We start from the raw sequence: 55,000 nt of genomic DNA on the forward strand, positions 1-55,000 counted from the left end.
AGAGATGCACTTACTTTTACACCTGTTGGGAGTGCATTCCACATTGATGTGGCATAGAAATAGAATGAGTTAAGACCTTTGTTGGATCGGAATCTGGGTTTAACGTGGTTTGTGGAGCTCCCCCTGGTGTTGTGGTTATGGCGGTCATTTATGTTAAAGAAGTAGTTTGACATGTATTTCGGTATCAGGGAGGTGTAGCGGATTTTATAGACTAGGCTCAGTGCAAGTTGTTTTACTCTGTCCCCCACCCTGAGCCAGCCCACTTTGGAGAAGTGGGTTGGAATGAGGTGTGATCTGGGGTGGAAGTCTAAAAGTAACCGGACTAGCTTATTCTGGGATGTTTGGAGTCTAGATTTGAGGGTTTTGGAGGTGCTGGGGAACCAGGAGGTGCAAGCGTAATCGAAAAACGGTTGAATGAAAGTTCCCGCTAGAATCTTCAACCAAACAGCCAACCAAACTCCCCCACCCGGCTAACGTTACCACTAACACCTTTTGACGCAGACCAGAGCACAAAGCTGCTGAACAAACTGATGATCTAATATGCAGCTGCATGGGCACACACATGCACACACACACACCCATACACAACAAAAACAGCAAAAGAGAAAAACCTTTAAGTAGTGCTTGCCTACAGGGGGACATGCCATGTTTTACCCCATGTCTTGCAGTCAAACCGCTCCTAGCATCATGCTAGGGCAGGGGTCGGCAACCCAAAATGTTGAAAGAGCCATAATGGACCAAAAACACAAAAAACAAATCTGTCTCGAGCTGCAAAAAATGAAAAGCCTTATGTAAGTGTTATAATGAAAGGCCTACTGAAACCCACTACTACCGACCACAAAGTCTGATAGTTTATATATCAATGATGAAATATTAACATTTCAATACATGCCAATGTGGCCGGTTTAGTTTAATAAATTGCGATTTAAAATTTCCAGCGAAGTGTTCTGCTGAAAACGTCGCGGAATAATGACGCTTATGTTGACGCATGCTTGGGACGTTATTGGTTGTAGTGGACATTTTATCCCAGCACCACTCACGGCTAAAAGTCGTCCGATTTCTTTGCATAATTGCACAGTATTCTGGACATCTGTGTTGCTGAATCTTTTGCAATTTGTTCAATTAATAATGGATACTACAAAGAAGAATGCATTTGGTGGAAAGCAGTGTATTTTGGCCGGCTGTAGCAACACAAACACAGCCAGTGTTTCTTTGTTTGTTGTGAAGCTTTAATATGGAACAGAGCGGTCAAGCGAACATGTTTCTCTACAACATGTCAACGGTCAGTTTTCGGTGAGAAAATTGTGGTAATAAGTTGGCTCTTACCGTAAACAGGAGCGGAGTTTGTGTCCTTCTTCCTGCAGCAGCTGTCAAAGAGGCAGCTGCGACTTTCTTGGCTCCTCCATGGCTTCACTCAGTGACACTGGCGGTCACCACACCCCTCCGACTTTCAGGTATGACTTTATAATCTCACTAAAACACCAGTAACACAATAATCAGATAAGGGATTTTCCAGAATTATCCTAGTAAATGTGTCCAATAACATCTGAATCGCTCCTGCCCATATCTTTTTTTTTCTTTTTTCTAGTCCTTCACTCTCACTATCCTCATCCACAAATCTTTCATCTTCGCTCCAATTAAAGAGGAAATTGTCGCTTTCTCGGCCAGAATCGCTCGCACTGCTGGTGTGTATGATTGTAATCAATGTGCGGATGTGAGGAGCCCTCACACCGGTGACGTCACGCGCACATCGGCTTCTACTTCCGGTACAGGAAAGGCTTTTTTATTAGCGACCAAAAGTTGCAAACTTTATCGTCGATATTCTCTACTAAATCCTTTCAGGAAAAATATGGCAATATCTCATGATATTATACAGTATGCCTGCCTATGCATTTGATTAGTATTGCTTTGAAATCATAAGTCCGGTGACAAGCAGGTATTTATTTATAGTAACAATAAATACTTAAAATACCTTTTATGGTCAGATAATAATACAGTTTAGAAGATAGGCAATTACATACAGTACATGTTTTGTCAAAATTGAAAGAACAAATACATTTTGCAAGAGAGAGGAAGTGCTTTATTGACGCACATTATTTTCAGGCCACATAAAATGATATAGCGGGCCAAATTTGGTCCCCGAGCCTTGAGTTTGACACGTGTTTTAAAGTATAAAGTTGACATGGATTAAAAACTCCCTCACACACGCACGCGTACGCACACACACACACACACACACACACCCCATGAAGACTGGAGCCAAAGTGCGTGACTCAACATACACAGAGTCCACCACCGTGTTTCCTTCAACATGCTGACTTGGATTATGAACACAAGTTGTGTGTGAAACTTGACTACACTCACACACGTATGTAGACACACACACACACAGCTCAAGTGGCTAAAACAATAATCCAAAAGTTCTCCTTCAAAACAAACGTCTCTTTAGTTTCCGACGTGAATGATTTAGTGCGACTGGCTGGAGGAGTCCTTGGCTTGTTACTTGGAAGTGCAGGAGTATTCAAGGAGTCACAACCAAAACATGGAGTGGACTTCAAAGAAAGACTTCAAAGGATTTGTTCACGCTAAATGCGTGTGCGTGTGTGTGTGTGTGTGTGTGTGTGTGCTGGAGAAGTCGATACTGACAAAGCTCTTTAAAGTCCCCGAAGGTTATTGGATGTTACACTGAGGGACACACGCACATGTGACGGTTGCCATCTCATGTGCCCGTGCTGCACTTCCGGACCGCGCTGCACGGCGAGCTGACAGCTCAGGGCTTTTTAGCTCATCGACTTGCGCTGTTCCCCTAACTCTCATTCACTGGTAAATCCACAGTCGCTGATTCAAGCCTGGCTTGGGCTGGACTGAACAGGAAGACTGCAAAACTGTTACACATACTGTAGTTGCATGCTTGTTAACCGGCGTCTTTCCCACAGGTGGTTCTGATTAGTGGAAACAAAATCGGCCTCGTCAGGCTTACATGCTCGTACCTGCTGACACTTTTCCACAGGTTGGCAAACGAGTAGCGCAGTTAAATGGTAAATGGGTTATACTTCCATCCATTCATCCATTTTCTACCGCTTGTCCCTCTTGAGGTCGCGGGGGTCCTGGAGCCTATCTCAGCTGCAATCGGGGGGAAGGTGGCGTACACCCTGGACAAGTTGCCACCTCATCACAAGGCCAACACAAATAGACAGACAACATTCACACTCACATTCACACACTAAGGCCAAATTTTATTGTTGCCAATCAGCTTATCCCCAGGTGCATGTTTTTGGCGGTGGGAGGAAGCCGGAGGGAACCCACGCAGTCACGGGGAGAACATGCAAACTCCACACAGAAAGATCCCGAGCCCGGGATTGAACCCAGGACTACTCAGGACCTTTGTATTGTGAGGCACATGTACTAACCCCTGTCCACCGTGTTGCCCGGTTTATACCTGTATAGCGCTTTTTTACCTTCAAGGTACTCAAAGTACCGTGACACTATTTCCACATTCACCCATTGACACACAGATGGCGGGAGATGCCATGCAAGGGCCCTAAACAAAACCCATCAGGAGCAAGGGCGAAGTGTCTTGCTCAAGGACACAACAGACGTGACAAGGTTGGTAGTAGGTGGGGATCGAACCAGGAACCATCAGGTTGCTGACACAGCCAATCTCCCAACCACGCCACGCTATCCCCACCAGTTCTGCTAAGACTATCAGTAGGAGTCAAGTCCAATAGTGTTCGTCGAATTATTTTGTACTGCCCTCTTCTGCTCCATCACTGTTTGCTTAGCCCTGCCCACTTCCATATGCCGTTAAAATAGCGACAGAGAACCTGGTTGGAACATTCTTATTGAGGCCATATTTACCATTTGAACCATCTATTTCCTGAGTCAGTCTGTAGGTAGCGTGTTACCTACAGCCGCAGGCGTCGACCACCATATCGTCATACTGCTTGTAGACCACGTTGTTGTTGGAGTCCACGTAGAGGATGCTGATTGGGCTGAGGTGCGTGGGCACGCAGCAGGAGGGTGGGGCCGAGAGCGGGTCCATGGAGTGGAGCAGGGTCTGTATGATGGCGTGGTTAGTGGGCTCCATGTGAGAGCGGAGCGGGAAGTCGCAGGCGCCGCCACAGTGGAAGGAATGGTAGTCGAGCGGCGCGATGATCCAGTCGTCCCAACCCATTTCTTTGAAGTTGACATGGAGGCGGCGCCGCTGGCATCGCGCCCGTGTCTTCGGAGGGAAGGCCTGCGGAGGTAGCTTTTGAAGGGCCCTGGTGGGCGGAGCTCGCCTCATGCGTCGCTGTGTGAACAAGTACTCGTAGACGGTTTTGTTGTCGTGACCGGACCGGGCTCGAATCTCATTGTAGAACAGATCGGACTTATTGCTACGGCCGAACGCTAGCAGGAAGGCCATCTCCTTGTCGCTCCTTCTGGGTCGACCCAAGCCCAGCGAGCGGAGGTCGGTGCCACCGCCCCCTTCCAGTTGGAAGCACAGTGGCTGGTTCCGTTGGGTCCGTTTAAAGCCCTTGACCGAGTTCAACACATTGAACACCTCCCACCTGCCGTGAGAAGCCTCCAAAGGCTTGGCTGCCATTGTCTGCAGCAGAACTGCCTTCTTTTTAGCGTGCCCACACTCGAACAGCTTCAACCACTGGGCCCCGCCCTGTGCGGCCTTGCGGAGGTCAGGCCAGGGCTTTCTCAGGATGCGAAGTTCTGCTCCCAAAAGTTCGTTTGGACCCAAAGAAGAGATGTTGAAATGGTACTGCTGACGCCTCAGGACGGAACCCCTCTCATCTGAAAGGGGGAAGGGCAAAGTATCAGTTTGACTTGCAGTGAAGAAACAAAGTAAAACGTTTTTAAGTGTATGAACACAGGTGACTAAAAAAATGTGTATTAGTGAACTCAAAGGGATGAAGTAAAGAAATAACATACAGGTGAGTTTTAGGTGGGAAAACAAAGACATAAATGCATACTCTTTAGTTTTGGGTGAATAGGTTAAGAAAAACACATACTTGTGAGTTCTAAGTGATTAAGTTAAGAAATAGACACTTGTGAATTTTAATTCACTAAGTAAACAATAGGAACATAATAGTGAGTTGTAGGCGACTAAGTTAAGAAATAGGAACATATTGGGGGGGGGGGGGGGTCACCTACATCTGCGGTCCTCTCCAAGGTTTCTCATTGTCATCCCACTGGGTTGAGTTTTTCCTTGCCCTGATGTGGGATCTGAGCCGAGGATGTCGTTGTGGCTTGTGCAGCCCTTTGAGACACTTGTGATTTAGGGCTATATAAATAAACATTGATTGATTGATTGATGTTAGGTGTCAAATTGAAGAAATAGGAACACACTAGTGAGTTGTAGGTGACTATGTTAAGAAACAGACACCTTCTACAGTAGTAAGCTGTTGGTGACTAAGTAACAAAAACGACATGTACTAGTGAGTTGTAGGTGATCAGGTCAAAAAATAAACGCAAACTAGTGAGTTGTAGGTAACAAGGAAATGGGAACATACTTGTGAGTTGTAAGCGACTAAGTAACGACATAGGAACCTACTAGTTAGTTGTAGATGACCAAGTAAAGAAATAGGAACATTCGAGTGAGTTGTGGGTGACTATTTAAAAAAATAGACGCATTCTAGTTATTTGTAGGTGAATAAGTAAATAAATAGGAACATACTAGTGAGTTGTACCTGATTAAGTTAAGAAATATTTTCTAACGTGTTGTAGGTGACTGAGGAAAGAATTGGGAACGTATTGAGTTGTAGATGACTAATTTGAAGTATGCGTACTAGTGGGTTGCAGAAAAGAAATAAGATACTAGTGAATTGTAGGAAACAAAGTTAAGAAATAGCAAAATACGATTGAGTTGTAGGTGACTATATTAAGAAATAGACACGTACCAGTGAGTTGTAGATATACATACGTACATACAAGAGTTTCTCGGTGACTAAGTAAGAAAATAGACGCTTACAATTAAGATGCAGGTGATTAGGTCCAGAAATAAACGCATACTCGTGAGATATCGTTGACTGAGTTAACAAAATATACACAAGTTAAAATACCACTGATAGTCCCACACACACTAGATTTGGTAAAATTACCCTCTACATTTTAACCCATCCCCTTGTTCCACTCCTTGGGAGGTGAGGGGAGCCATGAGCAGCAGCGGTGGCCACGCTCAGGAACAATTTTGGTAATTTAACACCCAATTCCAACCCTTGATGCAGAGTGCCAAGCAGGGAGGTAATGGGTCCCGTTCATACAGTCTTTGGTATGACTCAGCCGGGGTTTGAACACACGACCTACTGATCTCAGGGCGGACACTCTAACCACAAGAAAAAGCACTAGTGACTTGTCTGCAATAAAATTGGATTAACTCGTTGGAATATAAAGACAATACGACATACATCCATAAACGTGAATCAATATGCAAAAGTGCATTATATTTATTTGCACAGTAATCTATTTATATCTGCACCTTATTGATTTTTTATCCTACACTACAATTAGCTAATGCAACAAAATTTCGTTCTTACCTGTACTGTAAAGTTCAAATTTGAATGACAATAAAAAGGAAGTCTAAGTCTAAGTAGCTCATCCTCCATCAATTCAGATTAAAAAAGATAAGGTTGTAAATCCTTATTTAACCAAAAATAACTGTGTTCCTTGTTTGTTTTCAAGTTCGCCATGATTAGAACGCACACAAATGTTATGTTTCTGGAAGTAGAAACACACATTTTGGACGCCCCAAAGAAATAGTTCCGGCATTGTACATTGCAGTTGTTTGAGACGGCTTTTAAGGTGACTCCCATTTGCCGCATTTTCCAAGGTTTTTTTTTTATCTTTAAAAAAAAAGAAAGCATGTGTGATCTTGTCTCTCATAAAGATTGGGAATGGCAAAATAAAAAAAAAGTGCTGTTCCTCTTTAAGTAAAGAAGTACATGCTTACTACTGAGTTGTATGTGATTAAGTCAAGAAATCGATGAGTTGTAGGTCACTAAGTAAATAAACGCGAACCTACTACTGAATTGTAGGTTAGTCAAGTCAGGAAATAAACACGAACCAGTGAGTTGTAAGTGAATAAGGCAAGAAATAAAGGTGTTCTCGTGAGTTGTAGATGACAAAATAAAAAAAAAAGAAAGACGCACACTAGATTTGTAGTTGGCTTTAACAAACACTAAACGTGTGCTATTAAGTGCAAGGTGATGCTAGTCACTAGCAAACGACAGCTAAACAAACAGAGTCTAAATTTAAAGTACATGTAAACTTTCCGCAGCCGCAGTCATGAAAACTTTTCATTCTAAAAAGAAATTGGAGGGGGACGGGGGGGCGTGAGGGTGTGACCACTGTTTATTTTCTCTCCTGAGGGCACCGCCAGGGACCAGATGGCGAGAAACATGCACGTTAGCATTTTAGCTCATAGACAAGCGAGGTGTGGCGTTTTGACAAGTCGGTTACTTGCGGCCCGTTTACATCTTTGCTTTTTAGCTAGCTTGTTGCCTCGGTTTGAGGTGTGAGGATGTGAGCTCGCGTGACATTTACCTTGACCTCTGTCCACAAAGCTGGTGACAGTATCGGCCATGCTGCGGTTGTGCGCGCCATGGGAGCGGCTCCAGTACAGAGACAACATGTAGTCGGGCGGCGTCACCTTCACACTTCCACCCGAATGGATGGAACCTTTGGGGACCTGGGAGGGCCCTTTGAGTACAACTTGATGTCGGGTCGCCCCGCCCGCCGCAGCACCCACCTTCCCACCTTGTGCACCGATGGCCGCAGGCGTCCGTTCCTTGCCGTCGGCGCGGGTTTGGGTCACCCTAGCCGGACTGACCCGACCGGTGGCCCGAGCACCCCAGCCGTAAGCCGTGCGCTGGAAAGAAGCGAAGACGAAAGTCAAAGTCCAGCAGGTGAGCAGCACAGAGAGAGGCGCCACATTCATCCTAGCGGCTGGGCGTCATGGCTACGAGCAAGAACAATTTGGGCCGAGTCGGAGTGTGTCATCCTCCGAGAGCACACACACACACACGTGTGACCTGACGTGTACGCGTGCTGGACTGGATGTGATGGAGCAGCGCGAGGAACTTTCTTCAAGTCTCTTTTTTTTTTCACCATGACGTCACGCCGCTGCCACACTTTTTTTTTCTCTTTCCTCTCCAACTTTGAATGTGCTCCAATCCAAACACTTCTCTCACCACCGGCCTCCAACAACTTGACACACACACACACACACACACACACACACACACACACACACACACACACACACACACACACACACACACACACACACACACACACACACATTGACATCATATCACGTGAAAGGAACTTTCTGGACGCCAGTTGGTCGCTTTGCCCTTTTTTTTATTTTCCGTTTGTCATTAAGTGGACCCCCAGGAAGTGGAGGGATCAACTTTCCCACTAAAACGCTCAGAGGACCACAAAGGGTTAAGAGTGGTCTGGTTCTAGCGGACTTGCAGTCAGAACCATGGTGTGGTCCGCTCATGTTGACACAGACAGGCTTGAGTCAAAATAAAGACTCCGTCTGTGTCCCGCCCACCGGCTACATGTTTACAGACGTACGCGATCACATGATAATTGGAGTGACCATAGACAAAGTATTGACAGGATGAAAAAAAAACATAGTAGGTCATGTGTAGAGTTAGGTGGTCACAAGGTGGCTGCACATCGCCCCCTAGTGTCGGCCTAGAATCAATGCATTATAGGAGTGATTATTCTGCCGCGCTAAACGGGAGCAAAGTCGAGCAGCGCTAGTCAATGAGGTAACAGCCATCGGGCTCACGACTCATTCTCCAGCACAGCTCCATTGGCGTGGAGGGCTGCCAGTTTGGTTTCCACAATGTTTTGACGCACGCCCACTCTATCCGTTACATGCAGTGACATGCAGTGTGGTCTAATTACTGTTAGTACAGGTTGCTCATTAAGAATGTAATAAGAAAAACGGGAGTAAATCCCTTTCAAAATATTCTTATCAAATACGTATTGGTATAATTTATTTGCTTTAATAAAATAAAGGCCGGGCAGCACGGTGGAACTGGGGTTAGTGCATGTACGTGCTTCACAATACAAAGGTCCTGAGTAGTCCTGGGTTCAATCCCAGGCTTTCTGTGTGGAGTTTGCATGTTCTCCTCGTGACTGCGTGGGTTCCCTCCGGGTACTCTGGGCTTCCTCCCACCGCCAAAAACATGCACCTGGGGATAGGTTGATTGGCAACAAGTGGTCCCTATAGTGTGTGAATGTGAGTGTGAATGTTGTCCCTCTATCTGTGTTGGTCCTGCGATGAGGTTGCGACTTGTCCAGGGTGTACCCACCTTCCAACAAAATACAGCTGAGATAGGCTCCAGCGACCCCCCGCGACCGGAACGGGACAAGCGGTAGATATAAATAAAAATAAAAGCCTCCCCCATTTAAATGTATATATATATATATATATATATATATATATATATATATGTGATTGACAGCTATAAAAACCAATCATTGCATTTCAATTCGTCACCATTATTTGTCTATAAAGTTGTTGTTATACATAGATAGATAGATAGATAGATAGATAGATAGATAGATAGATAGATAGATAGATAGATAGATAGATAGTACTTAGATTCCTTCGGGAGAGTTCCTTCAGGAAAATTAGTACACCTCTGCATAACATTTTATCCTTATTTGCGGTACGTAAAAGAATAAATATAGAGCAATTAGAATAACTTCATTAGCATTGATTTTAGTATGCAATAAAAATTATTTAAAGTGCATCACTTTGCCTGAAATATGAAAAATATGTTATTTTAAATTATTTATTTTAGGCTTATTTTTTGTTTTATTTGTATTTTATTCCATTTTTGACGGACTTCAACCATTTGATACTTAAAAAACTCAATCAAAAAACTCAATAAATACTAACATTTAATTAATTAGCAACACTAACACAGGAGCAGGGCAGCACAGTGGTTTAGGGGTTATTGTGTGAGCGCCTCACAATACGAAGGTCCTGGGTTCGATCCTGGGCTTGTGGAGTTTGCATGTTCTCCCCGTGACTGCGTAGGTTCCCTCTGAGTACTCCAGTTTGCTCCCACACAATATACAAACACATGTAGCCACAAAACAACAAAAATAATACAAATATTCACGCTAAAAATCAAAATGAAGTCAGTATGACTGGCTCCAAAGAGCATATTTGTAAACTTTTGTAGCAGACTTTAAAGCATTATGATAAGGGTCACAGAAACCCCCCTGGCAACACACTGCGCCTCCCACGGCGACTCACTCCGCTATTTGATAATAACTGTTTTAGTCTGCAAGTCCAGTTTCAAAATGGTTACCAAAATGGATACATGGATGATACAGCAGAGGATTGGGAGAATGTCAACAGATGAAACCAAAATATAACTTTTTGGTATAAACTCAACTCGTCGTGTTTGGAGGAAGTAGAATACTGAGTTGCATCCCAAGAACACCATACCTACTGTGAAGCATGGGGGTGGAAACATCATGCTTTGGGGCTGTTTTTCTGCTAAGGGGACAGGACGATTGATCCGTGTTAAGGAAAGAATGAATGGGGCCATGTATCGTGAGATTTTGAGCCAAAACCTCCTTCCATCAGTGAGAGCTTTGAATGGTTGACCAAATACTTATTTTCCACCATAGTTTACAAATAAATTCTTTATAATTCCTACAATGTGAATTCCTGTTTTTTTTTCACATTCTGTCTCTCACAGTTGAAGTGTACTTATGATGAAAATTAAAGACCTCTGTCATCATTTTAAGTGGGAGAACTTCTACAATCTGCGACTGACTAAATACTTTTTTGCCCCACTGTATGCCTCATTTGTAAGTATATTTGAGCTCATGTCTTCCATGTCTTATGACACATTATCTGTATGTAATATTGGCTGCATTTTTCATAGTTGTTTGTGTGCCATGTTGTTCCAGACCACAGCAAAAGTTACCGAGCTTGCAAAGATTGTAATACTGTAAATCCATTAGAAAAAGACAACCTGCAATTTCCTTAAACTTGGACACACACATCTATACCTTTGGCCATTCTGAGACAGTAATTTCCAGAATTTAGCTCATCCTGTGAGAAGCTTCCATTTTACCAATAATTTCCAATGTTTCAAAAATGTGTAGAATAAAAATTCAAATACAACATTTCTGTCAACTAATATAGACACTGACCTTATGTGTTTCCTTCATGATAACACTTATATAAAGCTTTTAATTTTTTCAGGCTCCGGACAGATTTTTTTTCTTTTGTATTTTTGGTCCAAGAAGGGTCTTTCAACATTTTGGGTTGCCGACCCGGCTTACGGTGGAAGAGGGGTTAGTGCGTCTGCCTCACAATACGAAGTTCCTGCAGTCCTGGGTTCAAATCCAGGCTCGGGATTTTCTGTGTGGAGTTTGCATGTTCTCCCCGTGAATGCGTAGGTTCCCTCCGGGTACTCCGGCTTCCTCCCACTTCCAAAGACATGCACCTGGGGATAGGTTGATTGGCAGCACTAAATTGGCCCTAGTGTGTGAATGTGAGTGTGAATGTTGTCTATCTGTGTTGGCCCTGCGATGAGGTGGCGACTTGTCCAGGGTGTACCCCGCCTTCCGCCCGATTGTAGCTAAGATAGGCGCCAGCGCCCCCCGCGACCCCAAAAGGGAATAAGCGGTAGAAAATGGATGAATGGATGAAGGGTTGCCGACACCTGATTTAGACAATAGTGACAGTACAACACTTGTTTTCACAGTACTGTGTAATAGTAAAGGAGAAAATACAGCACTCTTCTTACAGTAAGACATGTGTTATTAGTGTAGCACAGCACCTCTCTATTATGTTTTTAATTCAGCCAAGTGGAAGGGAAGTCGAGTGTTCAGAAACCCAGAAGCCACATGAAAGGTTTGTGTGCAAATGTATTGATTTATACTCAAACAAATGTTCTAGAAATAACAATTGCTGATACACAAAACTGTCACGGTGGTGGATGTGTTGGAAAGGTATAAGCTGAACCCAAATACAGGGAAACAAGGTGAAATGAAATCCAGAGTGCTGCTCAAAAGGTTTAATCCAACTCTAACAAACCACAAAGAACATATGACAATCAGACAAATATGAGACTGCAAACAGAAAACAAACTACACAGACTAATAGGACAACTGATTACACCTGCTATACCCAAAAGAGGAAGGAGCTTATTTGAGTAGACAGGACGAGACACAGGTGCAACTAATGAGACAAATGAGCACATGGGGAACAATACACAGGTAATCAGTACACGAAACACATATATAACACAGTTCAATGGAAATATATTAATCCATCTTATATTTTTCTATTAGGGTGTCAAAAATAACAAGTTAACTCATGCGAGTAATCATAAAAAAATCATCGTATCAATCATGTATATATTCATATTAATCACAGTATTTATTTTGACCATATACTGCTCCTTTACCTTGAAGGAGAACTGCATTTTTTTAAATAATTTTGCCTATCGTTAACAATCAATATGAAAGAAAAGATTTTTTTTTAATGCATTCTAAATATTAAATACATTTAAATAAAAGTCGGCTTTCAGCAGAGCCAATGAGGCTCCACTATTTTGCCCATAAAATCCAATAAATAACCATTCAAAAACTGCCACCAATACTCCATTTACATTTTGAAACTTGAATATTAACCAAGTATTAGTGATATTGTTGTTATAAGCGCTAACGCAGACAAACTATTTATGGCGACACCGTCATCACAAGCTTGTGTCCCTATGTTTACGTCATCGAGGGATCTGCTGCTTTCTCGCTTCCTTGGTCCCTGTGAGCTTTTTTAAGATCATAAATCATGCCTGTCACCGAGTCGAGTCGATATTCCTACGAGTTGGTACACTTTGACGGGCATCTAAGACCCGAAAATGGCCAGAACAACACGAAAATATGCTTGCTTGCACTGCATGCAGAGCGGCTCCAGGCCTATAGACACAACATCCCTACAACGTGGACAATAGGCATATGCACTTTTGGATGTGTTCTTGTTGTCACATTTATTATTTTTGTACAATATTGTTAATTGCATCCGAAATGAGAAATGAGCCTCATTATGAGAGAAGGACTTTCTGAGAGATAAAAAAAAGACTGACATTTAGCTGACGTGTTTTGTTTTTAAATCAGTTTGTCTTACTATCCATCCATCCATCCATCCAACCATTTTCTACCGCTCATTCCTTTTGGAGTCGCGGGGGGCACTGGGGCATATCTCAGCTACAATCGGGCGGAAGGGTACGCCCTGGACAAGTCGCCACCTCATTGCAGGGCCAACACAAATAGACAGACAACATTCACACTCACATTCACACACTAGGGCCAATTTATTGTTGCCAATCAACCTATCCCCAGGTGCATGTCTTTGGAAGTGGGAGGAAGCCGGAGTACCCGGAGGGAACCCACGCAGTCACGAGGAGAACATGCAAACTCCACACAGAAAGAGCCCGAGCTCGGGACTGAACCCAGGACTACTCAGGACTTTCGTATTGTGAGGCAGACGCACTAACCCCTCTTTCACTATGCTGCCCTAGTTTGTCTTTGTCTTACTAATGCATTGTATGTTATTTACTTACACGTTTTCAGATAAATCTCTTTTAACATTGTCTGTTTATCTGAACTGTACACACTGTACCACTCCTCTAAACGTCCTTAACCTAATTTGAATATATTTCCCTGAACTTTAAAGGGTAATGAAAATGCAAACCACAGAGACACAATAACCTATTGGTGGTACAGGAACTAAAAGTTGCTGGACTTTTGGTGGATAAGGGGTTAGAGATATGAACAGTTGAGCATTTTTATCGTAGGTTTATTGTAAAAAAAAAAGACATTAAATATAGTAAAGGTGACAAATAAAAGTTATTGCTCCAAGTGCCATCCACACTGGTGTAAATGTAGCTTAAATGTAGCTTAAATGTAGATAATGGGTTTCTGGAAACGCTTTGAGTCACGAGAGAAAAAGCGCTATAAATATATTTCACTTTACTCCACATTTAATTGAAGGAAATAAGAGTTTGATTCTAAAGCAAAACACGACTTAGTACTTATTGGTAAACACAGAGATCAGACGTTTCTTGTAAGTTGGTGATCTGCAGGATTGCAAACATCTCAGGGGGGATTTTGGGCAAAGAGACAACCCCAAAGCAAAATTTTTCCACCTCCATGTTTTAAATGTTGTTGTGGGCTCAAATTCAGCATTTCACGCGGAGTCAAGTTAATGCAAAAGCCTCAGTGCTAGTGTCATGTCAGCACATCACGTTCTCCCGAGGCGTATCTGAGTCATTCAAGTAGTGATTGTCAAACTTCAGGCAAGCCTGTACATGAGACCTCTTTAGCGGGAATTGCAGGATCTCGATCCAGTACGGCAAATTGTGTAACTTTTTCTAATTCACTTCAACATTTATTACACCAAAACACAATCGAACACAAAAACAGACTACCACATCACACCTCTTCACATACATTTATAAAAAACATTACAATCGATTGTAATACAATACAAAGTGACATAATGCAACTTCAAAATCACAAACAAGAACATAATGTAAGCAAGTTGAAAAATAAATTAGATTTAAAGATAAAAATAAGTAGTGGACTTTAAAGAAGCAGGGAGATTATTCCAATCAGATGGGGACTATTCCTTTATAAAGTTTTGTCGGTTCTTCCGAGGATGTCGTAGTCATAATGGTTTGTACAGTCCTTTGAGACATTTGTGATTTAGGGCTATATAAATAAACATTGATTGATTGATTGATTGATTGAAATGTTCGGTATAGTAAAAAATGGATACTTCACATGTCTAAGAGAATAGGGAGCTGTATGCTGAACCAAAAGTTGTTGTAAGTATGGTAGGACATGCAAGTAAATACATTTAAAAATAAACAACACTCAGTGAAAGCCAATAGTTCATGACACAATGGTGAGTTCTGGCACCTCAGGACAAATCTGCATGGAGAATTACATGAAATATTGAGAGGTTTGGGAAAAGAGTCAGTAGTGTTTTGGTAAACAACATTACCATACTTTAGTATGCTAATGTTCAAATTAATATTTTTCTAAATAGAAATGAAAAACAAAGGATTGACCTTTGGAGAAAGCCCAAACAGCCCTACATTTGTCTCACAAATATTATCAACATGTGAGTTCAAAGTAAGCTCACGGTCAGACCAAAGACCAAGGTATTGGAATACATAAACTTTTTAGTAACTAATGCTTTTCCCGATGACTTTGGTCCTAACTCCCATGAGATTGGGCGAGTCCCTCACCTTCAGACACTAGCATTCTTATCTTGATGCGTGAACTCAACTTATCAGTTATCTGAACTCAGTTATCTAGTATTTTTCCTATTTATGAATTATTGCACTAATAGTGATCTTTCTCACAAAGCTTCTGGTGGATGGTCTTGTAAAACGGTTAGTATTTTTTTGCAAGTCTACAATCTTGTCCCTGAGATCAGCTTTTTGGTTCAGCCCCTTGTAATGTAGAGGTTTGAATGGAATATAGTTTTATCCACATAACAAAATGAGATTAGTAGTACTTTCTAAAAGCGGAACTGCACTTGTTGTTTATTTTGTCTATCGTTTACAACCATAATGAGAGACAAGAACACATACAGTACAGGCCAAAAGTTTGGACACACCTTCTCATTCAATGCAGTTTCTATATTTTCATGACTATTTACATTGTCGATTGTCACTGAAGGCACCAAAACTATGATGAGGAGTTATGTACTTAACAAAAAAAGGTGAAATTACTGAAAACATGTTTTATATTCTAGTTTCTTCAAAAAGGCTACCCTTTGCTGTGATTACTGCTTTGCACACTCTTGGCATTCTCTTGATGAGCTTCAATAGGTAGAAATGGTTTTCACTTCACAGATGTGCTTGAAGCTCATCGAAAGAATTCCTAGAGTATATATATATATATATATATATATATATATATATATATATATATATATATATATATAATTTAGTAATAGACACGTTCATAGCAATATGTAATTTGTACAATATATACCATATTTTACTCATTTGAATCATTGTCAGAGCTAATTCCTCTGCGCATTTAGTCCTATTTCCATAACAGCACACTTCTGATTTCTAGCAGCAAATGTGTTCCTCCTTCTGAAAAAAAAACGTGTGTCTTCTAATCATGGAAGACTTTGTAACAAACAAGGGAGACATGCAACCTTATCCGGGAAAAAACAATGAGAGTCTTTATACCCATTTCCTGGACCCAGCCACACTCAAAGAAGTTGTAGACCTCCATGCTTTTCCAATTTTTCATCTGTTTTGTCTTGTAGATGACATGTGAAGCACAAGATAGTTTGATATGTCTGGGATCTCCAGCGAGGCATAATCGTTAATATCACTCGACAAATCGTCTCGATAAAGTATAAGGATCTATTTACCATTGCATAGTTTGATTTTTTGCTTTTATCTGCCTTAAGCAGGAAGATCTAGGCCCCTTGTTCACGCACAGCTTGCTGCACAATAGCCATCTAAGTTTGGTTGACTACCGCTTTTTTTCCACTTCCGGTAAGAAGTCACATGACGAAATACAAGCAGTATACCTGTTTTTGTGTATTTAAGATCTACGTAAATCTTAAAAATATGAAATCAAACCTTGGAAGGTATTGTGGCTATATGTATCAAACAATCTTGCCTTCCTTCAAACTTGCGCCAAATAGGCCGTTTGGAATTTGCCCAATTTGTGGCTATTTTCCAAAGGTAAAATATATGGAGAATGGCGCGATCTCGCCATTGTAGTGCAATGCTCTAGTCACTAAGCTCCTTATTTTCCCCTGTCCTCTTGTTGTGGAGAAGACTGGCTTGTACATGCACATGCATTTTCCGCTGTTGCCATTTCAATACAAAATAACATATAGTTCTAATTTATATCTATCAGTAGACTCAATATCGAAGCGCTAAAAACTACAGCATGGCTGATAGGGTGGAGACAGTTACAAGTGGAGGCACATAAAAAAAGAGTCAAATGTAGCTTGAAAACAGTCTGTAAAACATAATCCACGCAAAATATTGACCAAAGAACCACCATCACATGTTATGTAGACCACAAAGAAGTGTTTTGACTGTAGAAAACAATCATAACATGACTCCTTTAAATGAACATCACTAATTTGTGTACTTCATGGGCACATAAACGGTCTGTGAGGGTCAGAATAATTTCTGGTATGGGATCAAATACAAACAGAAATTATTTCCCACAACCAAATACAAAACAAACAATTGTTTCTTTTTACATTTTGTATAATTATGTTACAAAAACACCACGGAATATGGAAGTTTAATCTCTTCATTGATAGACATATAACGAACAGTAAAGTGATGACATAGAAGTTGTTTCATTTCATTGACACGTAGCAAATGCTATTTTGGTACTCATATTATCATTATTTTCTTTTAAATATTTATTTGCGCACACAGCAAAAAAATAGTTAATCGACAATGCAAAACAAAAAACATGCGCAAGGGAGGTTAAGAAGGCCCTAAGGTGTTGTAAAGCTACCTACCCTAAGACGTCACAATTTTCACAGCACCAAGAATAGACAAGTCCAATACAATCATATACAGCAAACATCCTCATCATAATTCACTCCAGACAAACGTAGCCTTCAATTGTTTTTAAAAGTATAAAATATAGTCATAGATTGAAGAGCTTGTGGCAGTGTATTCCAAAGAAAGGGTCCTCTGTATTTAAGCATAGATTTCAAAAAGGTAGAAAAGTCACATATTTTGTAGAATAAGTATGTATTCAGAAGATTTTTTTTTAATATGCAGAACTATTGGTACGTCAGTAAACAAATGTACATACTTGTACATACAAATAGAGATACATTATATGTTCACATTAAATAGTGTCCAATTGTTGTATTTTTATGAATAGAGAAGCATTTAAAGACAATCTATAGGAAAAACGTAATATTCTCAATAATTTATTTTGAACTAATGAGATGTTGTAAAGGTATGAATCACAAGAAATACACACCCAAAAACTATTGCAATAAAGTGTCCATGTCGACCTACAAATTATGGACTTTTGAATATAATCAACTTTGTGAAGAGTTCATCAGCATTGTTCCTCCAAAAAACTTTTTTAAACTTTCCACACCATGAATGGTGGCGTTTCCACCATTTTTTTAAATGAACTATCAAGAACATTCCCAGGGTTTTACGGAAAGAGAAAGGTTTTTTTAAACCGGAAAATGACGTCACTTTGAGGAATTTCCACACCACGGGAAGTTAGCTGCTCTTCCACCAAAATAAAACATGATGTAACACGTTGCAAACAAAAACAATCTGACTCATTGTTTATTATAATGAAAATGTAACTGGTAAAGATTGAAACAGAAGATAAGGTTGAACTTTCCAATGTTCTAGGGCGTTGGGAGTAACAGCCACAAACTAACCAACGAGACAATGTTAGTTAGTGGAAGTTTATTTCAAACATGTTTACAGTTTCAACATGATTCATCATATTTTTCAAAAATGTGTGTCATTATTTCTTCATTTGGTTAGGTGAAGTTTATTTCGAAACATGTTTGCAATATTAACATGATAATAACATATTATACATTCCATCCATCCATTCTCTACTGCTTGTCCCTTTTGGAGTAGCGGGCGGTGCTGGAGCCTATATCAGCTACAATAGGGCAGAAGGCAGGGTACACCCTGGACAATTCGCCCCTCATCGCAGGGCCAACACATAGACAGACATTCACACTCACATTCACATGTCCGAAAAGGACAAAAAATAATCATACACCTTTTCGAATGAAAGCAACCGCTAACACGTGTGTTCACTCTCTTTTCTCAATTTGTCACACAATGTACATAAATGTATTTCTCTAAAGTTATTTGTTCTATTAAACGTGTGCTTTTATTTTGGAGCAGACGCCAATGTGGGCGGAGCCAACTAGTCAAATGTGACGGACTTACGGTAAATCATGGAAACTGGCGGTGACGTCACGAACTAGCAGACCCCTTATTGGTCGAGAGCTCTGCGGGCACAAGTTATAGCAGAGCGGTCGAAAAATTCCGTGAAAGTTGAGACTGCGCGGAGGACGAAAAACAACACGAAGACGAAGAAGAAGAGAGGAAAATAAAAGACAATAAACTTTGCCGTTGACCTCCAACGTGAACAGCTCGAGGACAAGTGAGACATTTACGTGACTCGAGTTTTTCCAGAACATTTCCCGACCTCGCCGCCTCGAGAAGGGACTCGTCTGCTAAACAAGTAGCAGCCGCGCAGTTATTTTTTATTATTTTGAAACTTTTTCTGGACGTCTGCATCTGCAAAAATGCTCCATTTTGGCCTGGTGCTTTTAGCTGCCTCCTCCTGTGTCTTCTCAGAGTCGGTAAGTTTGGTCAACGAACTCTCGCCGCGGCTGCCCAGCTAGCTTGCTAATTAAGTGAAGGGTAGCTCGAATGCTAATCGACTAATTGGCCTTAGTTTAAAAAAGAAGGAATGTGTTTAAGACCTGTGTGACGTAAGTTTGGTACAATAAATGTTTTAGCGGTGTGTGTGTGTGGCCGCTGCTATTATTCAGCGAGGGGCCAGATTGGGGGAGAGGCAAACTCACTTCTGCCCCACAAGTCACATCAGCGCCCTTTGATCTGTGTGTGTGTGTGTGTGTGTCTATCTACGCCCTGCAAGCCTCGTCACGTGATCAACATGTATTTATTGAACGGTCCGTGACGTCATTGCCCCAAGATGGAAATGAAAGTCACATTTTAAGAATCCCGCAAGTGTTGCATGCCGGAACACTTCAAAGATCAAAGGTCATTTGCATGCCACCCACACAAAAAAAAAAATCCCACCCCCTCCCCCTATTAGCACCGTTAGCAAACTTAGCAAGGACAGGAAGAGAAGGGATCTGGTAGTGTTCCGAACGTGCGTTATTATGCGCAACATTCCTTGAAGCCGTTGTCCCCACCTCTTCCCCTTTTTTTTTTTTTAATTTCCCTCTGGAATGTGACCTCTGGTGACCTTGAGGGATTTTGCACACTTGGAGGGATCTCAATGGAGTCTTTTCCCAAGGGGGCATCCTCTGTTGTCCCGGCAAGAACGCTCAAACACTTTGTTACCGTTTCACACTTTTTTTTGGAAGTGTTGTTGCTGCTTCTTCACGACTCTATAGACCAACATGTTTGCGTATAATCTCGTTGGAACATCGTCAAGGCGATGTTCTTTTAAAGTATCTTTCTTGCGGAATGGCGTCCCCGTGCAACTTCCTTGTATCATGTATCAGGATGTAGCTACTGATTGTGGTCGCCATGGATACATCTAAGACGTCACCGACACCCAGACTTTTGTTTGTCCATGTGCGTTCATGGTTGTTTACCAGTAAGTGTCATGTGACTTTGTGACGGAACAAAAAAACACATTTTGACGAGCCAGGAATCTATCGTATTTGGTTCTTATTTCCTGGCTCTGTCCCGTTCCAAGTTTTTTCCCATAATTTTACCCGTCATGAAAAATCCTCTTAGCACTGCTGGCAGTTTAAAGTAAAGTACCACTGATAGTCACACACACACACTAGGTTTGGTGAAATTATCATCTGCATTTGCCCTGAGAGGAGCAGTGAGCAGCAGCAGTGGCAGCGTTAAAGAGTCATTTTTGTGATTTTATGTACTCAAATAGAAATCTGAACTGTTATTGTGACAAATGTTATCACTCTTCTTGGCATATGTCCCAGCAGGTGAGGGAGACTGAAACCTGGATGCCCCTGAAGGCCACACACTTAGTCGCCATGGCAACGCGCCACCACGATTCGCCAGGATTGTCAGGAGACGGCCAGAACGGCTCTGACTTTGGCTTCGAGGACGAGGAGGACGACGAAGACTACTACGACAATTACGAAGACGAGATGTCGGGGTCTGGTGACGGAGGTGCGTGTTCCCGCGGCAAAGCCACATTAACGCAAACTACTTCAAACTGACGCTTTTGTTTTTTTATACAGAGACTACTCAATCGACCGGACGCGACGTGGCGACGCCCACTGAGGTGAGAGGATGTCCATGGCAGACACGGTTTGTCCTCCTGTTGACTTGGATAGACTGTTAATATTGTTCTTTCTCAGCCTGATGCTGACAACAAGATTCCAGAGGCAGAGCCGCCGACGCCGCCCGGCGCCAACGAGGTAGAGATAGTGCGGAACAGCAATGAAATTCCTCTGCTGAGGAACGGGCTAGACCCTGGCGCCGAGCTGCCGTCCAACGTGTTGATGTCCCACGCCACCAACGACAGCGGCTTCCCCAAAACCGGAGTCCTAGCAGGTCCGTGTCACTTGTTTTATATACACAGGAATGTTTTTTTGCTGCGTTTTCGGTCTTACTGACTTTTATTTTTCGTTGGTTGGTTGTAGCGCTCATCGCAGGCGGGGCCGTGTGCTTAACGCTCGCCATTTTGCTTGTCTTGCTGCTCGTCCACCGCATGAAGAAGAAGGACGAAGGAAGCTACGAGCTGGGAAAGAAGCCTATCTACAAGAAGGCTCCCACTGCAGAAATCTATGCTTAGGCTCCGCCCAATAGTCATCATCAGCAATGGGACTGACTCCTCCTCCTCCTGAGCCAACCAGGGGCCTTATTTGTCCTTATTTATTCACTACACAACCTAAGCTGTTAGCTATGGATGACGCTAATCTCCCTCAGAATATTCCAGTTAAAATTCCCGTGAGGGATTTGACCTTCATGATTTTAGAGCACACACACAAACTGATGTGAAAATCTAAAATGAATCCAACCAGTCTCAATCTTTGTTAGCAAGGCCATGATGCTACGAGTTAAGCTAACGTTAGGTTGGTGCTCCATGTTGTTTGTCAGGTGACGCCCAACAGCGCCTCCTACAGGCTGACCGTAGCCAATGGCATGGAAAGGCAGTTTTGGCTTAGTTTAGCAAAGAAGCTACTGAACAAGTTTTTCTTTGGAGCGTTTAACTTCCAACCCTTTTCCTATGAACACGCCTTGCTAGTTTGTGAATATTTGCGTACTTCCATATTTGTTCTAGCAGTGGGCGTTGTGGTACTTCTTTGTCAATAAGCTAGTTGTTTTTTTTGTTTTCAAACAAGGTACGTAAAAGTGTCTGCCAAAAATTTCAAGCCAAACAATTTTTGATACTAACTTGTTAGAATGTTTTTATATGCTAGTTTGACATTTCACACCATTCTATTTTTCTAGAAGCACATGATTATGTGACACACTTTGACTTCCCACTGGCAAACCGCGTTTGAGGCTTGCGGCGCGGTATGCTAGTCTGCTGCTGAAGGTCAAAGGTCACCAAACTGTCATTATTTTTGGAAATAAACATTTTTATGCACATCAACACGCTTTATCATTTGGATGCCAATCGCATGACCATACTAAGCTAACATCATCCCTGGTGATGAAATCCAACTTCCATGGTGGACTAACACAAATATGGTGGATGTCTCGCTCTCAAAGCCTATCAAGTTTAATACCTCGTAAAGTACGCCTCTGACCACCTCCCTCGGGTTGAAGGTCAGGTGACAAGGCTTCAGTGTATCAACATTCACACTAATGAGCTAGCATTGTACGCTAATGAGCTAGTGCGGAGGAGTCTCTTGTCTTCATGCAACTCACATTCCTCAACAGTGGGCACACATTCTTCCGCCCGGCAACAAGGAGCTCTTTGTAGTGAACATCTGCGCTTTCATTGGACCTTTGATGGCCAGGGAAGTGTTCACATCCCTACTCCCTCAGGGAGCGTCTTCTCTTGGACTATTGCATCCATCAAGACTACAAGGAGAAACATGGCGGATGATTACCCACGAGTAAGGGATCTGTGCTGACGGGAAGAAAAGGACTGAAGCCTAGTGGGCATTTTTTCAACATGTTTCCCATGAACATAAATCAGGCAAGAAGTTAGACATTTGATTTTATTGGAAACAAAAAAACAGATGTCTGGTCATGTGACTTGTGCACAGTGCTCTCAGGTGTACATCATCTCGGCCATGTGTGACATCTTTTTGGGGATGTACAGGTAAAACTCCATGTAACCCGACAAGTCTTCGATAGTGACGTCGTCCACGAAGGCGCGCGCCTGCTCCGAGCAAGAGCGAGGTGATGACAGTGAGGGTGGAGCAGCCGGGGTGTTACAGTCAGTTCTGGGGGGCGCTTGTTGGTGCTCGCATTCAGACATGACGTCACGCAGTCCCGAGAAGGAATACGCCTTCATGCCATTCCAGCCTTCAGCTTTAGACCGGCACTCGCACTCGACCGCCGCCTCGCTCGCTTTCTGGTGTTCTGTGATGGCATCAGTCAGAGTACACGTGCAAGGGGAACGTGCACCATCGCACAGTTTGGATAAAGCCTTGAAGTCAGTCGACTCAACAGCGGCTTCCTGTACACTTCCGGAACATTCCTCGTCCCTTTTGGGAGGCGTGGTCGGCAAAACACTGGCTGAGAAGTCTGCTGGCAAGGAGGGTGACGACACGGCACCTACAATGGGCGTGACATAACCCGCGGTCGAGCCGAAAACAGCCGAAGAGGCGGGGTCTTTGCCGGCGGCAACGGCGCTTCCTCTGTCAGGACAAGACTCGGTAGGCACTGCCAGGCGCTGTTGCTTCAGACAGCCACCAGGAGGCACCAGAGTGGAGGCGCTGCAGTAGGTGAACCTGGCCGCATGCAGGATGGGCGATTTGGACCTGCGCCGGCGTTGCGTTCGACTGGCCGCTCTGGATGTCTTTCTCACGCAGCTGAAGAGAGAAGGACTAGCTTGAGCGTCAAAGGCGCACGCTTCCTTGTTTAACACGCCATCTTTATCTCTACTCACCCATGCCAGTTGTCCTTTGAAGCGCCCAGTTTGGACTTGTCCGCACAAACCCGGGCCGCTGCTCGGGGAGATTCGGGAACGTTCGCCGCGCCGAGCGCACTATAGAGACGGCAACCGGACAAAGGACACCGTCACACTCATAAAAGATATCCAGCTCCATGCTGACCTTGGTTTTTTTTTTTTTACTTTTTTGTAAGACCAACATTTTAATCACGTTTTTAATATAATTTTTTTCAAATTTTCACAAATAACCAGAACCTTTGTAGAACCTTTACTTGTTTGAACAGGTCGATATGAGCTACAAATGGCCACTGGCCCACACACTTCGGATATTGTGCCCTATAACAATTGATTTTTGAAAGATGCCTAAGATATCAATCTTAGCATTGTTTGTCTAAGACTCAGGGGTCTGCAAGCAGCTAGTTTATGCACCGCCATGAGTCTTTCAAAGTTCTGCATCAGCCATTCAATTCTAGGGCCAATGATTTTTGGTGAGAAACCCTGAGACTTAACTTGCCATGATTTAGCTTAGTAGATTTTTTCTGTTTCTAATAAACAATGGTAACTCGAGAGAGAGATGAAGTGTTATCAGAACTGGTGCTGTGTTACAATACTTTGAGTGTAAACAAAGAAGGCATTTCTGCACAAGTGGGCAGTATGCCTCATGATCAACTCGCATAAACACAAGAGAAGTATTAAAGCCAACTAATAAATGTTGTTACATAATGCCAGCGTTACTAACCACCAAACAACTTTTAACTACAACAAGGGAATAATCAACAATTCAAGGAAGTGATAATCATGTTATCCTGTATAGCCTGTTTGTGGACAAGGAGCGAAACAGCCACGAAAGCACATTAAATCCCCTGTATTAACTATAAATAATGTATTTTTCTAAGTAGTTTGCCCAACACTGGTGAGAACACAACAGACAATCAAAACAAAAATCCAGCTAAGTTGGATTTTGACGGCAACCGGTGTAGGTTTTCACCTAGGGAAACTATAGGGGGAAAACTAGAAAAGAAACCACTAACAAAAAAGAACAAGACAGGAACGCAACTTGACAATATGTTAAAGGAAAATGTAAATGTAGCATTAAATTCAATAATACTGAAGTGAATGTAGCAGTAGCATCATAATTAGAAAATGGTCATGTTTACAATTGAAACATCTTCATTATCTCTGACTGAGCAATTTGTTTATTATGGGTCTTGTCCCTTGCACACTGCAAGATAGTTCACCGTGTTATTTTATTTATTTCTTTTACTGTGGGAACAAATGTGCAATATTTCCTTTCATCTGCTTTGTTATTTTGGATTATATGAAAAAAATTTAAAAAAAAATTTTTGTTGCCATATTGCTGAGCCCTAATCGAGGCTCACACTGCCGAGCTCTGAGATCCATAAACACGTCCCGGGTCTTCCAGGAACTTTGGTTTCAGGGAGGGACAAGGAAGCAGATTTCAACAACGAAGTTAAGTTCTGCAGAAAAATGATATATGCATTATTATTATTATTATTATATGGATCTGTAGGTGTTTTTTGTCTTTTGCGTTCATTTTTCACTGTGTTTGTTGTATATTTGTTGCAATTAGCTTTATTGTAAAAGATCGGTCTCGAGACAGTCGTCTAGGAAGTAAAGACGAGAGACGTTCACATGTTCCTAATATTCCAGTGTTTTATTGTTCGTAGTTAATATTACAAATCCCACATTATTTATTTTCATGGTCATTCTCTTATTCACTGAAAAGGCTGTAAAATTCAATTCAGTTTTTGTGGTGGTCTGTCGTATTTTCATCATTTAATTAATTACATTGCGAGTGTTTGTATCGTGTGTTGAGCTTTTTAAAAGTGTTCCTTAAAAAACAAAGATCACATACAGCAGAATACTTGACACGTTTGACATCTAAAATATTGTGTCAAAAACAGACAGAGACAAACTCAGTGTCATGTTAAAAATCTAAAATAAAACAATAAGACCGGTGAATATTATCGCACAATTATCAGTCAGTCGCTACTCTGTTACACAGAAATATCCTGCTGTTATCATGTATACAGTATGTGAATGAATGAATGAATGAATGATATTTACTGTCATTGTGCATGTACAGGTTCAAAGGAATTTAGATAGCTTCCCTGAGGTGCTTTGCATTTGTTTTTTTTTTAAAAGAGAAGAAACCACTCAATATACAGAGACAACACAATATACACCTAATGCAATATACAGTATGGCCTAAGACCACTCTAAGAGCCAATGTAAAAAACAAGACAATAAAAAGTATAAAGTGACTAGTAAACTGACTAGAGAGGAGTAGTGCTGATTCCCAGTGTGCTGAGGGGGTGGGAGTCAGTATTTCCTACTTCTTATGCTGTGCAGGCTTTTTATTGTGGATTAAATATGTGAATACATATGGTAAATATTGTCCAGTTGGCATGTAACCAGTGATTGCACATTCCCAAGTCGTAATTGACCGGTGGCTTCCTCATGTTGCACATGAAGGAGTTTTTATTTTTATTTATTTATTTTTTTTCAATTCCAGCTGCGTTTAGTGCAGTTATGGCCCGGGGGTAGAAACTGTTCTTGAGTCTATTCCTGCGGGTTCGCATGGTTCTTAAACGTCAGCCGGAAGGCAGTCGTTCGAAGTGGCTGTTACCGGGGTGGGATGGGTCTATATTGTTTGTTTTACATAGATGCACTTTTACTAATCAATGTGGACACCGAGTCAAAATAATTGCCCATGCCTGATTTAGAAGGAGCAGCAACTTCAGTCTCAGTTTAGTCTCACTGTCTGCTTCAGTCTACCAGTAATCCTGCCCTTAATACGTACTTGCAGGCACTCACAGAATGTCTTTGTGACTGAACTATTGTATTGTTCCCGACGGGGAGAATACACAAACTTACTAATTGAATCAGAAAAAAAGCCATATATATTTTCTAATTTGACTTTTTGTCTATGAGTTTGTGCTGACTCAACTCCTCTGATATGACAGACATGTTTTGTTCACATTTTTTTTGAGTTTGTGGATAAAAAACATTTTGTTCCTTAGTGCACCTTAGTATTGTCAATTAAATATAAGCTACAGTATTTTATGTTTTTTTCTTTAAACTCTACAATGTGGGTCACTTTTTGCCTTTTTCCGCATCCACTGGTGAGAAGCACTGATGTATACAAGTCATCAAAGAATACAAGTAATGTATCGTTTAAAAGTGTTTTTTAGTAATTATTAACTTGAAATAAAATCTTGCAGCATTCAGTACGCCGCTGATACTTTGTTTACTGCAGAATGCAGTCTATGATGACAAGCACAATAACAAAAGTTGCTCTCTTTACCCCTGAAAAAGAAGCAAAACCTTGGCTAAAACTGGGGTACGGATCATAGCGTGGATTACCTGTACTGTTGCATTTCTATCAGAAATATGAACGAAACGACAATTGGCAGCTGTTAGTAATATTACCATATATTACCGAGCAAAAACATGGTGGAAATGTCTGTTACAAAATACTGCAGTAGTAAACAGAATGTATGCAACGGTATTCTGTACAATCCGACTTTAAAAGGGGTCATATTATGATTTATTTTTCTACATATGAAACACCATCTTGTAATCTACATAACATCTTCTTCAGGGAAAAATGTGCATAGAGTTTGTTTTACGGACCTATTTTCAGGCCAGTCTCCCTTTCAAAACAGCTTGTTATGAGAAGCTGAACTGTAAGATGCAAGAACTCATACTTGGAGTCGTATCTTAGCCATTTTGTCATCTAAAACAGTGGTCCCCAACCACCGGGCTGCAGAAGAATTTTTTATTAACTTCAAATTTTTTTCCCCACATTTTTTTTTTAATAAATCAACATAAAAAACACAAAATACACTTACAAATAGTGTACCAACCCAAAATGCCTCCCTTTTTCATCACAAAAACCTCCCTTTTTCATCACAAAGACAACATTTAAAAAAAATTAATATTTGTGTTTTTTTTTTACATTCAAGTTGAAAAATATATGTAGCCTATAATATAAAGGTTCATGCTCATACTAACAATTTAACATTTTTTTCAGTTATATTACATACGTTGGTGACTGCATGACATACCATACATTAACGTGGACCCCGACTTAAACAAGTTGAAAAACTTATTCGGGTGTTACCATTTAGTAGTCAATTGTACGGAGTATGTACTGAACTGTGCAATCTACTAATAAACGTTTCAATCATTCAATCAATCAATCAATCAATACTTGATCAACAGCCATACAGGTCACACTGACGGTGGCCGTAGAAACAACTTTAACACTGTTACAAATATGCGCCACACTGTGAACCCACATCAAACAATGACAAACATATTTCAAAAGAATATCTTCACCGTAACAAAACAGAACAAATATCCAGAATCCCATTGAGCCCTAAATTTTCCAAGTTACAATATACACCCCCGCTACCACCAAACCCCACCCACTTCAACCGACGCACGGAGGGGGGCGGGGATGTGTGTGTGGGGAAGGGGGGTGGTGTAGCCCGGAATAGTTAGGGCTGCATGGGATTCTGGGTATTGGTTCTGTTGTGTTTATGTTGTGTTACAGTGCGGCTGTTCACCCAAAATGTGTTTGGCATTCTTGTGTGATGTGGGTTCAGTGTGGCGCATATTTGTAACAGTCTTACATTTGTTTGTACAGCCACCCTCAGTGTGACTTGTTGATCAAGTATGTCTTGCAGTTGTATTGTATGTCTGCTGAAGCCTTATACAACATTTGCTAAGTCGGCACGCTGTTAGTATGGTGAATGAGCGAACGCGACGAAAGGTTGTCGAAGACGATAAAGGCAGTGCTGTCACGGCAAGCCCATAATATACCTGTCCGGGCAAACATCGGGACAATCCTTCGGGAGGGTCACTGAAAATTTCTCTGTAAAATCGGGAGGATTGGCAAGTATGTTGCAAGGGCGGGATAGCCATTCAAAGTAGGTGAATCCACTTTGCACCAAGTTTCTGCATCCAGTGGCCCCCAGGTAAATTGAGTTTGAGACCCCTGATCTTAACAATTCAGAAAAAAAATCTGTAAGATAATGGTATTTTTCTGTGGAACTGCCAGCATTGTCACTTCAGTAAAAGCGGTTGATCGTAATACTTTGGAAAAACTCTGTAGAATAAAGGTATTTTTCAGCAGAACTGTTTGCATCGTCACTTTATTAAAGGTGGTTGATCTTAATAATTTAGTAATAAGCTGTAAAATTACAATATTTTTCCGCAAAACGTTTCATGAAAATTTCTGTAAATATGTTTGGAAAGGCAAAGCTCTCAATTTACCGGTCTATCTACGTTCCCATCCTCACCTATGTTAATGAGCTTTGGGTCATGACCGAAAGGACAAGATCACCGGTACAAGCAGCTGAAATGAGTTTCCTCCGCCAGGTGGCGGGGCTCTCCCTTAGAGATAGGGTGAGAAGCTCTGTCATCCGGGAGGAGCTCAGAGTAAAGCCGCTGCTCCTCCACATCGAGAGGAGCCAGATGAGGTGGTTAGGGCATCTGGTCAGGATGCCACCCGAACGCCTCCCTAGGGAGATGTTTCGGGCACGTCCGACCGTTAGGAGGCCACGGGGAAGACCCAGGACACGTTGGGAAGACTATGTCTACCGGTTGGCCTGGGAACCCCTTTGGTATCCTCCGGGAGGAGCTGGACGAAGTGGCTGGGTGGAGGGAAGTCTGGGTTTCCCTGCTTAGGCTGCTGCCCCCGCAACCCGACCTCGGATAAGGGGAAGAAGATGGATGGATGGATAATGTTTTTGATAATTATTTGGTTTACAATGTTTTACTTAAATTTTATGGTTTTCGTTTGGCAGCCGTAGCTGCCAGTAAATGACCGTTTTTTTTACAGAATTTTTTTTACAGTGAATATTTTGACAAATGACCCACTATTACAAGCTACGTAGACCACGGAAGTGTTCTAAAAGTAGAAAAAATTCATAACATGACCCCTTAAAGGCCTACTGAAATCCACTACTACCCACCACGCAGTCTGATAGTTTATATATCAATGATGAAATATTAACATTGCAACACATGCCAAAAAGGCCTTTTTAGTTTACTAAATTGCAATTTTAAATTTCCCGGGAGTTTCTTCTTGAAAACGTCGCGTAATGATGACGTAGACGCGTGACGTCACGGACTGTTAGGAAATATGAGCGCTGCACACACACACACAGCTAAAAGTAGTCTGCTTTAACGGCATAATTACACAGTATTTTGGAGATCTGTGTTGCTGAATCTTTTGCAAATTGTTCAATTAATATTGGAGAAGTCAAAGTAGAAAGATGGAGTTGGGAAGCTTTAGCCTTTAGCCACACGTTGATTCCTTGTTTAAAATTCCCGGAGATGAAACTTTACTATGGATCAGAGCGCGGTCAAGCGAACATGGATCCCGACCGAATGTCAACCAGCAGGTTTCGGGGAGAAAATTGTGGTAAAAAGTCACTTCTTCCCGGAGATCAACTGAGCTTGTTCCGTCCATAACGCTGCCGTCGACTCCCCTGAGACATTAGCGTCAAGACACCCGTGGACACACACCTCCGACTATCAGGTACTGTTAAACTCACTAAAGCACTAGCAACACTATTGAAAGATAAGGGATTTCCCAGAATTAACCTAGCAAATGTGTCTGAAAACATCGGAATCCGTCCCAATGCAATCGCGTTTTTTTTTCTATTCCGTCGCGCTCATATCCTCAAACACGAATCTTTCATCCTCTCTCCAATTAACTTGGGAAATTGTTGTTTTCTCGGTCCGAATAGCTGTTTTTGTTGGAGGCTCCCATTAAAAACAATGTGAATATGTGAGGAGCCATCAACATGTGACGTAATCGTCTGCGACTTCCGGTAAAGAACTGACAGAGCTTTTCTGTCAGCAACCAAAAGTTGCAAACTTTATCGTGGATGTTCTCTACTACATCCTTTCAGCAAAAATATGGAAATATCGCAAAATGATCAAGTATGACACATAGAATGGACCTGCTATCCCCGTTCAGAAAAGAAAATCTCATTTCAGTAGGCCTTTAAGTGATGAGTTAAGCGCTTACCTCTCAGCGTCCACTCGTAGCTTCTTGAACGCCGTCTGCAACGTTTCCTCCTCGCGATCCGTCCCGCCTGCCGCCATGGTGGGCGGAGTCAACTCTGACCAGCCACCCAGCTGAACCAATAAACAGAATGTAAGGTCACACATGTGATACTGCGAGTCAAACTTAAAGGCACACTTGAATGTTGATTATTATAATGTTGTCTTCCATACTACTGGGAACGAGAATGTATTCCACTCTGAAGTATTGGGACTTTGTTTGTTGTTGAAAGTTGTGGCTGACCACCTCAAGAAGCCTGTTGTTAAACATTAGAAATATCCATCTCAGGGTCGCGGGACTGCTGGAGCCTATCCCAGCTGCACTCCGACAGGGTACGTTCAAATAAATGTATTGAAAATGTGTGAGTATGCGTCAGTATACACCAAACAACTGTATAAATACAAAATATGTAACGTGTAAGCAAACATTTCTGAACACGAAATTATTGTTTGACATGCGTCAGATTTGTGTGACGTCAGTCGGCAAAGCGCTCCCACTTGCTGCACTTTTCAATGGTGTATGAAAACCTGACGTCAAATGTCTTTGCCCGTGACTTGACGTGGGACCCAGAAAACAAAATATTTGTAAAAATTCATAATGAAGACAAAAGTGTCAGGCGCAACTGTGTGTGTGTCATACTCATAAGGCGGCAAGACATTTTGACAAACATGTTTCATAAGCACTCCCACCATCTTGGCTAATGTTAGCTGGCTAGCGAGTAGCCTTTCGAGTCGCAACGGGGAACTTTAAAACACAGGAGAACAAAAACTTACCGTTCACAAAGTCCAGAACACACTGACGAAATAAACCCCACGCATAGAGGCGGCCTTGCCCGCCCCAGCAACTATCTCACAATGCTAACTGACGATGCTAGCGTCTCAACGCTAACTGACGAGACTCGGCTCGGGGCAGCTGGAAAACACGACGAGCTTCGTGACTCCTAGTCCCGCTGGGGTCTCAAGTGAGCAATGTGGGAACTGAGCACTGACTCAGAGAAGAAGCTAGTCAGCTTCTAGATCTTTCCTTGTTTACAACTACAGGAGACGCAGTGACTCTGCACACCATCGCTGACGTCACCAGAAAAACAAGGAAGGAGGAGGAGGGGGGGGGGGGGGTACTGACGTCACCACCACCCACAAGCTATCACATTTCAGTAGCTCAATGGAACAGGTTCTAGTTTTATTGTCCAAAATGTTTTATTTTTTATCTTACACCTCTATTTACATGTGTGTATATATGTATGTATGTGTATGTATACATATATATATATATATCTCAGCTACAATCGGGCGGTAGGCAGTGTACACCCTGGACAAGTCGCCACCTCATCGCAGGGCCAACACAGATAGACAGACAACATTCACACCCACATTCACACACTAGGGCCAATTTAGTGTTGCCAGCACCCCCCGTGACCCCAAAAAAGGGAATAAGCGGTAGAAAATGGATGGATATATGTATATATATATGTGCGCCTATCTCAGTTACAATCGGACGGAAGGCGGGGTACACCCAGGACAAGTCGTCACTTCATCGCAGGGCCAACACAGATGGGCCAACACAGATGGATAGACAACATTCACATTCACATTCTATGGCCAATTTAGTGTTGCCAATCAACCTATCCCCAGGTGCATATATATATATATATATATATATATATATATATATATATATATATATATATATATATATATATATATATATATATATATATATATATACATACATATATATATATATATATATATATAATATATATATATATATTTGAACACGCTGCTATTTTGCAAGTTCTCCCACTTAGAAATAATGGAGGGGTCTGAAATTTTCACGGTAGGTGCATGTCCCCTGTATGAGAGATAACCTAAAAAGAAAAATCCAGAAATCACAATACATGATTTTTAAACAATTTATTTGTGTGACACAGGTAAAAATTAGTATTTGAACACATGTCTATCAGCTAGAATTCTGACCCTCAAAGACCTGTTAGTCCGCCTTTAAAAGTCCTCCTTCACTCCACTGTATTATCCTGAATCAGATGTACCTGTTTGAGGTCGTTGGCTGCATAAGTCTTTATGCAGCTAACAACTTGTCCACCCCATACAATCAGTAAGACCCAAACATTCAGCATGGCTAAGAGCAAAGAGCTGTCCAAAGACACCAGAGACAAAATTGTACAATTCCACAAGGATGGAAAGGGTTCCGGAGAAATTGCCAAGCAGCTTGGTGAAAAAAGGTCCACTGTTGGAGCAATCATTAGAAAATGGAAGAAGTTTAACATGATGGTCAATCTCAATCGGAGTGGAGCCCCATGCAAGATATCACCTCGTGGGGTCTCAATGATGCTAAGAAAAGATGAGGAATCAGCCCAGGACTACACGGCAGGACTTGGCCAATGACCTGAAAGGAGCTGGGACCACTGTTTCCATGGTCACTGTTGGTAATACACTAAGATGTCATGGTTTGAAATCATGCATGGCACGGAAGGGTCCCCTGCTTAAACCAGCACATGTTAAGGTCCGTTTTAAGTTTGCCAATGACCATTTGGATGATCCAGAGGAGTCAGACTCATGGGAGAAAGTTTTGTGGACAGATGAGACCAAAATTGACCTTTTTGGTCATAATTCCACAATGCGTGTTTGGAGGAAGAAGAATGGTGCGTACCATCCCAAGAACACCATCCCTATTGTGAAGCATGGGGGTGGTAGCATCATGCTTTGGGGGTGTTTTTCTGCTCATGGGACAGGACAACTTTATTGTATTAAGGAGAGGATGACTGCAGCCATGTATTGTGAGATTTTGGCCAAAAACCTCCTTCCCTCAGTCAGATCATTGAAGATGAGTCGTGGCTGGATCTTCCAACATGACAATGACCCAAAGCACGCAGCCAAAAAAACCAAAAAGTGTCTTCATAAGAACCATATCAAGGTTCTGGAGTGGACTAGCCATTCTCCAGACCTAAATCCAATTGAAAATCTTTGGAGGGAGCTGAAAGTCTGTGTTACTCAGCAACAGCCCAGAAACCTGACTTATCTAGAGAAGATATGTGTGGAAGAGTGGGCAAAAATCCCTCCTGCAGTCTGTGCAAACCCGGTGAAGAACTATAGGAAACGTTTGACATCTGTAATTGCAAACAAAGGCTACTCTACCAAATATTAATGTTGGTGTTAAAATACTTATTTTCAGCTGTATCGCACGAATAAGTTGTTAAAAAAAATCATAGATTGTGATTTCTGGATTTTTCTTTTCAGGTTATCTCTCATACAGTGGACATGCACCTACAGTGAAAATTTCAGACCCCTCCATGATTTCTAAGTGGGAGAACTTGCAAAATAGCAGAGTGTTCAAATACTTATTTTATTAATTGTATATATATATATATATATATATATATATATATATATATATATATATATATATATATATATATATATATATATATATAAAGATATATATATATCTATATATTTCAGTTTATCGCAGCACCAAGTAAACAATCTGAAAATTCCCGTCATATCAATTCCTAGATATAGTCGTAATTATTTTAAGTGCACTACACGTACTAAACGCAACATTATTAATATTTCTACCACGGATAATTTGATCAAGAACTCCTTAAAAAAGCCCACTACCTATAATATGGGCTTTTTAAACATAAGATCATTGTCTCCCAAAACATTATTAGTTTATGAGGTCATTAGAGACAACAATCTTAACGTCATCGGCCTCAGCAAAACCTGGCTTAAACCAGACAATTTTTTTTTCGTAAATGAGGCATCTCCTCCTAACTATACAAATGTGCATATTTCCCGTCCCCTTAAAATGGGTGGGGGTGTCGCACTAATATACAACAAAAACTTTGATTGATTGATTGATTGATACTTTTATTAGTAGATTGCACAGTACAGTACATATTCCGTACAATTGACCACTAAATGGTAACACCCGAATAAGTTTTTCAACTTGTTTAAGTCGGGGTCCACGTTAATCAATTCATGGTAACTTTAACATTAGTCCTAACCTAAATAATAAATATAAATCGTTTGAGCTGCTCACTATGTGAGGTCTGTCACACCGCTGCCTCTATACCTGGCTGTTATCTACCGCCCCCCCCAGGGCCCTATTCGGACTTTATCAGTGAATTCCCAGAGTTTGTTGCTGATCTGGTGACGCATGCTGATAATATAATTATGATAGGGGACTTTAATATCCATATGAATACCCCATCGGACCCACCGTGCGTGACGCTCCAGACTATAATTGATAGCTGTGGTCTTACACAAATAATAAATGAATCCACGCATCGCAACGGTAATATGATAGACCTAGTGCTTGTCAGGGGTATCACCGTTTCCAAAGTTATGATACTCCCGTATACTAAAGTAATGTCCGATCATTACCTCATAAAATTCAAAATTCAGACTCATGTTCGGCAAGCTAATTATAATAATAACTGCTATAGCAGCTGCAACATTAATAATGCCACAACGACGACTCTTGCTGGCCTACTGCCCTCGGTAATGGCCCCATTCCTAAAGTATGTGGGCTCTATTGATAACCTCACTAACAACTATAATGACGCCCTGCGCGAAACCATTGATAGTATAGCACTGCTGAAGTTAAAAAAAGGCTCCAAAAAGGCATACCCTATGGTTTACAGAAGAAACTAGAGCTCATAAATAATCATGTAGAAAGCTGGAACGCAAATGGCGCGCAACTAAACTTGAGGTTTTCCATCAAGCATGGAGTGATAATTTGATAACTTATAAACGCATGCTTACCTTAGCTATAGCTAAATATTACTCAAATCTCATCCGCCTTAATAAAAAAAACTATCCTAATTTTTTTAGTATATATATATATATATATATATATATATATATATATCGTACTCAGCGGGCTAGTGGTTAGATTGTCCACCCTGAGATCAGTCAAGCAAACGGACTGGGTCTAAACCTCAACAAAACCGAAAGCATGACAGTTTCCAAGAAACCGCATCCACCTGCATGTAACAAACAGAAAATAAAACATTCATTTTTGTTTCACTACTTTTGGTTTGTTCTGTGTCGTGTTTGTGTCTCCTCAATTGCTCTGTTTATTGAAATTCTGAGTGTTGGCGGGTCAGGTTTGGTTTTGGAATTCAATTGCATTGTTATGGTATTGCTTTGTATTGGTTTGTTGGATTGATAAAAAAAAAATTGGGGGGGATTAAAAAAAAAATGAAAATCACGCTTCATATTCGAATCGATTTTATCCCACACCCCTAATATATATACTAGGGGTGTAACGGTATGTGTATTTGTATCGAACCGTTTCGGTACGGGGGTTTCGGTTCGGCACGCGGGCGTACCGAACAAGTTCGGAAGCAGAAGTCTTCACAAGCTGCTCTGCTTTCTGCCTCTGTCTCTGCCTCATTGTCCCGCCCACACAACCATCTGATTGGTCACATACAAAGCCAATCAGCAGTGCGTATTCAGAGCAATGTAACAGCCAATCAGCAGTGCGTATTCAGAGCGATGTAACAGCCAATCAGCAGTGCGTATTCCGACTTCAGAACGATGTAGTTAATGCTTTAGCGTCGAGCAGATATTCGTCTAGCAGGTGATGAGCGGACTCTACCCAAATTATACTAAACACTTCCCAGTCACAACTATTACAAACATCACTATGAGCCCGTTGACCTTCTAGAAACTTAAACTGCAGCTCAGCTCGCTCACAGTATAAGCTTGAGATGAAGGCTAATTAGCGTAACATTAGCTAATTTTTCTGTGTTTGTGTGTGTGTGTGCGCGCGTGTGTGTGTGTGTGTGTGTGTGTGTGTGTGTGTGTGTGTGTGTGTGTGTGTGTGTGTGTGTGTGTGTGTGTGCGTGCGTGTGTGTGTGTGTGTGCGTGTGCGTGTTTTAGGGGCAGCGAAGCCCTGTCTGTTATTTCATTGAACTCCATTGTGTTTAGGGATGAATAGTCTCTCCTGTTGCAATTGTACTATTTTTCAGCTATAGTTACATGAATCTCAAGTCTGGAGCTGTCCTTCTTAGATGTGCTGGAGGGGCAGTACATCTAAGAAGGACAGCTCCAGACTTGAGGAACTGATCAGGCGGGCCGGTTCTACAATCGTAATGAAGCTGGACTCACTGGTGACGGTGGCAGAGAAGAGGACTGTTGACAAACTAGTGAGCATCCTGGATGATGCCAGTCACCCTTTGCATAGCGTTATCAGTAGCCAGAGGAGCCAGTTCAGTGCTAGACTGCTTCATCCCAAGTGCAGGACTAATAGACTCAAAAACTCCTTTGTACCACACGCCATTAGACTGTACAACTCCTCTCTGGGGCGGGGGACGGGGGGTACAAGGATGAGAGGGGATGCAAAACAATAACAGTGCATTCCGTTTTCATAACATGGTCACTACTGCCTACTTTGTCTTGTTATATTCTTATTTTACTGTTATATTTTTATTCCCATTGTTGCTTTTTATTTTTCATTCTTATTGTAATATTTGTGAAGTGAAGTGAATCATATTTATATAGCGCTTTTTCTCTAGTGACTCAAAGCGCTTTACATAGTGAAACCCAATATCTAAGTTACATTCAAACCAGTGTGGGTGGCACTGGGAGCAGGTGGGTAAAGTGTCTTGCCCAAGGACACAACGGCAGTGACTAGGATGGCGGAAGCGGGAATCGAACCTGCAACCCTCAAGTTGCTGGCACCGCCGCTCTACCAAACGAGCTATACCGCTATATTTCTCTATTTTGTTTCCATTTAAACTCCCATTATTTACTTTTTACTTTAATTTAAATTGATCTCAACTATGTACACTGCTGCTGGAATTTTAATTTTCCTGAAGGAACTCTCCTGAAGGAATCAATTAAGTACTATCTATCTATCTATCTATCTATCTATCTATCTATCTGAATCATTAGTAATGTAGCTCCTAGTTTTGAATAGCAGGGTCCCTGCTATCACATGTTGATAAAAATATAACATTTACATAATAAAAGTCAACTACAGGCTTCCCAAATGCTGTAATAAATTAAGCATGATGAGTTGACATTAAACAGTTTCAATGGAAACTGTTTAATGTTAAACTTTGTATATGTAGAAGAAAGGTTTTTTTGTTTTATTTAATCAAAGCAACAACTTGAGGCAGTTTAATGTGGATTAACGTGGGCAGAATAATTATAGTGTTCCCATTGTTAAAAGGATAAAGCCATTGTTTACAAATTTGGTAAATAAATAACCAAAAAATTCATATTTTGTTGATTTCTTACTGTACCGAAAATGAACCGAACAGTTACCTCTAAACCGAGGTACGTACCGAACCAAAATTTTTGTGTACCGTTACACCCCTAATGTATGTATATATATGTATATATATATATATATATATATATATATATATATATATATATATATATATATATATATATATATATATATATATATATATATATATATATATATATATATATATATATATGTATATCCTACTCAGTGGCCTAGTGGCCAGAGTGTCCGCCCTGAGATCAGTGAAGCAAACAGACTGGGTCTAAACCTCAACAAAACCGAAAGCGTGACAATTTCCAAGAAACCACATCCACCTGCATGTAACCTCACATGTAGCAAACAGAAAATAAAACAAGTAAATCAATTCAAATACCTGGGTGTGACAGTAACATCTGATGGTAGGTGTGAAAAAGAGATAAAAAAAAAAAAGGATTGCCGTGTCAAAAGACAGCTGCAACAAAATGAGTCTTATATTTAAGAATAGAAACATCTGAATTGACACTGAAGTGTATTAATGAGCTCATTTTATGTTATACATATGGTGAATGTTCATATTCATCTTGGAGAAAGCAAACCTTCATGTTTGACTTAACAGTGGTATTTCAGTTTGAGCACATGATAAGATAAGGCCCCTTAGTTTGATATTCGCAGGTGAATGGGCTCACTTCTCATAGGAATGGAGGCTCTAATTAGGACTTTGGAATGCAAAAGTGATCGCTCTGTCCTTGAGAGGAGACTACCTGTCCAGTTCAAACGCCAACCTTTAAGTTATGACTAGAAGCAGTTGTTTTCCAGACACTTACACACAAAAATCGCCTTTTATAGTCAGTTAGTGCTGTTTAAACTTAGCGCACACCCAGACAGACAAAAAAGGAATATATAAACTGACTGTTTGGCTTCTCCAGGAAGGAGTCCTCCATATTTGACCTGACCTCCTCCCAGGAACTGCAGTCCTGTGTAAATGACGCTTGCTTCTAATGGACCACCTTTTGGTTCAGTAAAGCGTCTCTGTCGCCTCTTTTGATTCAGCCACACTCATGTGTGGCCCTTCTGTCCGGGCGAGGATGACAAGACCAGAAATACACTTCAACACCAAACTCGAGAGTCCTCAAAACGTATGTATGATCCGTCCTATTTTACGGTTGTGAATTCTGGACTTTGATCTATAAACAACTGAGAATATTTGAGGCAACTGAAATGTGGTTCTTCAGAAAAATACTCTGCATATAATGGACTGAAAAGAAAAGTAATGTAGAGGTATTGGCAAAGGCTAAAACATCCATCCATTTTCTACCGCTTATTCCCTAAAACAATAAGATCTCTAATATCAACGATTCCAAATAGGCAGCTGAAATTCCTCCGACATATATTTAGAAAAGATAGCTTAGAAAAACCGATGTTAACAGGAAAACCAGTAGGAATTTATTTACCATGAATTGATTTACATAGACCCCAACTTAAATAAGTTGAAAAACTTATTCAGATGTTACCATTTAGTGGTCAATTGTACGGAATATGTACTGTACTGTGCAATCTACTAATAAAAGTTTCGATCAATCAATCAAAAAGAAAGAAAGCTCTAGGTCGACAACAAACAGCAGACAAACCCCGTTTCCATTTGAGTTGGGAAATTGTGTTGGAAGTAAATATAAGTGGAATACAATGATTTGCAAATCATTTTCAACCCATATTCAGTTGAATATGCTACAAAGACAAAATATTTGATGTTAAAACTGATAAACAATTTTTTGGGTGGAAATAATCATTAACTTTAGAATTTGATGCCAGGAACACGTGACAAAGAAGTTGGGAAAGGTGGCAATAAATACTGATAAAGTTGAGGAAAGATCATCAAACACTTATTTGGAACATCCCACAGGTGTGCAGGCGGACTGGGAACAGGTGGGTGCCATGATTGGGTATAAAAGCAGCTTCCATGAAATGCCAAGTCATTCACAATCAAGGATGGGGCGAGGGTCACCAATTAATAAGCAAATTGTCGAATAGTTTTAGAACAACATTTCTCAACGAGCTATTGCAAGGAATTTAGGGATTTTACCATCTACGGTCCGTAAAATTATCAAAAGGTTCAGAGAATCTGGAGAAATCACTGCACGTAGGCGATGATATTACGGACCTTTGATCCCTCAGGCGGTACTGCATCAACAACCGACATCAGTGGGTAAAGGATATCACCACATGGGCTCAGGAACACTTCATAAAACCACTGTCAGCAACTACAGTTGGTCGCTACATCTTTAAGTGCAAGTTAAAACTCTACTATGCAAAGCGAAAGCCATTCGTCAACAACACAAAGGAATGCCGCCGTCCTTCGCTGGACCCGAGCTCATCTAAGACGGACTAATGCAAAGTGGAAAAGTGTTCTGTGGTCTGACGAGTCCACATTTCAAATTATATTTGGAAACTGTGGACGTGGTGTCCTCTAGAACAAAGAGGAAAATAACAGTCCGGATTGTTATCGGCGCAAAGTTCAAAAGCCAGCATCTGTGATGGTATGGGGGTGTATTAGTGCCCAAGGCATGGGTAACTTACACATCTGTGAAGGCGCCATTAATGCTGAATGGTCCATACAGGTTTTGGAGCAACATATGTTGTCATCCAAGCAACGTTATCATGGACGCCCCTGCTTATTTCAGCAAAACAATGCCAAGCCACGTGATACAACAGCGTGGCTTTTTAGTAAATGAGTGCGGGTACTTTCCTGGCCCGCCTGCAGTCCAGACATGTCTCCCATCGAAAATGTGTGGCGCATTATGAAGCGTAAAATACGACAACAAGACCCCGGACTGTTGAACAACTTAAGCTGTACATCAAGCAAGAATGGTAAAGAATTCCACTTTCAAAGCTTCAACAAATAGTTTCCTCAGTTCCCAAACGTTTATTGAGTGTTGTTAAAAGAAAATGTAATGTAAAAAAGTTGTGAACATGCCCTTTCCCAACTACTTTGGCACGTGTTCCAGCCATGAAATTCTAAGTTAATTATTATTTGCAAAAAAAAAGAAAGTTTATGAGTTTGAACATCAAATATCTTGTCTTTGTAGTGCATTCAACTGAATATGGGTTGAAAAGGATTTGCATATCATTGTATTTCGTTTATGTTTACATCTAACACAATTTCCCAACTCATATGGAAACGGGGTTTGTATATCAACAGCCTAAGAAATGTTATCGGAAATATTAACAACATAGAACTCATACATAGGGCAGACGACAGAGAAGTCTGGAGAACCCAATCATTGATGCGTGCAAACAAGCCTGATATCCCATCCATCCATCCATCCATCCATCCATCCATTTTCTACCGCTTGTCCCTCTCTGGGTTACGGGGGGTGCTGGAACCTATCTTAACTGCGTACAGGCGGAAGGCGGGGTACACCCTGAACAAGTCGTCACCTCATCAAAGGGCCTACACAGATAGACAGACAACATTCACACTCACGTTCCCACACTAGGGCCAATTTAGTGAGGCCAATCAACCTATCCCAAGGGAAATCTGTTTGGAAGTGGGAAGAACATGCAAACTTCACACAGAGAGATCCCCAGCCCGGGATTGAACTCAGGACCTTCGTATGGTGAGGCACATTCAATAACCCCTGTTCCACCGTGCTGACATCACACGGACAAAGATAAGGCCGTCTGGAGGAAAGTTCTGTGGTCAGATGAAACACGAATTGAGCTGTTTGGCCACAATACCCAGCAATAGTATGAAGAAGAAAAGGTGCGGCCTTTAATCGTAGGAACACCATTCCTACCGTCAAGCATAGTGGTGGTAGTATTATGTTCTGGGCCTGTTTTGTTGCCAATGGAACTGGTGCTTTACAAATAGTAAATCGAACAATGAAAAAAGGAGGATTATCTCGAAATTCTTCAGGACAACCTAAAATCATCTGACCGGAGGTTGGGTCTTGGGCGCAGTTGGGTGTTCCAACAGGACAATGACCCCAAACACACATCAAAAGTGGTAAAGGAATGGCTAAATCAGGCTAGAATTAAGGTTTTAGAATGGACTTCCTAAAGTCCTGACTTAAACGTGTGGACAATGCTGAAGAAACAAATCCATGTCAGAAAACCAACCAATTTAGCTGAACTGTACAAATGTTGTCAAGAGAAGTGGTCCAAAATCCACCCAGAAGCTTGCCAGAAACTTGTGGATGGCTACCAAAAGTGCCTTATTGCAGTGAAACGTGCCAATGGACATGTAACCAAATAATAACCTTGCTTTTGACCCAGCAGATTTGGTCACATTTTTAGAAGACCCATAACGAACTCATAACAGAACCAAACGTATTTAATGTTTTTGTGACCAACAAGTATGCGCTCCAATCATTCTATCACGAAAAATAAGAGTTGTAGAAATTACTGAAATCTCAAGACAGCCAAGACATTATGTTCTTTACAAGTGTATATAAACTTTTTACCACTAGTTTACATATGGTCATGTAATAATTATATATTTATTTTAGTTCATTTACATGATTTAACCCAAATGAAAGCGTCACGGTCCCGCTGATGTCATTTCGCAGCTCTAAGTGTTGGACCAATCACATCACGCCAACTGGACGTCGTTCCCAGACGTTTTACCTTCATCCAATCAGCGCATAGTGCGTGGGAGGCGGACGTGAGTGTCAATCCTTTCAACCAATGAAATACCAGGTTTGAAGTCACGTGCATCAGGAAGTTCCTCTGTTCTGACCGGCGTCTCTCGCTCTCGTTGCTCAGTTGCCCGGACTGTTGGTAGGCTAGGCTAGGCTAAGCTAAATATATTAATTAGGCAGAGGTAGAATTGGCCGAACTAGGTAAGTTGTTCATAGGTTCTTTTACCCGAGGGAAAAGAGACGGAAATGTTTCGTCAAAGTGGTTTGTCGGCTGCTCTCCTACTCGCGGTGGTCCTAGGAAGAAGTGAGTCGCTGAAAGAAGGAGAATGTGAAGGTAAGTTTGCCTGCTAGCAGCGACTAACCTCGGAAACTTGAAACACATCAGCAGTCAATGAAATAACTTCAAACGTAAACGTCGTCGTGCTTTTTGGTTCACTTAAACACAATCATCATTGGTTGAATAGAAACTAAAGGGGATTACATTGATGAAGTTCTGGTTTAGTGATTGATCAACGTGTGCTTTCATGGGCTAAAATCTTTGAACTGATAATGTTTGTTTCATAGACGGAGAAGTCATGTGTAATAAATGGAATTATTCCTCAAATATGATTACGTCAGTGTTTTTCAACCACTGGTGTGCTGAGAGATATCTAATTTCCCCTTTTTTTGCAAAGCAATAATTAAAGTCTGCAAATTATGTGTCTGTTGTTGTTGAGTATCTGTACTGTCTAGCGTTCGGCAGAGTAACCGTGTAATACTCTTCCATATCAGTAGGTGGCAGCAAGTAGGTAAAAAGGTAACTAATGCTTAAAGGCCTGCTGAAACCCACTACTACCGACCGCGCAGTCTGATAGTTTATACATCAATGATGAAATATAATATTGCAACACATGCCAATACAGCCGGTTTAGTTGACTAAATTGCAATTTTAAATTTCCCGCGGAGTTTCTTGTGGAAAACGTCACGGAATGATGACGCGTGTGCGTGACGTCACGTACTGTAGACTGTAGAGGACATATTAACGCAGCACGATTTGCGCCTAAAAGTCGTCTGTTTTCATCGCGCAAACAAACAGTATTCTGGACATCTGTGTTGCTGAATCTTTTGCAATTTGTTCAATTAATAATGGAGAAGTCAAAGTAGAAAGATGGAGTTGGGAAGCTTTAGCCTTTAGCCGCACAAACACACGGTGATTCCTTGTTTAAAATTACCGTAGGTGAAGATTTACTATGGATCAGAGCGATCAATCGAACATGGATCCCGACCACTTGTCAACCGGCAGGTTTCGGTGAGAAAATTGTGGTAAAAAGTCGCCTCTTACCGGAGATCAGCTGAGCTTGCGCCGTCCATGCAGCTGCTGTTTTTATTGGGAATTAAATCTTCTCTCATTTGTCACCAGATTCACACCTTCTTTCTCTCTTTTCACGACTCTTACGGCTACGCTAGCATCCCAGCTAACGTTACCCAGTCTGCTACCTCTCTGCTGGGTGAGGGCGTATACGTATGTGACGTATGACGTGACAGTATGTGACGTGTGTAAGTTTGTGCGCCTGCTTGTCTGTGAGAAATAGAGACAGGAAAGAGTGAGAAGAGCCTGTAGTGTAATGCCCGCAGCTAAAAGCATCTGCGTGAGAACCTATACTCCAATATTACGATATAGTCATTTTCTATATCGCACAGAGACAAACCCGCGATATATCGATATATCGCCCAGCCCTAGTTTAAAGTCATATCCAACAATTGCGACAAACGACTTTTTACTGTCAACGGAGTTTTGTTTTTTTAATGATTTCTGCTGGTGGTGTGCATAAGGATTTTTTCAATGCAAAAAAAGTGCCCTGGCTCAAAAAAGGTTGAAAAACACTGATGTATAGCATGTCATTTAGCTGTGGAGTGGTCTTTCCTCTCACACAGGCCCAAAAACATGAACATTAGCTTTTAAACAGTCCCATCGGTATGAAAGCGTGTTTGTTTACATACATCCACACAGTCAGTGCAAGCTGGACAAAGTCAGCTGGGATAAACCCCAACTCAGTGTCACCTTAGACAGAATGTCTTGAGAAGGAATACAATATTATTCATGTTGTTTTCTCTTTCAGTGTGTGTGACATTTCTTGGAAAGTTCTACCAGTCTCTTCAGGAGTTAAAAGTGAACTTAAATAGTGCCGACATTGAGAAGGCACTTCTGAAGAGCTGCAACGATGCCAAAGGCAAAGAAAATCGTTTTGTAAGTACTATCACAGCGATCGGCTCTCCCCTGGAAAAGAGTGTCTTCTAATCTGTGGTGTTTGTGGGTACACAGTGTTACTACATTGGGGCAACCAGCGATGCCGCCACCAAGATGGTCAATGAAGTGTCCAGGCCGCTCAGTAACCACGTCCCTGTTGTCAAAATATGCGAGAAACTTAAGAAGAAGGACAGTCAAATTTGTGAACTCCGATACGGTGTGTTCCAGTTCCTGTCCCCGTTTTGCTGCCTTGTGTTTCCATGTCATGTCATTGTGTGTGTACATACTGTATTTACAGACAAGCAGCTGGACCTGAGCTCGGTGGACTTGAAGAAACTAAGGGTGAAAGATCTGAAGAAGATTCTGGAAGAGTGGGGTGAGTCGTGCAAAGGCTGCGCCGAAAAGTCTGACTTCATCCGCAAGATTACGGAGTTGATGCCTAAGTACGCCCCTGCCGCCGCCAGGACTCGGACTGACCTGTAAAGTCACATAGACTGTATACTGTTCTCTCACTCACTCACACACACACACACACACACAGACATACGTACACATGGACATACATACACACACACTAGTCTAAGGTGGTCTTTCAGAAGAGAGAAGTCCACCTTTGTTTCTATTGGACCATGGACCAGGTGCGTCTTACCCAGTCTTCGCGACTGATGTTCACTGTCCACATGTCAGCTGTAGATGTGGCTTCACCACCCTCTTCAGGCTGTTTGCCGCCAATCTGCCGTGATTCTGTAACTTACATGTGCATTAAAACCTTTTGTTTTTTTAAGTTTGTTTAAATGTATACAAACACCACCTCAGACATTAGAGGGATGACATCACTTTAGCCATCTTATTTTAGCGTCAAGTAAGTCTTTTTTAACACTTCTAGTGTCTAGTAATGGCAGAGAACTACAGTGTTCTAATAATTGTGACAAGGTATTTCAACAAGTACTCACTAGTGGGCAATCAAGTTGAAGCGTGCCATGTCATTGACATCATTAACTTTCAGATTGATGGGATGAACAAACATGGCTGACCACCTCAATAACCGTTTTCTTGAGAATTTGAGTTGCATTCAAGTCAATTAACTAAAATCTAGCTTTCAGGGGTTATAGTGAAATATTCAGACCAATTTATATACACAATGGCTTGTAATCACTGATGGCATCCAGCATGACGCAAATGTAAACATGTCCAACATACTTAATGTTTAGGAACCCCAACTTTGAGTGCCATTCCTACTTCTAATGCACTTTTCCTAGTCAGAGGTCGGAAATATCCCGGTTCCAATTCCCTAAAGAGCAGCATATTTGTTCCCGAGCCTATTGACCTCACTTACACTGTCATTCTAATTTTTATTTGGGAAACTGGGGAATTCTATCCAAAAATGTGTCACATGTTTTTGATATTTATGTTATTTGATCAAGTTTGTTTCACAGATGAACATTGCTCAACTTCCTGCATTCCCTCACATAGTTGGAACGCGTTTACAAGCTTTGCTACATTTCTCATGTTCATATGTGAAATAAAAATATTCAGTGTTGTTAAATGCTTCCAAATAATGTGTTTTTTATTATAAATATTTTACATCTATATAGATGTATTAGGATGTTGAAATTATCTTGCAGAATTACTTTCTCAGCTTAAAATAAAGTCGCTAAAACTTATCATTCTATTAAAGGCCTACTGAAATGAAATTTTCTTCTTCAAACGGGGATAGCAGGTCCATTCTATGTGTCATACTTGATCATTTTGCGATATTGCCATATTTTTGCTGAAAGGATTTAGTAGAGAACATCCATGATAAAGTTCGCAACTTTCGGTGCTAAGAGAAATGCCCTGCCTCTACCGGAAGTCGCAGAAGATGATGTCACATGTTTGATGGCTCCTCACATATTCACATTTTTTTTAATGGGAGCCTCCAACAAAAAGTGCTATTTGGACCGAGAAAACGACAGTTTCCCCATTAATTTGAGCGAGGATGAAAGATTTGTGTTTGAGGATATTGATAGCAACGGACTAGAAAAAAAAAAAGTTTAAAAAAAAAACGCGATTGCATTGGGACGGATTCTGATGTTTTTAGACACATTTACTTGGTTAATTCTGGAAAATCCCTTATCTTTCTATTGTTTCTAGTGTTTTAGTGAGTTAAATAGTACTTGATAGTCGCAAGGGTGTCTCCACGGGTGTCTTGACGCGCAGTGTCTCAGGGGAGTCGACGGCACAAGCTCAACTTTTCTCCGGTAAGACCTTACTTTTTAACCACAATTTTCTCACCGAAACCTGCTGGTTGACATTTGGTAGGGATCCACGTTGGGTTAACCACGCTCTGATCCATAGGAAAGTTTCACCTACAGAAATTTTAAACAAGCAATCACTGTGTGTTTGTGTGGCTAAAGGCTAAAGCTTCCCAACTCCATCTTTCTACTGTGACTTCTCTAATATTAATTGAACAAATTGCAAAAGATTCAGCGACACAGATGTCCAAAATACTGTATAATTATGCCGTTAAAGCACACGACTTTTAGCTGTGTGTGTGTGCGCAACGCTCATACTTCCTAAAAACCCGTGAAGTCTTGCGTACACGTCATTACACAACATTTTGAAGACGAAACTCCCGGGAAATTTAAAATTATAATTTAGTAATCTAAAAAGGGCGTATTGGCATGTGCTGGAATGTTAATATTTCATCATTGATATATAAACTATCAGACTGCGTAGTGGGTTTCAGTAGGCCTTTAACGCTCCTTGCGTCATGACGTCACGACGTCGTCAATGACTCCGCCTCCAAGGAGAAATCGCACATTCCTATTGTCCAAGATGGCGTCCTCAGTGGAGCTCCTCCGACGCTGACATGATTTTGAGCTGCTTTCGGCTCTTTTTTCCATGTTTGAACAAGCGTCGGCGCTTCGGGCCGGACGTGTCGCTTTAGTGAACCCGTTTCTCGTAACCTGGTTCGGGCTTACATTGCCGAACGTCGCTGCCAAGCGAGGATTCTTGCTGCTGCTGCCGCCCTCCCCCCCCGCCGAAGTCGGAGCCCCATCCCCGCGCCGACATGAAGCGGCAGGCCGCCAGGGAGAGTCCGTCGAGGGCCGCTGCTAAGCGTCTGCGGGAGAGGGGCCGGGAGAGCAGCCGCCGAGAGGAGCTTCCCCCACCGCCTCCGCTTGCTCTGCTGCTGGCCGACAGCCGCGGACATCGACGGCGCAGCCGGAGCCGGGAGCGCGACAAGACGCTTCATCCGCGACACGACGTCAGCCTGCTGGGCCGAACGCCGCCGGCGCGGGACTACAAGACGCTGCTAATCAGCAACCTGGGCCAGCAGGTCCCGGATGAGGACGTCGAGGACGCGCTCTTTCACGAGTTTAAAAAGTTTGGTGACGTCAGCGTCAAACTGTCGCACACACCCGAACTGGGCCGCATTGCTTATGTCAACTTCCGTCACCCCGAGGATGCCAAGGAGGCCCGGCACGCCAAGTCGTCCAGATTGGTGCTGGCCGAGAGGCAGCTCAAAATCGAACCCGTCTACGTCAGGAGGCGGAGCGTGACACCCCCTGACGTCACTTACTTGGCTTACCGGCAGAGGTCGGTATCCCCGCCTGGACCAATGCTCACCCTCCGAGAGCTCCGAGCCCGCCACTTAGCCCTGGAGAGTCTTAGCCGTGAAAGGCTCCTGGACTACTATGGCATGCTGGACGAGAGGGGACGGCCTTATGGTTTTCCGCCAGCTCCGCTGCTAGAAGACTTGAAGCCGGAGGATGACCAGAGGGCCACCAGCAACCTCTTCATCGGGAACCTGGATGGCGGCGTAACTGAGGTCGAACTAAGGCGAGGCTTTGACAAGTATGGCGTCATTGAGGACGTAGTTATCAAGCGCCCCGCACGTGGCCAGGGCGGAGCCTACGCCTTCGTCAAGTTCCAGAATTTGGATATGGCCCACAGGGCCAAAGTGGCCATGCAGGGCCGGCTGATTGGGGGCAATCCCATCAAGATAGGTTACGGCAAGGCCAACCCCACCACGCGCCTTTGGGTGGGCGGCCTTGGCCCTGCTAACCCGCTGGCCGCCCTAGCGCGAGAATTTGACCGCTTTGGGAGCATCAGGAACATAGACTACGTGAAGGGGGACAGTTTTGCATACATACAGTACGAAAGCTTGGATGCGGCCCAGGCGGCTTGCACACAGATGAGGGGCTTTCCTCTTGGTGGACCAGAGCGCCGCTTGCGGGTAGACTTCGCCAAAGTGGAGGAAAGCCCCGCCCGCCCGTTCACTCCCGGCTACCAACAACCCGTCCAGCTCCTGCCTCCCTATGACCTCCTCGGGGAGGCGTATGCTCGCCATCGCAGTTTGGAACGTGAGCTGAGAGGCGGAGCCAGACTGTCCCCGCCCTCCCACACCCTTCCCTCGCAGAGGGAGCGAGAACGCACACTGCTGGAGAGAGACTTTGTCGCCAGCCCCCCACGCAGCCTCGACAGAAGAGTGGCCGCAGTCGAGGCTTTGGGGAGGAGCACCAGAGGGGGAGGGCGGAGCCGCAGCCGAAGCCGAGAACGCTGGCTGAAGGAACGTGAGGAGAGGAGAGGCCGGAGGCGGAGCCGCAGTCTATCAACTGAGCGCGAGAAGGGGAGGGGAAGACTTCGCTTGTCGCCTGATGCTAGCCCTGACCGAGCACGGGTTCGAGCCCCCGACTCCACCACAGAACCTCGAGACCACTCGCCTGAGGGTGGCGTGGGTGCAAGTCGCACTGTCCTCAAAGAAACAGAGTCCCCGCCCACTCGCCACCACAACAAACGATCTTCAGGCGAGCAGCTGGACAACCATCGCACCCCCAACGCCTCATCTCCGCCCCTCCCTGCCAACACACCCTCATCATGTCCCGGCTCGCTGTCTGAGTTTTCCCGGGCGACGTTGTCCAAGTTGTGGCGCGGCTTCTTCGCTCTGAAGAACAGCAGCTTCCCCACCGAGCTCTTCCTGCTGGAGGGCGGAGCATCCTTCTTCTCCGGTGTCATGCGGCACAACCGAGACCAGCTGAAGATCGCCCAGCGCCTCCGTATGGACCAGAGCCGCCTGGACGAAGTGTCACGCCGCGTCAAACTGGGCCGGCCCGACGGGTACGCCGTCCTGCTTGCTCTCCAAGGACCTGTGGACCGCCAAGCCTCCGTACCCGAGACGGGACTGCAGGTGCGCCTCCTGCGCCATTTGGTGGCCTACCTGCGCAACAAGGAGGCAGCTGGCGTGGTCAGCCTGCCTCCCGCCAAGGAGGGAGGCCCGGGCGCCATGCTATACGCCTTCCCACCAGGAGACTTCTCTGTGCAATTCCTGCAGGCGGCCAAGAGGGCGGCGACACGTCTGGACGAAGAACACATGGTGGTGGTCATCGTTAACGACACTAATTGACCCAGTTGGAAACATTCGGGTGTTCCTAATGAAGTGACTTGTGTTCCTCCACCAGTGTGACACGCTACATGGCCATGTCACAGCTGGCGTACTAATGAACAATAAGTACATTTGTGACTTGTTCGATGTCATTTTTTTTAACACTAAAACATTTTATTCCCCAACAGGATGTAGAAAAGTCATGTCACATCTGAGATGAAACTATTGTGCTGTCTCCATGGTTCCCTTTTTAATTGGCTGAATTGTGTTTTGATGTGTTTGTTTTTAACAGTTGTCCTGTAAAAGAACTGTTTACTCTTACCCTGCCATCAGTGGTTTCACTTTTTACTGCAGGTGGCGCTATTGCACCGCACATTATAGCATTAGCCGTGCTAGTCCATATGCTGAAGATAAATATAGCACATATAGCATTAAACATTATGTTTTGGTCCTCTAGAACATAGTTTTTTTTTAACATCGTGATATCATCTACATCATAGGTTCCCAAACCATGGACCCCTTTCAGGAATGAACATTTTAAAAAGAAAATTTTACTTTCATTTTTAAACTGGCAGAGTACTGTAACAGGACTGGAATCGTTCAAATAGAACAACTTTTGTTTTAAAGTGGATCTAATTGGGTCAACTTAACCATAACGAGTATATTATAACTCACTGCCTTTTATTGAATTTACTGTCATAAAAGAAAATATTGTGAGTGTTAATTCGGCCTTGGCTTCATGGATTTGAATTGCAAGCAGGTGAAGAAGACAAACACGCATTAGTCTTCATTCATTGTTTTCAATAAAACCAAACTCCGTATAACTGTCTTCATATTTTTCAAAAATAAGCAGGTTTGGCATTTAGGTGCCTCGGTGAAGTGGATGGATTTCAATGTCTCTGTGTTAGACCCAGCAGCAAGAGACGCACCTTTATTTTCTCCTAAGATAAGTTGGTGTGTCACATTATTAAATTCATATACCCCAATATGAGAATGGTCTATAGAAGTTTGTCATTTTAGCCTCCGATTTGCAAAATTCGCAGACGACAGGTTTGACAATGCCTGATTTACATCATGTCATACAATTTCTTAGATGACGTTTAATTAACTGGCCAGCAGAGGGGTGCCATTGGACCATGTCCAATACGTGTTGGGGACACTCGAAGTGGAGGAGGCCCCTCTTGGCTTGTGTAAAGTCTGGAGTTATGTTAAGATGCTTTTTTAAAAACGGCGTCATAAATGCTAATATGGAATAAATATACCAATGAAAGTATACAAAGGTTGCTTGGCTCAAATTAAGAATGTCTAAGATTACTAGCTATTGGTGTTGTCCCGATAACCAATATTTTGGTACTGGTACCAAAATTATTTCGATACTTTTCAGTAATTTTCCATACTTTTCTAAATAAAGGGGACCACAAAAAATTGCATTATTAGCTTTATTTTAACAAAAAAACTTACAGTACATTAAACATATGTTTCTTATTGCAAGTTTAAACTTAAATAAAATAGTGAACACACAAGACAACTTCTCTTTTATTAGTAAGTAAGCAAACAAAGGCTAATAATTTAGTCAGCTGAAGTATGCAGTAACATATTGACATTTTCCATTCTATTATTTTGTCAAAATTATTAAGGAGAAGTGGTAGAAAATTAATTATTAATCTACTTGTTCATTTACAGTTAATATCTGCTTACTTTCTCTCAACATTGTCTATCTACACTTCTGTTAAAATGTAATAATCACTTATTCTGTTGTTTGATACTTTATATTAGTTTTGGATGATACCACAAATTTGGGTATCAATCCGATACCAAGGAGTTACAGGATCATACATTGGTCATACTCAAAGTCCTCACGTGTCCAGGGATATAATTCCTGAGTTTACAAACATGGGGATGGTGGACTGGTCCTTTTCAGAGGCGGTATAGTACCGAAAATGATTTGTTAGTATCGCAGTACTATACTAATACCGTTACACTGTACAATCAACTCTTATCATAAATGCAAAATATTTTATTCCATCTGGATAACGACAAACCTAACTTCGAACGATTCGCTCCCCACAGACGCCATAACGTCATCAAAACTCACCTTTAAGCATTCACACACAGCACCAGCATTTGGGAACAAGGATGAGTTGATGTGAAAGGATAACAAATATAAGAAATCTATCTGTGGCAGCAGAGGAGAAAATTTTGCAAAAGTTTTACTTATCCATCTCTTTGCACGTAAATATGGGGCAATCAAAAACCCTTAATTAAAGTCAGAAACAGAGGCGTAACTAGTTTTGAAAGACAGGGGGAAATGGACAATGTTGTATTATTATGATCCTTATCACCCACTGATGATAATCCTATTTATATCAGCGAATACTTGACAGATATATAATCATAATATAACTACTTAAATTCATATAATGGCCACTTTATTGACACTTTTTTCTTTGTATTAAAACCAAATTGCCCTGGGGTGTATCTATGGTATGGTAAAGGGACAAGCGGTAGGAAATGGATGGATAGATGGTAATCCCATTTTTAAAAAGTTATAAACGTAATTTGCATGTGTTTTATAAAGCTGGTTTTAACCAAATCCTAGCAATATCTAGTTATGTAAACATATAAAGTATGTTTGTATGGGGGCTAAGAATTTGGTGCTACGCCTCTGACTGCATCTGTGAATACTATATTTTACATAAAAAATGTTCAAATGGTTATCGATGAACTGCATATGCAAAGGTGTACCGTAAATACATAGTGTGTCCATGATAGTGGCCATAATACACAGTATGGGTTGTTGGCGGACTACCTAAAAAATCTTCTAATGCAAATTCATTATAATTATTCAAAATCTATGTTTACCCCACTCCAGAAATAACACAATTTTAACATGCCTTCAAAAAGAACAAATACCTCTAAGATAATAAATATTGTATAAAACAATACATTAGACCAAGGGTCACCAACGCGGTGCCCGCGGGCACCAGCTCGCCCATAAGGACCAGATGAGTCGCCCGCTGGCCTGTTCTAAAAATAGCTCAAATAGCAGCACTTACTAGTAAGCTGCCTCTATTTTTTAAATTTTATTTATTTACTAGCAAGATGGTCTCGCTTTGCTTGACATTTTTAATTCTAAGAGAGACAAAACTCAAATAGGATTTGAAAATCCAAGAAAATATTTGAAGACTTGGTCTTCACTTGTTTAAATAAATTCAATTATTTTTTTACTTTGCTTCTTATTACTTTTAGAAAGACAATTTTAGAGAAAAAATACAACCTTAAAAATGATTTTAGGATTTTCAAACACATATACCTTTTTACCTTTTAATAAATTCCTTCCTCTTCTTTCCTGACAATTTCAATCAATGTTCAAGTCAAATTATTTTTTTTATTTTAAAGAATAATAAATACATTTTGATTTAATTCTTAATTTTAGCTTATGTTTTTTCGACGAAGAATATTTGTGAAATATTTCTTCAAACTTATTATGATTAATATTTAAAAAAAATATTCTGGCAAATCTAGAAAATCTGTAGAATCAAATTTAAATCGTATTTCAAAGTCTTTTGAATTTCTTTTAACATTTTTGTTCTGGAAAATCTAGAAGAAATAATGATTTGTCTTTGTTAGAAATATAGATTGGTCCAATTTGTTATATACTCTAACAAAGTGCAGATTGGATTTTAACCTATTTAAAACATGTCATCAAAATTCTAAAATGTATCTTAATCTGGAAAATTTACGAATGATGTTCCATAAATTCTTTTTTTTAATTTTTAAAAAAAGATTCGAATTAGCTAGTTTTTCTCTTCATTTTATTCGGTTGAATTTTGAATTTTGAAGACTCGAAATTGAAGATAAACCATGTTTTAAAAAAAAGTTTCATTTTTTTTCTGTGTTTTCTTTTCTTTTAAACCATTTTCTTTTAAAGTGTTTTCTTCATCATTTATTCTCTACAAAAAACCTTCTGTAAAATGAAAAAAAATTACAGACAGAAATACCCACTTTTTACATATATAGATTTATTTATTAAAGGTAAATTGAGCAAGTTGGCTATTTCTGGCAATTTATTTAAGTGTGTATCAAACTGGTAGCCCTTCGCATTAATCAGTACCCAAGAAGTACCTCTTGGTTTCAAAAAGGTTGGTGACCCCTGCAATAGACTCTATGACTAACAAATATAGTAGTTTTATGAAGTAATATTACAATAATGTATAACATTTAATTTAGAGGGTGGACCTTTATGATATCTCCCTCCAGTGGCTTTTATACATCAAACACATCATCAGCAGCTTCTCCATATTTTCATGTATAAATGTCCACCGTTTAGATACTATTTCAACATCCTTACTCTTTCTGCTTTAAAATGGTGCAGACTGGCAATAACACACTCCAACTGTTTTACCAAATCGACTGTACCTTTGATCATGTGGTTGATGATTTCTTTCTTTAATTCAACAAATAATGTTCACTTTTTCTCAGCACTGTCCTTCACACTCACTTTTGTCAAAGTTATGGTGATTTCTAACTATAAGGTAATTCTAGTGAGTAAA

The 55,000-nt window shown here is 41.6% G+C and overlaps 5 protein-coding genes across 6 annotated transcripts; 3 read left to right on the forward strand and 2 right to left on the reverse strand.

The window, feature by feature from the left end:
- Positions 1–3,901: 3,901 nt before the first annotated feature.
- gdf5 (growth differentiation factor 5) lies at positions 3,902–8,582 on the reverse strand. Its single transcript, XM_061874989.1, has 2 exons — positions 7,534–8,582; positions 3,902–4,785 (listed from the first exon to the last, which is right to left on the reverse strand). The coding sequence occupies exons 1-2, from the start codon at positions 7,925–7,927 to the stop codon at positions 3,902–3,904; spliced, it is 1,278 nt and encodes a 425-aa protein (XP_061730973.1). The 5' UTR covers positions 7,928–8,582.
- A 10,469-nt stretch (positions 8,583–19,051) lies between these two features.
- sdc4 (syndecan 4) lies at positions 19,052–22,377 on the forward strand. 2 transcript variants are annotated; one of them, XM_061874992.1, is made up of 5 exons: positions 19,052–19,411; positions 20,753–20,945; positions 21,017–21,060; positions 21,137–21,332; positions 21,422–22,377. In XM_061874992.1, the coding sequence occupies exons 1-5, from the start codon at positions 19,355–19,357 to the stop codon at positions 21,571–21,573; spliced, it is 642 nt and encodes a 213-aa protein (XP_061730976.1). In that variant the 5' UTR covers positions 19,052–19,354; the 3' UTR covers positions 21,574–22,377. The 2 variants fall into 2 exon arrangements, with proteins under 2 accessions (XP_061730976.1, XP_061730977.1); XM_061874993.1 differs by having other exon boundaries at positions 19,054–19,411; positions 20,756–20,945.
- Positions 22,378–22,937: 560 nt separating this feature from the next.
- oser1 (oxidative stress responsive serine-rich 1) lies at positions 22,938–32,048 on the reverse strand. The gene is made up of 4 exons (XM_061874991.1): positions 31,729–32,048; positions 30,920–31,029; positions 23,848–23,946; positions 22,938–23,770 (listed from the first exon to the last, which is right to left on the reverse strand). The coding sequence occupies exons 2-4, from the start codon at positions 30,994–30,996 to the stop codon at positions 23,005–23,007; spliced, it is 942 nt and encodes a 313-aa protein (XP_061730975.1). The 5' UTR covers positions 30,997–31,029; positions 31,729–32,048; the 3' UTR covers positions 22,938–23,004.
- Positions 32,049–42,943: 10,895 nt separating this feature from the next.
- Positions 42,944–46,628, forward strand: manf (mesencephalic astrocyte-derived neurotrophic factor). Its single transcript, XM_061874995.1, has 4 exons — positions 42,944–43,189; positions 44,955–45,082; positions 45,158–45,299; positions 45,381–46,628. Exons 1-4 carry the CDS (start codon positions 43,102–43,104, stop codon positions 45,563–45,565), a joined length of 543 nt encoding a protein of 180 aa, XP_061730979.1. The 5' UTR covers positions 42,944–43,101; the 3' UTR covers positions 45,566–46,628.
- Positions 46,629–47,855: 1,227 nt separating this feature from the next.
- rbm15b (RNA binding motif protein 15B) lies at positions 47,856–51,271 on the forward strand. The gene has a single exon (XM_061874994.1). It carries the CDS (start codon positions 48,135–48,137, stop codon positions 50,466–50,468), a length of 2,334 nt encoding a protein of 777 aa, XP_061730978.1. The 5' UTR covers positions 47,856–48,134; the 3' UTR covers positions 50,469–51,271.
- The last annotated feature ends 3,729 nt before the right edge of the window (positions 51,272–55,000 follow it).

The sequence above is a fragment of the Nerophis ophidion genome, linkage group LG16 (genome assembly GCF_033978795.1).
Source record: "Nerophis ophidion isolate RoL-2023_Sa linkage group LG16, RoL_Noph_v1.0, whole genome shotgun sequence".
NCBI classification, from domain to species: Eukaryota; Metazoa; Chordata; class Actinopteri; order Syngnathiformes; family Syngnathidae; genus Nerophis; species Nerophis ophidion.

Bases quoted from the DNA above. Each gene is read 5' to 3' on its own strand.
- gdf5 (XM_061874989.1), bottom strand. From the start codon at position 7,927: ATGAATGTGGCGCCTCTCTCTGTGCTGCTCACCTGCTGGACTTTGACT. The intron at 4,786-7,533 runs GTAAATGTCACG...TCCCCCTTTCAG, and splicing joins CTTTGTGGACAGAGGTCAAG to ATGAGAGGGGTTCCGTCCTG.
- sdc4 (XM_061874992.1), top strand. From the start codon at position 19,355: ATGCTCCATTTTGGCCTGGTGCTTTTAGCTGCCTCCTCCTGTGTCTTC. The intron at 19,412-20,752 runs GTAAGTTTGGTC...CATATGTCCCAG, and splicing joins CCTGTGTCTTCTCAGAGTCG to CAGGTGAGGGAGACTGAAAC. The intron at 21,333-21,421 runs GTCCGTGTCACT...GGTTGGTTGTAG, and splicing joins CAAAACCGGAGTCCTAGCAG to CGCTCATCGCAGGCGGGGCC.
- oser1 (XM_061874991.1), bottom strand. From the start codon at position 30,996: ATGGCGGCAGGCGGGACGGATCGCGAGGAGGAAACGTTGCAGACGGCG. The intron at 23,947-30,919 runs GTAAGCGCTTAA...CCGTCTCTATAG, and splicing joins CTACGAGTGGACGCTGAGAG to TGCGCTCGGCGCGGCGAACG. The intron at 23,771-23,847 runs GTGAGTAGAGAT...TTCTCTCTTCAG, and splicing joins TCAAAGGACAACTGGCATGG to CTGCGTGAGAAAGACATCCA.
- manf (XM_061874995.1), top strand. From the start codon at position 43,102: ATGTTTCGTCAAAGTGGTTTGTCGGCTGCTCTCCTACTCGCGGTGGTC. The intron at 43,190-44,954 runs GTAAGTTTGCCT...TTTCTCTTTCAG, and splicing joins GAAAGAAGGAGAATGTGAAG to TGTGTGTGACATTTCTTGGA. The intron at 45,300-45,380 runs GTGTGTTCCAGT...CTGTATTTACAG, and splicing joins AATTTGTGAACTCCGATACG to ACAAGCAGCTGGACCTGAGC.
- rbm15b (XM_061874994.1), top strand. From the start codon at position 48,135: ATGAAGCGGCAGGCCGCCAGGGAGAGTCCGTCGAGGGCCGCTGCTAAG.